The sequence below is a fragment of the Pistacia vera genome, unplaced genomic scaffold (genome assembly GCF_008641045.1).
Source record: "Pistacia vera cultivar Batoury unplaced genomic scaffold, PisVer_v2 Contig213, whole genome shotgun sequence".
NCBI lineage: Eukaryota > Viridiplantae > Streptophyta > Magnoliopsida > Sapindales > Anacardiaceae > Pistacia > Pistacia vera.
Window position 1 is genome coordinate 1,322,160 of NW_022196017.1, and position 68,672 is coordinate 1,390,831.

Sequence of the window (68,672 nt, forward strand, 5' to 3'; positions counted from 1 at the left end):
TTTTTTAAAATTAACCTAATTTAAACAAAGAGAGAGATAATAAAGTACATTAAAGAAAAAGAAAAGAAAGATACCATTATATTCGGGATTCAGCAAAATTGACAAGTTTTAAGAATCTAGAAAGTAGAATGCGGTAATTCTCACCTCAACTCCATAGTAACTATTAATTAGTTGCTGAAGATATTCGATGACCCCCTTCCTTTTTTGCTCAGAAGCTAGAGCAGGTTGGATAATACACAATATCTCTTGGATCCTTTCCTCAGCCATCAGCCAGAGCTCAGTATCAATTGCCAGTGGATGTTGATTAGGCGAAGAGGAGGAAGACGAGCAAGAGATTAAAGAGGACGAAGTTGATGAACTCTCTTGAAGATCTTCCATAACTATGAAAGCTGAAATTTTCAGCATCGGAAAACTCACCAACACAATGCCCTATTCCTGATTTCAACTGATCATGTAGAGACAACAGTAAGAAACCTTTGGAAGTAGGAATTCGAAACAATAAAAGAACATTCAGGAGACAATAGAATCTGTGAGTGAAGGGGACACAACGACACTATAAACAGGTGAAATTTTGAATAAATGAAGGGAAATAAAAAATGTTGATAAAACAGTGGAACTTAATCTAGAATCTGCCAAGTTAGCTCAGAGGTCAGAACCAAACTAGCTCCTACCCCTGGGTAAAGACAAAATTGGTCCAAAACACTTCCCTATCTGTTCCAATCTCTAATGCTGCTTTCAACATAATCCCTTGCACATATAAAAAAAATGTACAAATGTTCTAAAACATAAAAAACGTCCAAAATCAATAATAAAGAAAATGTTAGGACTATTTGGTCAGTCTGGAATATTTCTCTTCCTAGTGCAGGGACAATATAGTGAGGATATATATCAATAAAAGTAGATCCTCAGGGAGAAAATTAGAGGCAAGAAAGAAAAGGAGAATACTTTTCCTTTCTTTCTTTTAACTTTTTGGTGTTTTCCCCTTAAATGGATGCTTTAAAAGGGCATTCGGTAGACAAAAGTGACAGAAGTGAGACGAAGAAAACAAAACAGATAAATAAGAAAAAAAGTGTGTATATTGCTGCAGAACAGATCACTTTTGAACAGAAAGGTCTTTACGCTACACATGAAGTAATGTCTCACTTTTCTCAATTTTGAAGAGCTTCTTTTGAAGAGATGCAATTCTTCTCCATTAATTAGTCATACAGTAAAAGATTGGATGTAATAAGGTCACAGTAGGAAAGTTTTCCACTTCTCCACATGATCATAACTAGCATTAATGACAGTTAAGTGTATTCTTAGCAATTTCTCATTTTTGACTCCCAAATTCTTACCTAATTAATTCAGATTTTTAGAAATCTAAAATTGAATGGTCCTTTTAATTACTAAATCTGAGCCTCTATTCCCTGATAATAATTTTTAATTGCATGGATGTTAAAATGAGTCATATTAACTAAATATTGGCCTGGCATGATTTGGACTTTTCAAGAAAATGACAAATAGAATCTGTCCGTCATTTATGAAACTAACTCTGCAGTTAGGCAAGTCCAAATCATTTCAGGCCAATGCTACTTTCAGCAAACTAAGTAGCTGATAAGCAGTCAAGAGCACTCAGATCATCTATGCCCCTGGTTTTCTAGGGTTCATTTGAGATCTTTGAATAGTCCAGGCAAGTTGAGACAAGATGTGTTAAATTAGAACATATTTGAGATTAATAAACATCTAATTTCCACAGCTTAACAACACAAAATCATCAATCTACTATCCGCAAAAATAAGCATAATTAATACTCATAATTTAGTAGCCTAGGCGCCTTCATTTTGGAAACAGACTACACTTTAAATCTTATGAAGCAACAAATTTTCAATTAAAATATGGCGAACAGAACTCAAGCGAGTATACAAGAATAAACCAGGAAAAAGAACCTGCTAATTGAAAGGTTACACCGATTTTCATTCTCTTCTTTCACTATATTTAGAACTATCTCAAAAGAAGCCAGCTTGTTTCTACATCAAGCATCGTAGGTTCAAAATTGAAAAAGAAAGTTTTCCCATTCAAGCACTGCTTCCCAACCACATGTGGGAGACAAAATTACTTCACAAAATAATAATTCTTTTCATGGGAACCTTAAAAAGCTCTTCTCAGGGCTCAAAATTTGTTTATTATTCTTTATCCAATGGGGAATAGGATTTAGTCTTCACAATCAGCAGGCCTTCTGTTATATGAACTTTTTGGTTTATGGTGCTCCTAGTTTAGCTACTGATGCAGTACAACCATGATTGGTTATATCAGTGTCTGGTAATGATTCCTTTAGTACGGGTTAATTCTTTTGGCGTTTTGAATATAAGGATGCACTGTCATTATCAGTTACAAAGCTATTTATCAATCATTTTCTCCCATCTACATAACATTGTTTATAAGTGAATCTATTACTAAGCACCCGCTTCACATTATATATTCTTGTGTGATGTTATTGCTTATTTTTCTTGCTACATGTTTAAACCCACATTTAACACTTCAGTGTAATGCTTAAAATAGGAAATGTCAGTCAACAGAGTTTCTAACTCTTCTTTTCTACCTCTTGAGATTTTAAATGTCCCAATTTAGCACTCCATCCAATCTAAGTTGGGAAACTAAACAAAGTCTTAAGATTGTCGCCAAATTCTTTACAGAAACTCACACATGCATGTGAACGTTAATAGCAAAATAAACATCTACGAAGTCAAACAAAAAGTAAGAGGCAAAAATACAGATAAATATCGATGACACGTGTGCTCCAACCGACCTTTTTAACATCAGAATCTTATCTTATCTAACAAAAAATGGCACAAAAATAACTTCTCCATGCTCTTATAGGTGTTAAGATGGTGCATACACATCCTCAATCATGTTCAATTATACACTTCCAAAAATCACAATTACAATTTGTTCAACAAAAGACAATGATATTTAGATAACGTGTCTTAATGAAAACTGAAATTGAGAATTGCAGAATATATAAACTTTTATTTCAATTTTCGAATGATCTGATTGATTTTCCAGGTGAATGCATGTACATAAACTGGTTTTATAGAGTTTATTAAGGACTAAATTATCTAGATGGTAAATATCATCTATACTCATAGCAGAAGAAGTGTAATTGTATTAGAATTTCTTGTCATAGGATACAGCAATTAAGCTAAAAAAAAATATTTGTGTGAGCAAAATTACATGCGTGGTATTAGTTAAAGCTTCATAACTAGAGTTGACATACAGGACGCCAGGCTAACATGACATTTTGAAGGTTATGGTAAAACCAGACAGTCCATCACTTAGTTTTACAAGGGGTCAATAAGTTCTAACTTTGACCTAAGTAAAATTTTCTTGCAGTAGCAGGAAATGTGCAACATACTTTTGAGAGTATAATATGCTAAAATAAACAGTATATTCATCTCAATCTACAATGAGTGCAGGACAAGTAGCATAAGTCTCACAGATTCAATGTAAAAATTTTCACGACAATCAAAGGTTTACCTTAATGAATGTCCAGATTGCTGCTTTCTTCTCTTCGGTTTTGCTCTCTTTTCCTTTCGCTTTGCTCAAAGGTCAATGCTTCGGTGGACTCCCTGCCCTCAAACAAGTAAAAGCACAACTTGTAGCAGAACATCTGTCTGGATCAAACTAATAAAAGATGAATGTTACACAATCCAAAAAAATTAAAAATAGAAACCCAAACCCTAATCCCCTCAAAAACGCAAACCCAAGAAATGAAAAGAACCTCTAAAAATGTTGCAACCTAATTAAACATACAGTAGTTTGAAAACTTTTAAGGCTTATCCATTTAGTAGTGCGGTCCCACCATCCGTTATCCAATTACTGAAGTGGCAACTATAGAAAGAAAACAACACCATTAACGGCCCCCGGGAATCACTTAACCACCCAACAATTTTCCCGCCATGTATACACTGGCAGCTAAAACCCTTACCCTTTCCCCTTCTCCATTTCTCTATAAACCATTAACCAAACCCCAAAATCCTAACCATAAACTTCCAAGCTCACATCAAACTCCACACTGTAACCCGCCAATTCTCACAAATGACCACAACCCATTACCCAATTCCCAAAACCCTAATCCTAAACCCTTAAATTCAAACCAAGTTCCAGACTTTAACCCACCAATTATCACAAATGAACTCAAATCCACTTACCAAAGCGAAAGGGGTCTCCAGTTCGAGACCGAAGATACCTTCTTTCGCCATGAGAGCGCCACCGGGCGTGACCTCGGCGTGCTCTCGGCAAAACTTTACAAGCAATCAAAGGGACAATTACGTGTGCTTGACGCGATGTGTGGGTGTGGAGTTCGTTCCCTCCGGTACCTCGCTGAAGCTGAAGCCGACTTTGTGATGGCGAACGATGCAAATGATAACAACAGGAGGGTTATTGTGGGTAATTTGAAAAGTATTGAAAGGGTTTCAGGGGAGGAGAAGAGATGGGTTGTGACACATTCTGATGCAAATAGGATTTTATCTGAGTGTTATCTGAAAAAGGAATTTTTTGATTTGATAGATGTTGACTCTTTTGGCAGTGATTCTAGTTTCTTAAGGAATGTTTTTAACACCATAAAGTTCAATGGATTGCTTTATTTAACGTCCACTGATGGGTACTCTTCCGGCGGCCATCGGCCTGATTGGTAAATGGAATTTCATTGCATTTAAATTTGGTAACTTACAAGATATCATTGGTAAATTTTGTCCGTTAATGTTATTATCTTCCCTCGTTGATTTTATCCGTATTTTTTTCAAAATTGAATTCTTAACGATAAAGCTCCTCTGCCATCCATAGGAGTGGATAGGGTTTTCAAAATTTTGTCCTATTAACAAACTCTTTGTCAGAAGTTCGAGTTCAGATTTTAAAAATACGAACTTTCATCGAAGAAGAGCCATATTATTTCACTTGATTGTATGAATTACAGTTTTGTATTGACCCAGAAAAATTTGATAACTTCATAAATTGGTGATAGTATATATTATGTGCAAATGGTGGTCATATTTGGATGGTATTCTTCTGTTGTATATTGTTATCAAAATGATGTATAAGTTTGTAGTGCTTCTTGGTGCAGTGTCATCTATTGGACAGTGTTCTTCTGTTTTATATTGTTATCAAGATGATGTATGAGTTTGTAGTACTTCTTGGTGCAGTGTCATCTACATGATTGCATATCAAGATATATATCTACTCTTTTGAAGGAAGTCAATGGATTGTTAGTTTAATTGGTGTAAGTTAAACGTAATAACAAACTGAAGCTTGATTCTGTTTTCTTGTCTAAATGGTTATTAAATTACAGATTTTGGTCCTCTTTAGTTGAAGTTAAGTTGCTCAAATTGGAGTTCTGATTTCTTCATTTTCTAGTAATGTTACATGTAACGAAGAACTGAATTTGGTTTTGGTTCTATAATCTGAACTGTATATAATTCTTCTGAAGATTTTGATCGTTATTGGTTGCATGTTTTGCTTGTTTGTTCTTCTTTGGTTATACTTATTGTGCTATGTTTGTTTACTGGTTCTGGCACTGACAGTTAAGTAACTGGCTGTGTTTTACATTTTCTAGTTCATTAGCTGCATATGGAGCATATATTCGCCCTATGCCTTATTCAAACGAGATTGGTTTGCGGATGCTTATAGGTGGGGCGGTAAGAGAAGCGTCTGCTCAAGGTTATTATGTTACTCCTCTTTTCTCATATTATTCATACCATGGACCTGTATTCAGAGTCATGTTCAGAGTGAATCGTGGCTCGTTGCCAGATAGCAGGTAACATTTTACTCCTTAAGTTATTCCATCTTTGTGAATCCTGTTGTTCATGTTAGTCTTTATCAATGACTCACCATTCATGACAACAGACATTATGGTTTCGTCAGCTACTGCACCAAGTGTGGGAATTCTCAAACATATTCCTGGGAAGAACTTGGTCAAATCTGCTGCCCCTGCAGTAATAATATTGTATGCCTTCATTTTAATGCAATATTTCCCCAGTTTTTAGTCGGAGACTTGGAACCTGGAGGGTATTCTAACCTGTCAGTTTCTTCTCCAGGGTTCTAGGTCACTGGTTGTTTCAGGGCCCCTGTGGACAGGCCCTCTTCATAAGGCTTCCTACATTACGGATATGTTAAATTTGGCTGAGCACTGGGGATGGGTGGGCAACGGCACAGGAACTGATCTGGAAAAACTTTTAAGACGGATGATAGATGAAAGTGACCCCAGACTACCAGTTGGATATATCAAATTGGACGAGGTACCAAATACAAATAGAATTTCTTCTTTTCATCATTTTTCATCTTTATAGGATGGGGTTGTTTGATGAATTTTCTGTCTGTCCCAGATGGCAAGCCGAGCAAAGATGAATTCTCCATCTCTAAGTGCCATTATGAGCGCCATGCACAAGGTAATTCTTCGATTATTTGCTTTGTAAAGAAACATTTGCATTAAGATTATCTGGTAGCATTTTAAGTGTACTTGTTACAGACTTTTAACCTTTATTATCTATAATCTCTGGACTGAGTGTCTTGTGTGGGTTGGTGTTGCAGGAAGGATATGCTGCTAGTAGGTCACACATTGCCTCCAATGCAATCAAGACTAATTGTTCCATGACACAATGCATAAGGATTGCCAAGGAACTACAAGGATGCTCAGACAAATAACATTGGGTATTGAAGAGAATGACAGTCACAGGAGAAGCTGCACATCAACATCATTCCAACTTCTTCCCAGGCAAATTTCAGGCAAAATTTTGCAGAGGACTGCTCTTCGGAAATGATTGACTTATTGTTCATCTGTCATCCACTTCATCATTTAGGCAATTGGTTGCACATTGAAAGACTACATTCTTATTTGTTAAATCACCTAATGAAAGAAATAAAAATCAAGATGCAATAACTTACTAATGAATCAGAATCCTTATTTGTAAAATCACTGTAATTGTCTCCTAACTGGTATATGATGTTTGGTGAAAGAACCCACCAATAACTACTAATCAACAAATCAGAAGCTAAAGAACCTCTACTAATACTGGATTTTCATTCACTAATGGAACCAGTAGTAGCAAGCAGTAAGACATCAACCTTAGAATAACTGCAGAAGTATTAGGAACACTATGTTCTTATTTTAACACATTTCAACTGAAACAAATTTTGATTTATGGTGGTAAGCTTGAAACATCTAAAAGAAATCATTATCATAAATGTGAACATAAGAATTGTTAAATCCATCTCCTAGGATAGCGAGGAGATCAGACTTCATCAGCAAAGAGTATATCAATCGCATGTCAATTAACCAAAAACCTTGCTGAGAATATGTATATGAGACATTATTTGCTCAGATCACTGGGCTACGAATTCAAAATGAGTAGCTTCAACTCCATTATTCAAAACTATAGCATTCAATATTAATGTGCCATCAAAAATATAACATCCAGTTCAAGAAAAGAAATGGTGCCAATAAGAAATCCAATTAAAACAAAATATCATTTGTGATAGCCATGAAACTTGCAAAACTCAACAGTAATACTCAAAAAAGTCTTAAATATTAAATATCCCTACACAGTACTCAAGTTCTAGGAAAGCATAATAGAAAATGGAAGAACATGACTTCATGGGCGTAGGGGATTCCCCACTCCAAGTCCAGGAGCTGGACGAGGTGCAGCTCCAGGAGCACCCTGAGCAGGCTTTGGCATATCATCCTGAAGAAATCAAAGAAAGACATGAATAAGATCCCGCAAAAAAATTCAAAATTTCATAGTACAATAGCATTTAGAGATAGCACGCATAAGAATAATATTTTAACAAAATAAAGCAATCCCAAAGTTCACATTTCAATGANCAGTACTCAAGTTCTAGGAAAGCATAATAGAAAATGGAAGAACATGACTTCATGGGCGTAGGGGATTCCCCACTCCAAGTCCAGGAGCTGGACGAGGTGCAGCTCCAGGAGCACCCTGAGCAGGCTTTGGCATATCATCCTGAAGAAATCAAAGAAAGACATGAATAAGATCCCGCAAAAAAATTCAAAATTTCATAGTACAATAGCATTTAGAGATAGCACGCATAAGAATAATATTTTAACAAAATAAAGCAATCCCAAAGTTCACATTTCAATGAATAAAGGTTCTTGAAGTCTAGCATTATTGATTATGAGTGTAAAATCAGGAATCTCTATTAACCAATTTTCGTTATTTTAGACTCTAAACCCTAATAAAATCTAACTCAAAAACACTAATAAAATAGAAGGCCCAATAAAACTAAACCATGAAAGCATAATTAAAAAGAAAAGAAAGTACCCTGCGTCTGATGAAACGCTTTGGTGGCTCCCGGTTCCTGCGGTCAGTGCGAGAGCGAACCCTCACCACACGGGAGTGAATTGCGCACGAAACACAGTACTGCATCTTTGCATACAACTTGGGCAGAACATACCCTTCACGAAAACAAAAACAAAATAAACATTACACAAACAAATCTAACATTATTCAATCACACCAACCAAACCACAACAAAACAAAGACTAAAGATCAGATCAGAAATAAGATTATTTACCATCATAGACACAGGCCTCTTGCACATCTCTAACAGCGGCCTGCTCCACGATGTTTCTCACCAGAAACCTCTTGATAGCCTTATCTTTTGGGCAGCACTTCCCGCAGTTTGAACATCTTACGAAGTTGACGTGTCCACGCCCGTGCTTATTACGCCCACCATTCCTGCGCTTGAAAGTCTGTCAACACACATCACACAAAAACAAATCAGTCGATGAATATCACAAAATCCATAAGAGTAAATGCAAATCAATTGATAAATATTATGAAATCTCTAGTAACTTTAGGCTTTAGGTATGTGAGTGCTTCAGAACACTCACCATTTTGTTCCCTCTGCGGCTGCTGCGGTATGTGAGTGCTCTCAATTTCTGTTGTGGCGCTAGGGTAAATTAAGAGCTAGGTTTAGCCTTATATATAGAGGAGTGACTTACCGTAATTATAGAAGCCCCTATGTATTTCTAATATTTCTAATTTCACCCCATTTTTATAATATATCATGTAGCCCCTTTATGAAAGTGAAAGTTTTCACCCCCACACCCTATAGGTTGGCGTGGTGTGTGTTGTGAGTTATGACATACGGAGTAAACATATACATTTATCTTACCAAATTTTTTTCAAAATAATCAATTTTTATTTTTTTTGACCTTTTTTAAGATTGACCAAGTTTTTCTATACATCTAATAATCAATAATTCATATATTTATATATATATTTTTTTTCAACACAAAAAAAAAAAAAAAAAAAATGTCTCCATTCTAATTTCTAAGACGCTTGATTCCAGAAAAAATGAAAAAGAGATCGTCATCTTAAAGGATATCCGAGTGTAGAAGAAGAATTCAAAACCATGAACATCAATCAACTGTTTCTCATTCTATTATTTAATTGATATCAAAACTGGGGTAAGAAAGTGTTTTGGAGGTATAAGAGAAAAATGAATCTTGAAGATTCAATAATACCAAGAAAGAATTTTCCACCCAGAGTTCATCAATTTAAGGCATTATGCAAGGGCTTCGGGGATAGCCACATGAACCTCATATCATGTTGAAGAATGAATAGCTAGCACGTAGCATTCACCAGAAAGAACACATCCCAAAACAAATTCGAACCATAACCTTGTTAATCAAGATGGGTACAAAATGATCAATGTTGTCATTAACAGGAAGTTACAAAAAGCGCATAGAGTTCAACATTATTCGGTTTTCATACATGGGATACAAAACTTAACACACATTGCAGAAAAGCAAAGGGGGCTCTATATCTGCCACAATATATTATTTATTTCGACTTTGACAGCTCAAACCCAACTCAAACAAAATGTTCCTAGCTCAAGGGCATTCTTTCTGGTACAGTTCGCCGGCATACTTCCAGTTGATGACTTTCCAAATGTTTTTCAAATAATCTGGTCTCACATTCTTGTACTGCAGCATGGACAAAATGTAAATCACATGAGATATGAGAATATAATACAAACAAGTATTCATAACTGGATGAAAGTAATCATTCAAAAGATTTTGAAAAGAAATCGTCTGTTCACACAAAAACTCATATGATGACATTAAACTGATATACACTAACAGCGACTGATAGCTTTTAAACAGATAAGAGGATGATGAATTTCTAGCCAATTTAATGCTATGTTAAACTTGAGCTTAACTGATGCACAGAAAACAATTCTAGTTTTCCTTGTGAGGGCTCCAAAATACATATCTACAGTCTATGTCATCAATGCAAGTGATAATAAGGCAGCCACTTCTTTGTCAAGACTACCCTGAAAAACTAGGGACTATTTTCAAACACAATAAAGCAGCCACAAAGGCACTATTGGTGGTCTAGACAACCAATGATTTGAAATTTACCTGTAAGTAGTATGCATGCTCCCAAACATCTATGCCAAGCAAAGGAACCAAATTTGGACCTTTAGTTACCAGTGGATCCTGCAGAATAATTCAATAACTTATTAGATCTTACAACATAAAGATATATCAATCACACATGTTCCAGACGTTATTCAGTCACTCATGCCACCAGCAAATTTTCTCAATTCCTAAAACTCTTATATGTTGAGAAGTTACAAAATTCTCCATTTACCTGATTTGCAGTTGTTTCAACCACAAGCTTCTTTGACTCCTTGTCCACACCAAGCCACTGCCAAAACAAGACGTGGTAAAAATCAAAAAATATAATAGCATTGCCTGCCACATCAAAGCACATAAATCTGGAAAAGGACTTGTTGGACATTAACCAACTGAAAAACTTACCACCCATCCAGAGCCCTGTAAAGCTGCTCCTTCAGCATTCATCTTTTGTATCAATGCTTCAATAGAACCAAAATTTGTGTCAATAGCCCAACCAAGCGAACCATGTGGTGGCTCACCGCCACCTTCCTGCAATAGCAACATGTTTAAAAACATTAAATAACTCGTTCAAAAAAAGACCTACAAAAGCTTTTAGAAGTATAACTTACACTAACAGGAGTGAGATTCTTCCAGAAAATTGAGTGGTTGATATGACCTGCATGAGATATATCGATTTGTTAAATTGAAGTAAAAAATTAATACAAAACAATAATGGTTATTGTCAAAGAGAACCATTAGAAAATTAATTATAGGATAAATTGTTCTTCACTTTAATAAATTTCAGCTATACTCACGAAATGATTTTCTGAAGCAGAAACAACCAAAAATATCTATCTCATGCTAAACAAAACACAAGAAGAAATAATATACCCTCAAGTCTCTTATTAAGTAAACTTTCTATGAAAATGCCATAAACTTCGATAAGCTTTCTATGAAGATGCCAAAAACTTTGATCCTGAATCATAATATCACAGATGGTATGAAGTCAAAGTTAGTGAATTCTAATATCAATTAAACTTCTCACGCTAACCTCTGAATAATAACTTATCATCCTACCAATTACACAAAGCAATAGTCCTGCAATCAACTCCATTATAAACCGAAAAAACCTCAGACTAGAAAACATCCAATTGCAATTGGAAAAGCTTACTTTCCGCACATATACTAATAAAAACCAATTTTATTCCAATTCTATTATCGTCATCCTTTTTCGCAAAACAAATAATTATCTTCCAACGTAACTAAAAATCAAAATTCATGTAAAAGTATACTCTTTTCAACTCAGCTACATCTTCAACTGAAGAATACGAGTAAAAAAAAGTCAAACCTTCAACTCAATTACTAACAAAGAATTAATCATTTCCGATTCTATTCTCATCATTTATTTCATTTCAAGAAAAGACAGAAATTAAAAAACTTAAATAATGAATTGAAAGGACTTCAATCAGACCTCCGCCGTTGAACTTGATGGCGCTCTGCAACTTGACAACAGCAGAAGCGTCGCCTTTGTTGATGGCTTGGTCGAGCTGCTCAAGCGCCTTGTTGTAATTAGTAATGTAAGTCTGGTGGTGCTTCTGGTGATGCAACTGCATAATCTCGCCGCTAATCGCCGGCTCCAAAGCGCCATAATCGTAGGGAAGATCCGGCAACGTGAAGGTCTGAAGTCCACGGACGTGCGACTTCAATCCTAGGCGTAGGGATTCGGTTAGGGTTTTCCTGGTCACGTAAGAGAGAAGTGCCATCGCGAAGGAGATGAGAGGAAACGGGTTTCTAGTGATTAGTCGGAGAAGAGAGGAGTAGAAATTAAAGTAAGAAGAAGATTTGGGTTAGTTTATAGTGGATGATGTGGCGGAAATCAGGGTGCGACCACTGGACATAACGTGTCGCTGTCACGAATTCTGTGTGTTGGGCTTGGATTGTCATCAAAATGTTGTAATTTTAAACACTTTTATTAGACTTTACTCAAATATAGGCGATAATGATAATATGGTCTCTGGCCAATTGACGCGGATTTCACAATCCACAGCTATGGAGACCCACTTAAAAGTCTGGCCGTCGTCGACGACCAGAGCCACTATAGACCTGGCCATCTACGGTAAGATTGGCATACGATCTGTCAAATCTGACCGTTCATGTGTTGTTCTAATGTTGACGCAGCGGTAATTGTTGGCGATCAACAATGGCTTGGGTGAATGAAGCTGTTTTTATCGATTTATAAACTTTTTATCGTGAAATGGCTTGGGTGAATGAAACTGTTTTTATCGATTTATAAACTTTTTATCGTGAAATGTAATTATTTTTTAATTAAATAGAATTGGAAAAATGTTAGAATAGAATAATAGTAAACAAGTCTCATCCACTTTTCATTTTCAATTGAAAAAATCTTATTTAATTCAGATTGATTTTCAAAATAATGATCTCAATAAGCAAACAAACATATATTTTGTTTTTTAATCAAAATAGGATAACAGAAAAATGATTTGAAAGAGTGAAACAAACAAAGGATGGTGTCCGGCCAATTTACACATATTTCGTAATCCACCACCATGGTGACCCACTTAAACTGACCAATCGCAACCCACCGCCATAGCTCTCACTTAAATCATAGATACTCGGATAAAAAATCAAACCTGATACTGTACGTCTATCTATATTATCTCTAATTTGTCTTAACTATATGTACTACTCACGAATGAGCTTGTTAATTATAATTTGGAGTTAGTGCTTTTAATTTTCAATACTATAGTATAATATTAGATATGAATTCGTTGTTTGATGCTATTAATACATTATAGTTATATGGGAATGTTGTTAATTGTTTTTGGGATATGATAATATATGTTTGATGTTGTCATATCCCGTATAATGTAATTTACATTTCAATTATATCATAATGTTATAAATCATATTATAATATCCTTGATAGCTTAATTGAAGGGTTAAACTTAGTCATGTGATTTTACTTGCACAAAACCGAATAAAAGCTTTAGTTTCAAACTCCACTTCACAAAGCGAGGTCATTAATGGAGTCTAGGATTCCATTGTGCTAACTATTAGCTATCAAAAGTGATGAGTGTCATATATATACACAGTCATCCGACCACAAAGAGAGAGGTTTATAAATGTATACATATTGAAAATACAAACTTATACGAGATCAAGGATTTCGTTGTGATATTTCGTATACAAAGGTCATGTTTCATTGAACAATACATTCTGCTATGTAAAGTGGTGGTAGTCATGTATATGTGTACACACACATAACACACACATATTCATAACATAAATACGAGCTTATACGAGGTCAAAGAATTCATAGAGCAAAACATTCTACTATGTTAACTGGTGGTTCTTATGTATACCTGTACATCCACATATATATTCATTTACATGAGTAGAAACTTATACTTTACATGCACAAATCAAAGATAATCCGTGATTACGTGTGTACAGACATACATATCCGTCTACGCTACCAACTTATACTTCTATACGTCCAAATGTAGATAATTTGATAGCAGAAAAGATAAAAAGATGAAGAGAATAATATAATAACTTAAACTACTTAGTAAAAGTATCCCTTTCATATGCTCCCAAAATGCTTAGATTGAAACACAAGGCCGTCCAAAGCAAATTTGTCTTCTTTTAAGTCTGACCAATTTGTTAAATATGCTATCTTCTGTCTGCTCAATGAAGCTTGCCAGCTTGGTGCTTTATCCTCAACAAAAAACAACGTCCCTGCTTGTCTACTTTTGTTGTTTCTTCAATCCTTTCTGTTCCTACTCACCGATGCAACAGTTCTATCTTTGTCTGCTAACACTCCCATTTGTCCTTAGAAAATTACCCATCAGACTTCACTTGGTGCAGGATCGAAGATGACAAAATGTATATGAAAATATTAAGGTTTCTCCTAAATTAAATCTAAGCCTACCATGCATGTGCTACTATAAATACCATGCCTGCGAACAAGCTGAGATCTCATTGAGTTCATCCTTCTGTTTGCCCATCTATTGTTCTTGTCTTTGCTGCATTGCGAAGTTGTTGGCTTTGCAGCAAGGCACTTGGCAATGTGTTCTTCGAGTGAGTCTCAAGTAATTTCGAATAGTGATATTGGGAACTGCAGGGATAAAAATTACTGTATCGATGGGGAAATTGCAGGAGGAAGAAGTTCCATCGGAGAACTTCTGAAATGGTTGTGGACAATCAAGGTAAAACTTCATTACTTGCTTTCAGTAAGCTGCTTTTTGATAATTTTTTCTGCTTCTGTGTTTTGCTCTGTGTCCCCGCAGAATCTGAATTTTTTGGCTTGAAGCCATACAATGTCCCAGCTTAATTATAAGGGAATCTACACTGAATATATTTAAGGTTCTCTAAAGAAGAAGTCATGGTTGTTATATCAGGCAAAGAGAGGCAGTAAATATAAACAAAATGGGATGATTGCGAAATTTCTATAGGTCAGGAAAGTGAGAAGCAGATCTCATTTTGTGATGACGATAGAAAATACTCTCTTTCATGCGCAGAATGGAACGGCATTCAAACACATTTTTAACATAATTCCAGGTCCAAAACTACCAAACATACGAAACCTAACAACATATTTATCAGAGCAAACCCATTCCAAAACTACCTCCACCTATCAAACGTTTCATCAGCATAGTTATGTAAAATAGTGCTAACCGGAGAATTATTTTGATCAATCTAACAAGCGAACTGCATTCCTAATCATCATTAAAATAAAACTGCCTTCACCTGTTCATAGTCAAACATTTGATAACACGATAACAAATGTCAGTTAAACGCGTCTGTCACTTTTTGTAGTGTCATAGCGAAAAACCTTCAACGTGTCAAGAATAACTCAATGACTTTAAAATCACAGTATTACAAAAGACTCATTAAATTTTTGCATCTTGTAATCAATGGCATGCCACATCATTATATTAAATGATACAGCCCTCTCATGTTCATCTTTTACCATTTCAAAATTTAACAAATCTGTACACCACAACTATTTGTGCAAGACACCACTTAAGTAATCCTACAACATTTTATAAGCCTAGATGAGGAATAATACTACAATCCAATAAATTATTTTGTGTCTTAGGATCCTCCAAGAGTCTGAACATTCATTACTAAAATCAGAGACAAAATTTTGAGTCAATTAATAACGGCATCAGTAAGAAAATGAACTAAAGGAAACTCTATGAATTACTTATTTGTCACCAGGTTGGCAAAATAAAGTTGGGTTGTCTTCTATTTCTTCACATAGTCAAGCTATCTCCATAATCTGCACCATGCATTTATGGAATATATATATTACTTCATCGTTTTCCTTAAAAAAGCCCCTATCCTTGCAAGGAAAGATAGGATTTGACAAGTGAGGTTATTAATTCATTTGTGAAAAGAATCTGTCACCTCAGTCTACTAACTTTTCTAGGTGTCAATAACCAGCACTACGTGGCATATACACCCATCAAGAAAATTTTAGGACTTTTTTGGTATAAATTCACGTCCGACGGCTGGTTTTGATTATCATCTCTGAGTTATATAAGTAACTCTTAACTGTAGTTGGTGATTTATAGTCTCCAAGTCAATTTTAGGGTTGCTAGGGTATGCTCTAGTTTGAAGCCAGAATTTAGAAAATTCCTATCCCTAAAGAAAAGTGTGCTTGTGTCAACTGGAGGCAACTAATACTGTGAATCTAGTTTTGTGGCAGTAGTTTGTTCAACATTATGGTAAACAGAATTCTTAACTATATGCCGAACATGTCATTCTATTTTCCAGATTTATATTTTTCCCCGGATTGCTTAGTATCTCATGTGTGATTTAATGCAGGTCGCAGAGGAGCTGACATCGCTGTGGAAAATTGCATACCCCACAGCAATAACAGGCTTTCTTTTACATTCCAAGTCCATCATTGCTATGCTCTTCTTGGGACGTCTTGGGGACATTCAGTTGGCTGGGGGCTCACTTGCGATTGGGTTTGCAAACATAACAGGTTATTCTGTCATTAAGGGGCTAGCCATGGCAATGGAATCCATATGCTCACAGGCTTATGGAGCCAAAAGGTTTCCAGTCCTCAGCCAAACATTAGTAAAAACTATATTCATCATAGTACTCACCATGATACCAATCTCCCTATGGTGGTCAAACATTGATCCCATCCTTCAATGGTTAGGTCAAGATCAAGACATTTCATCAGTGGCTCGGTCATATATTGCATTCTCTATACCAGAGTTAATAGCCCAGTCTTTCCTCCATCCCTTAAGGGTCTTCTTAAGGGCCCAAAATATAACCAAACCCCTCACTATATCAGCAACTTTTTCAATGATCCTCCACATCCCAATTAACTACATACTTGTAGAATATACAGATTTAGGGGTAAAGGGAGTCGCTCTGGCTTCTGCCTGTAATACAGTAAACTTAATCTTGGGTCTGTTAGTATACCTCTTTCTATCTACAGAAGCAGTAAAACCATGGCATGGGCAATCAGTTAGCACATTCTTCCAAGGCTGGAAGAGGTTGCTGGCATTAATGGTGCCAAGTCTATTCTCTGTGTGTTTGGAGTGGTGGTGGTATGAAATAATGGTATTATTATGTGGACTGCTTATTGATCCACAGGCAAGTGTGTCCGCAATGGGAATTCTTATACAAACAACAGGATTGATATATGTCCTTCCTTCCTCGTTAAACATGGGTTTATCAACACTTGTTGGTCAAGCGTTGGGCGCTGAGCAGCCAGCAGTGGCTCAAAGGACAACCATAATTGGCATCATTGTGGCAACTGCGTGTGGACTACTGGCCCTTACTTCGGCAGTTGCAGTAAGAGATGTGTGGGGGAAGCTGTATACAAGTGAGCCACAGGTTCTCGCCTTGACATCGTCTGTCCTACCTATATTGGGCCTTTGTGAGCTAGGCAACTGTCCCCAAACAGCTGCATGCGGAATTCTGGTGGGCTCTGCCCGGCCTAGGCTTGGTGTTTATATAAATTTTGTTGCTTTCTATCTAATTGGTTTGCCAGTTGCAACTCTCTTGGCTTTCAGACTGAACAAGGGCTTTTTGGGGCTGTGGTATGGGCTAGCTGCAGCACAAGCTTCGTGTGTGTGCATGATGATATGTTCTCTGGTTTGCACCAATTGGAAACACCAGGTTGAGAGGGCAAAGAAACTGACTCAGATCCCACAAAATCAAGTCAGTCTTCTTGCTTAATTCTACTTTTCCAGAATCCATAATAATAAAGCTTTTGTATCGTGACATGAGATAGTATTAACTGAGATAGTAATGGAAGTCCTTCTTGTTATTTCTATTTGACAATGAACATGCTATATTTTGAATACTTCCAACCAGAAAAAATTGATATGCATATCCGATTTCGAAAAGCCCCTAAATCAGAACTTGTAGGTGAACCAAACTATTCAATCTCTTCTTAGATAACAGCACTAACAATATTAAAGAATGTTAATTAAACTAAATCATATTTTTCTCATGCCTAGGAAATGAAATACCAAAATAAATATTTGTCACTAGAGAAAATTTTCAGTATATGCTGAAAGCTAGCATGAATGAGAAAAAAAAAAAAAAAAAGGACCACACCTGTGCTATTTGGAGAGGCAAAACAGGTACAACCTTGAATACCAGCATCTTTGTTGCCTGAACTCTTCTATTTATAAATCTTGGGAATCTGAATTTCATGCATGGTAATCTTTGTTTCTCTTCATAAGAGCCCTCAAGACACATGATGAGAGTCACTATTCCTGACCGAAATTATTTAGAAGAGAAAGCATCTCACAAACTGTTGCAGATGATAACTGATATAAGTAGAATATACACAATATTTTACCATAAGAGATAAACAGCAGTAGCTAGTACTCAGCGTAACCCTGTGAGCAATTCTGTGGCTCTGCATCCATGCTACTATAAGACAACAGAGCCAATGATAAACGTGGCTAGATGTCCCAGAACATCAAAGGTTATACAATTGATACCACAAGGATTGCACTAAAAATGAAAAAGAGACATAATAAATGTAAAAGAATATGAAAACTTCCATTGCTAAATAAGTAAACAATTGAGATGGTGTATGCTAATCAATAACAGGAGAGGCACTCTAGAAGACTATTATAATAACTTCTATGTTTGACAAAATTACTGACCCTATACAGTCTCATCATTTGGTAAAAAATACAATAAACTGAAGTTGAAGCACACCAGAAACACTGAAAACAGACCAATATCTTTAGCAGTAAATAACCAAAAAGTTGAGACAAACCCCAAAATTTAAAAACATCAAAGAACATTCAGCTCAATGATTAATGGTTTGTGTTTGAACAATTCATTTAATGAAATTTCCATCACACTGGAAGGTAGAATATCAATTTCTTCTAAGTTCTAAAACATTGGATAAAATATTGAGTATTCATGGCCCCTATAATGCCATTGCCCCGCTCTCATAGAATGACCCTTCTAACTAGGTGGCTTGGCAGATCCACCACACAGCCAAATAGCACCGCCCTCCCCAGGCGGCTCCAAGCGGTGATAGATTCGCTCGATTTAACACTCCTAATAAGCGATAAATATTACTCACAAACGTAATATAACTCAGAAAAAAAAAAAAAAATGAATTAACTCAATAGCCACAACTGGAAACTGAACGTTATTACATGATAGTGATGTTACTATTCAAGGAAGTTTGAATGAAATGCGTACCTGAGCACCGCAGCAATGTGAAGGAATTAGAAATAGAAATAGAAATTGTGGGCAGAACCTGGCGGGATTTAAGGACATTTTTTTAATGGTAAAAGAAGGCGCTCTTTAGCAGTTCAACAACCTTCACATTCATCCCCATTGTCGTTCTCCCATTTTTTTCACTCAAATTTTTAATGAATAATTCTGAAAATAATATCACAAATTTCTCAATTAAAATGATGAATGGAACCATATTTGATTTAAAGAACACCCGAATAGGAGGTTGAAGGTCAACAAAACTAAGTTAATTTAATCTTAATCAACAACACAAATTAGAAAGTTAAGTACAACTGATCAACCACTGAACCAGAGGATCTTGCGGAATTTATTGGTTTTTTTTTTTTTTTTTGAATAGTGAGAAGGCGCTTTATTTGATGGAGGGAAAAAATCAATTTTCCCCTTCAGGTTTAAAAGATATACTATTTTATCCCGCGTGTCCAAAGATTTTTTCATCCAAAAGTTTTCAGATAGTAACACTTTCACCCAAAAGATTATTTGATGATTTAGGAATCCATGATGTTTGAAAAGTATCATGAACACCCCTTAGAGACCGGTTTAATTAAATATTCAACAGTAGTTGACGACGCCTCCTAATGGGAACTTGCGAGAGCCTCGAAACTTTAACTACAGTAGCTACCGGCAGATCTGGAATATATAAAATTTAGCAGGTGAGGTTGGTTGAAATCGATAAGATTATTTATTGTTTATTATAATTAGCGATGGATAATTCGGAGCGCGATGGAGAGGCTGCAGCTCCAAGTAGTTCATCGGCTTCACCTCCTTCCTCTTTTAAGTTGTTTAACCGAAAAGGTTCTGTTCACCAATTCATGGGAGGCGGCAAAAGTAATTTTCATTTTCATTTTTTCATTTTCTATTTATTATTATTGCTGTTGTTATTATCTTCTAATTTCTCTGGCTATTCTCTCTGGATTGTCTCCGGTGTCCTCCAGAATTAAACGGTGTAGTTTCGGTGATTGCTAATATGGTGCTAGGAACATTTAACGCCAAAATGTTAGTGAAACAGACTGTGAATAACATCAGAATGGAAAATTATGAGTATAATTCTTATTGTTTATGTAGGAAATGCTTTGCTATTGAATTTGAAAATAATTATGGGAGTAATGGAAATTGAAAATGTAAAACAGTTACAATTGTCTGTAATGTTATGAGGTTTGCACTGTTTTTACTTTAAAATTTTTGTTAAGGCAAAGATTATACGAATTTGTCTCCTGACACAAAGGGTCTGCTGAAAGACAATATTTTGCAAACTTATTGTGCGAGGCACTTAAGATTTTTAATTGGAATAAGGGCAATACTAAACTTCGCTTTAGTATAATTTTTTTTTTTTTTTTTTTTTTTTTAAGTGATGATTATTTGATGAAATTTTGGTTATTGTTTTCCTTAGTTGCAGATATACTCTTGTGGAAGCGGCGGCGTGTTTCTTTTGGTGTTATTGTTGTTGCGACTGTTGCGTGGCTGATATTTGAGCGATCTGGATTACCGTCATTGTCTATTTGTTCAGATGTTTTGCTGTTGTTGATTGTAGTGCTGTTTGTTCGTGCCAACTTTGCTGCTTATAGAGATAAGTATGCCTAATTTGGATTACAAGTTTCTGTTCTAGTTTTTCTTTTTCTAATACTTGAACCCTTTCTGATGATGATTATCATCTTTTTTACGCAGACAGCTACAGACATTACCAGAGTTAGTATTGTCAGAGGAAATGGTTAATAATGCTGCAGCATCATTTCGTGTTAAAATAAATAATATGCTCTACCTGGCTCATGATATCACAGTTGGCAAGGATTTTAGACTGTTTTTCCAGGTCCGTGTAGATTTACTTTGTGAGGATAACAAAATTAGGCAGCATGTTGTTAGAGTATTAGAATTCTGGTGAATCAGCATTGTGTGGCACTTGAGATTTATTTTTAAAATTCATTTGTTTACACACTTCGCATTCATAAAAAATTTAGTGGGTAAAGAGAGAGAGAGAGAGAGAGAGAGAAGGATAGAAGATTTCAGTGTGATTGCCTATGAGACAAAATTTGCCCATCCTATTTTGGTTGAGGCTAGTTAAGTTGTGATGAGTTTGAGCTGCCTATGAGGAAAACTGTTCCGCAAGCTAAGGTTTGATTGGGTAGACTTAAATAAGAGAAGGGGAGGGAGGAGTGCCATTCTTTATAAAAGTTAGGGTACATTGTTGAATTTTCTTCCACTATCAGCATCTGATGTAGTGAATTCGCAAAGAAGCATGTGAAATGTTATATTTGGGGTTCCAACTCAGGGCTTTGGATCTCTGCTATTAGAATACAGTACTTGGGATGAGTTCCACTGAAATTACAATTTTCTTTTCACTTAATTGTTCATTATCACTGACTGAATTAAATATTTTATGTCTAACCAATCTATTGTCAACTTGACAGGTGGTGATCTGTCTTTGGCTCCTAAGTGCCATTGGTAGCTACTTCTCTTTCTTCAGTCTAGCCTATATAGGTATGTACATTCATCCACTTCTATTTTTTTCAGTATTTTTTTTATTTGTCATCTTTAATCGTTTAAAAAATGCTTTCTACGTAATTTCAATAGTTTGTTTTGCAAAAGTTCATTGCAATTTTTTTCCTATGATGTAGGGGAGTGATTATTAGCTTTGAACCTTTGTTGCAGTAGGAATAAGTCAGTAAAGTCTCCTAGCCCAAAATTGCAAATATTATTTCTGAAGATTTTATGGCAATAACTACTGGCTTTTTTCAAAAACATGGCATTTTTGCATTCCTACTTTTGTACAATCTTCAAACATTTAATTAATGGAGGTGGTATTGTATCAATTAGTTTCCCTGAATGGCTTATTGAAAGCCAATTGAATATGATATTGTTTACAAATTTGCGTATATTTTGGTTACAGGAACTATCTTATCCATTACTGTTCCAGCAATATACAGCAGATATGAAGAACATGTGGATAGATGCTATGGGTTGATCCATAACAAGTTAAGTCAGCAGTATAAGATAGTGGATGATAATGTTATTAGCAGAATTCCACGGACTTTAGCCAAGGAAAAAGATACATAATGTCTGATATTTTTTATCAAAAGCAAGAATTAAAACTTAGATTGATCAAGAGTGAGTCCATTTTCATAATAGTAGAGCATTAATGGAGTGTCGGGAACTAACATGAAGTTGTTGGAAATGTTTCTTCACCTTTCATTAATGGTAGATTGGTATGAAATTTCAGTGTCTCGTTTAAGTCATTTGTTGTAATGTTTCATCTTCACTGGGCTAGAACTTTGAAATTTTCCTAGTTTCTTTATGGAAACTTGAATGCGTGAATAATGTCCGGGTTTTGGGTACAATTTCAGCGAGGAAGGTGTAATAAAAAAAGTTGCTTTGGCAACTTGATGTTGTGTTGCTGGTAACAGGAATCGTATTTCTTCCTCTACAGAGCAGGGCTGTCGTTTGATGTGATGATATTCAGAAAGATCATGTAGGACGATGTTATCAACTGGGATTTCTACACGTGTCCATCATTAGTATTTTGTAGTCATTACATTTTGGTGGCTAAATGTAGATGGGAAATGGCAAAATTACACTATTTTTCAAAGAAAAATAAATAAACTATGAAATTTGCACATTCATCTCGTTTCTATGAACCAATCAACTTTGGTTTTGTATGTTACAACCAAATAAATAGTTTACGAATTATTCAGTGTGCTACTGCTACCATTCTATTTTTCTTATATGATTACACATAATTCGTAAATTATGTTGAGATATTGGAGAAAACTAATTATAGATATCTGTTCTCGATGCCTTATGCTGCCTGCAGTTTCCATGGCCTAACCCCTGCCGGCAGTTTCTATGGTCTTTGTCTGCACTTTCTATGATCTCTGCCTGCAGTTTTTATGGTCTTACCTGATATGGCCTTATTGTTAGGATAAGACTCGAGATACTCCCAATAGAGCTTCAGTATAATAAGGATGAATATGTATTCTTGTATCTGTATAGTAAGGATGCATATGTATTTGTTAATATGATAATTTTTATCTAGTTTTATTTTTGAAGATAAGGAATTTATATTTTATTTTAGTTGTGAAAATGTTGTTAGTTTTTAATAAATTTTATTCATTTTTCATTGTAATTTTATTATTAACCGCTAAAGTTCTAATGTTTTTATTCTATAATTATCAAAACTCAACCGGAGATCACCATAAAATATTACACAATACTTTTAATAAAGCATAAAGAAAAGTGCAATTGATAGCCTATATTGATATGTACATTCATCCACTTACTCCTATTCTTTTCAGTATTAGTTTGATTATTAGCTTTGAACCTTTGTTGCCATAGGAATTAGTCTCCTAGCCCAAAATTGCAAATATTTTTTTCTGAAGATTTTATGGCAATAACTTCTGGGTTTTTTTCAAAAACATGGTATTTTTGCTTCCTGCTTTTGTACAATCTTCAAACACTTTTTTTAATAAATAGAGGTGGCATTGTATAAATCAATTTTCTTGAATGGCTTATTGAAAGCCAATTGAATATGATATTATTTACAAATTTGCCTATATTTTGGTGACAGGAACTATCTTATCCATTACTGTTCCAGCTTTATACAGCAGATATGGAGAACACGAGGATAGATGCTGTGGGTTGATCTGTAACAAGTTAAGTCAGCAGTATAAGATAGTTGATGATAATGTTATAAGCAGAATTCAACGGACTTTAATTAGCCAAGGAAAAAGATACATAATGCCGATATTTTCTATCAAAAAGCAAGAACTTTGAAATTTTCAATGATCATGAGTGAGTGTGAGCCCATTTTCATAGTAGTAGAGCATTGGAGTGTCGGGAACTAACATGAAGTTGCTGGAAATGTTTTTTCACCTTTCATGAATGGTAGATTGGGTATGAAATTTCAGTGTCTCTTTAAGTCATTTGTTGTAATGTTTCATCTTCACTATCACTTGGGCCAGAACTTTGAAATTTTCCTAGTTTCTGTATGGAAACTTGAATGCGTGATAAATGTCTGGGTTTTGGGTACAATTTCAGCGATAAAGATGACAATGGGCCCAATATTTTTGGGTACCCAGCCCGGCTCATCTCGAAAAGGTCAGGCTTGGGCTTGGGCTTGATTTTGAGGCCCGACCTCGGGTATGAGCTGAGCCTGGGTATGTCTTCAAGCTCAACCCGACAATTTTAGTATTAATTATACTAAATTATCCTTATACTATATATTTAATTACAAGATTATCCTACATATATATACTCATTTTTCACAAACCTTACATGGATGGATTGATGGATTTTGTGAAAAGTTATCTATATATTTGGTAAGTATTCAAAAATAAATTAATATTTAAAAATTGTTTCTAGAATTACAAATATAAAAAAAATTAAAATTTATTAATATTTAAAAATTCACACTATAAAAATGGACGGACTTAGAGGGGGCTTGAGATTAGAAAAAGCTCATCGGGATGGGCTTGAGTTTTACTTGTTATACCCGTGATGGGTTTGGGTCAAATTTAAGCCTTTGTCATGAGATCGGGTTTGAGCTTAGGCTAAGGGGTACCTGATCCGGCCCAGCCCATTGCCATCACTCAGCGAGGACGGTATCATAAAAGAAGTTGCTGGTACCAGAAATTGTATTACTCTTCCTTCGCAGAGCATGGCTGTCGTTTGATGTGATGATATTCAGAAAGATCATGTAGGACGATGTTATCAACTGGGATTTTTACACGTGGCCATCATTAGTATTTTGTAATCATGACATTTTTGTGGATTATGTGGATGAGAAACAGCAAATTTACACTCCTTTTCTTTGAAAAAATAAATAAATAAAGTGTGAAATTTGCACAATCATCTTATTTCTATGAACCAGCCAACTTTGTTTTTGTATGTTACAATTCATAAATTATTTTGAGGTATTGGAGAAAACTAATTTTTTTACCGTTTTTATTTTCATTTAAAAAATGGGAGAAATAAATAATTATAGATATCCAGACTTGATGGACTTATCCTTCGCCAACACTCCCTACGGTGTTAGTAATACTAAAAAACGTCTTAAGAGATCACCATCGATTATTAAAAATGCCTACGGAATGCATTAACTTAAATTTCTGTCTTTAGTGCAATTATCTATTAGTAGAGTTATAGTAAGTATAAATATATACCCACTATTGAAAATTCATTGATATTATATTTAATGTAAATATATACAAATCAATATCTAGCATAACCTTTTTCTTAGTTCTCTTTTCCACAATTAGAACATTCCTTTTTTAACATCATTTTGAATCCTTAATAATCAAATTGCAAATTGAATTGTTGTACTTGTATATATCAAATTCAAATGAATAGCATTGTTATTACTGATTAAGTGATTAGTAAAATTCATTAAAAACGAAAAAACGAGCGAGAAGATTTCGTTTTATGGTAAAAAAAAAAAATTTCATCTCAATTATTTTTCAAAAAAAAAAAAAAATACTAACATTCAATATTAATATGTCATCAAAAATTTAACGTCTCATTCCAGAAATGAAATGGTGCCAATAAGAAATCCAATTTATGTTTTGAAAATGCTTATATTCTTTACTCCTATGTTTATATTGATTATGTTAAATGGCTGATTAAATGACTGTTAATTCCTCTGTATGGAAAGAAATGGCTCTTTAGTTATGTTTCATTGTTTTGCTATTTCTTTCTTCGTATAAATATAATAATGAGGGGGAAATTGTCAAATTTCAAAGATTTGCTTCTTCAAGGACAAGCATGTAAAAACAAAATAGCTAAGATTTAGCAGCAGACAGTTGTTAGGGCTAAAAATCATTTTGGGCTTGACGAAGCCCGATAACAAAATAAACATGTTACGGTCCAAGGCCTCAACCCAATCCCGATTTAGCCTACGCTTAAAATCACCTTGTGAACTACCCACTCTATTAGTTGAGCTATCATATAAGTTAAGTTAAATTGAGTTTCAGCCCATTAGTCTGCAACAGTCCATAAATAAGAAATCAGAATCTCATTCTATTACCTCTTCTACTAAGATTTCAAATCTTTCTCAAACTATTAAACTTAATATGATAAGGTCAAGAACTCATATCTCTTTCATGATAGAGATTATCTCCCAAAATAGGATTTAGTGTCCTACTAAGATTCAAAATCTTACTTAAACTATTAAACTTAATCAAGGCCAAGAAATCATATTTCTTTTTTGATAGGGATTATCTCTCAAAAAAGATGACTTAATGTCCTACTATGATTTCAACCCCATGGGTTCACTATAAAAATAGAGGTTTGCCCTCTCATTAGGCATGCAATCTCCTATAGTCAATCTATACTACTCAAAATCATCTATTTGCTCATAAAGTTCTTGCTCCCGAGAACCCGACGCCTCCACCGTAGTCCTAACTTCCGATAAGACTCTTGATAATTCTTTATCTCCTTAATTCTTATCAAATAATCTCTTTCAGCCTCGCTAACTTGAGCATCGGAGTGCCTACAGCAAACACCACTCCGGTGTTTTCCGGAAGCTTCACGCTTGTCCTTTCATATGTGCAGGTCTAGCGAATTATCAGTGACCTCAACCTCACGGGATCAGACCATATTTTCATAACGGTAGATTTTTTGCATCTACAATAGTTCAATGGACAATATATTAAATGATTGTGTAATCAAGAAGGCCGACCTCGAGATGAATAGCCAACATCAAGGTGATTGGTAAAGAAAGAAAGATCTAAAAAATTTGCCTGGAGGTTGGTTGTGGTGATGGTGATGTCCAATTCAAAATGGGATTATTTGGAGTAAAATTGAAGTTTTCATACCAAACATAATTGAGCTTGAGGTTGGCCAAGGTCTCGTTTTTTTGCTTGCATTGGCAGATATCTCACATTCATATTCAAATAAGAAAGGGTTGTTTCACCTTCCTGCCTTCTTCCCCAAGGCTTTCTAATTCTAGACATGGCTGTTAAAGCTTTAAATTTAAAATTAAAATTGAAAAAAAAAAAAAAAATCATTACTGATTTAGAAGATGGTATTGGACTAAAGCACCCTTTCTAGATTTTACTCAAACTATAACATAAAAATACTTTATTAATTCAATTTAAGAAAATTTATAAAAACACAAAACCCATTTACTATGGAAACTATTGGGTATGTTTAATCTATTATTGTGTTTAAAAATACCTAAATGAAAATGAAACAAACAAATAAATAATTTAGGATTTTTTTCTACTCTAAGGTTTAATCAAACATCAAAATGCTCCCTGAGATTTCGGAAGTAAATAAATCCCCTTATATACAATATTTACCTAATTACCCCTGTTCCATTTATTTTAACATAAAAAACTAAACAATAGAAGTATTTATGTTATTATTATAATCATAAGAGGATTTTTGTTATTTAATTATATTTGAAAGAGATTATTATTATTAACTCAAAAGAGAAAAAGGAATGGTATTTATGTGATACAAAAAATAAGATGGTGCCAATAAGAAATCCAATTTATGTTTTGAAAATGCTTATATTATTTACTCCTATGTTTATATTGATTATGTTCAATGGCTGATTAAATGGCTCTTTAGTTATGTTTCATTGTTTTGCTATTTCTTTCTCCGCAAAATAATGAGGGGGAAATTGTCAAATTTCAAAGATTTGCTTCTTCGAGGACAAGCATGTAAAAACAAAATAGCCAAGATTTAGCAGCAGACAGTTCAATGGACAATACATTAAATCTGACTCGAACACTGAATGTTTTAAGGGAGCAGAGCCTTCTATGTATATCACAGAGCAAATACCAGCATCAATCTATTCTCTCCAACGAAAACCACAACCCATAATATAATATGACACAGCACAAATGCCTCCAAAGATAAAATTTGGATTTTTACATGCTCAAAGATTTGGTTTAATCTAGCTGCTAATACACTCTATGCCTGGAGCAGTTCCTTCGCCTTGTTCAACCAAGCATTGTAGATTTCATCCGAGAACAGAACAAAGTGCACCTGCAAAGAGCAACCATGTTAAATGGCAATAAGTATTTAAACTTAAATGATCTCATTGACAACATTTCCCAGGAATGTGGAAAAGGTATGATATCAGACATCCCACTAGAATTATAAGACTCAGTAAAGTTCCCAGTTTCAAATCCAAACTAAGGAAACTAGGGTCAACGATCATTTGAAATACTTCAGAGGATAATCTTCACTAAAATTCTCATCACAACATAATAAGGCCTTGGTAGCAGACCGATGATATTTAAGCCCAAAGTTATCAGGGTCTTTGCAACCTGAAGCACTTTCTACAGCATATTAAATGAAGAAGCTTTTGACAGAGTTATACTAAAGTGGCAACCGACCATGCAAAGTCTGAAGACATATTACTATAGGAGATTATGACTCTCCTTCAGCGGAACTCAAAATAAATCACATAATGTAAAATTGTTAGAATCAATATAAAAAAGTTTAAGAGTTTAGAGCTGCATCTAATACCTCTTTAAAGTCGTTTGCAAATTCTTTGACTGTAGATATAGCTATTGTGGCGGCTTCCTCGTAAGGATAACTGACAAAAAAATAAAAAATAAAAAATGAAAGGAGAGAATGAATTATTAACTTCTCATAGAAAATACATAGTGAAATTCTAAATCAATAATTCCCATTGAGATACAATGCTTAGAGTACCATCTAATACTTTTTTAAATGAACTTGAGTGCCTATGAAAAGCTAAAAATTAGTATGAGTAAGGCGATATACAAATGCAAAAACCTTAATTCAATAAATTCATTTCATACAAAGTGTAAGTGGCTATAAGGTAGTACATGTCACATAGAGAGTCAAAGTCTTCAATCTTACCCATATACGCCACATGATATAGCAGTAAACGCAATGTATTGAATATTGTTCTCTTTGGCCACACTCAAGCTGTTTCTGTAACAAATTTTGGAAAAAAAGTAGATTGAATTTAGAATGACAAATTTAACTATTACCGGTTTGGTAAAAAAAGACCAAACTTACTTGTATGCATTTTTCAGGGAGGTTTCAGGGTTGCTATCAGAATCATATATGGGACCAACAGTGTGAATCACATGGGATGCAGGCAATTTAAACCCTCTGCGTAGTTTCAGCATGTTAGTATGCTCATTATGCTCAATAATGAACTGATAGTACAGGTATCAAGAACAGGCTAGTTGGTATAACATACGGGGTAATTCTCGCTTCTCCTGTTGGACAGCGTACTCCAGGTCGGATTTCTGGGACCTTATAGCAAGCTTCTACAAGTTCTGGTCCTGCAGCCTTATGTATGGCTGAAAAACATATATAACTAAAGTTACTACAATTTTGTTTAAATAACACTCGTGGCAGAAGATAAAAATAAAAACTCAAAAGGGAGAGTACCTCCATCTGCGCCACCACCTCCAAGCATTCTCTCATTGGCTGGATTAACCTACAGTAGGTAGCCATAAATGCAACACTTATCAGTTCCAACATTGCAATCAAAGGACCACTATATTTAGAGCAGAAGAATTTGATTGTCACTCAAAACTCAATAGCTCCCTTTTGTATTAGATAGGAAAAAGTCTATGTTGGATGAATTTATCATATCGTTCGTACACAAATCCAACAAAATCTCATCACCTAAACCATCACAACGATTGGTAAATTTTGAAGTAAATGAATTGGTGGTGGGATCTTATTGGATGGGCGTATCCATGATTTCACATGCTCAACAAATACTTCGTTCTTAGGAAAAAAAATTTTTACCAGTCCACCAACCCATTAAACAAAGCGAAGACTACCAAAAATCAATTCCCTTAATTCAAATTTTCAACATGGTTGGTAGTGATCCCAACAAAAATCCTTCATAAGAAACACAGTATAGCCATATGAATTCAATAAAATTTTCCCACAGGTACTTACATCAAGAATCACCTTTTATAAATAACATGAAATTAAGCACAGAATCCACAGGAAATCGATAAAAATAAACTAAAGCTTCTCAATCCATAATATCAAACCACACGCACAAACCAGGAAAGAAAAAAAAAACACAAACCCAGTAAAATATACTTACAATGGCATCAGAAGAGCCATCAACAAACCACTTAGTGATATCCCCTTTCTTAATGACGAGAGCGCTGGACTCAGACAACTTGAAATGACCATCCTGACCTCCTTGTCCACTCGAAGACGACATTCTCGCAACTCTAACAGCAAAACCACTTGTTGTTACAGTAGCTGGGGATGATGATGAAACGAGTTCTCGAAAAGGGTTGGTGGTAAATAAATATCTGGGTTTTGTGTACGATTTCAGTGAGGAAGGTGTAACAAAAGAAGTTGTTTTGGTAAGTTGTTGTGGTTGTGTTGCCGGTACCAGGAATCGTATTACTCTTCCCCTACAGAGCATGGCTATCGTTTGATGTGATGATTTTCAGAAAGATCATGTACGACGATGTTATCAACTGGGATTTTTACACGTGTCCATCATTAACATTTTGTAATCATTACATTTTGATGGATAATATAGATCTTTCTATGAACCAGCCAAATTTGTTTTTGTACGTGACAAACAAATATTTATTTTCTATTTTTCTCTGTTGTAAGTATCTATAACTTATAACAAAAATTTCTAGTTGAGATATTAGAGAAAATTTAATTTTCTATAATTACACCACCATGACAACCATCATCTACGTTATCATCGACAGTTACAGATTTACAAGATCCTGCAAGCCACCACCAAGTAATGGTTGCCAAAACTCCTACGGCTAACGTTGAGAGAAGACTGTTGAAACTAGAAGATAATAATATAGTAGTAATTATACTATAATTGACATAGATAATTATATATGTTGTTTCAAATGTCAAACAAATAATAAAATATATCTCTTTAATTAAAATAAAAAGAAGCTAAATTTCCAACTTTAATGATATTCATATTATTTTGTTTTAAGTTAAACAAAAAGGAAACCAATGAAGTATAGCTTTCTGATTGAAATACAAATCAAAGAGGTAACTCTCACAATCTTTTACTATCAATATATATATAGAGAGAGAGAGAGAGGCCTAGCGGGTGCCAATAACCACCTCAGCAAGAGACTCCTACCCTATTCACCCTTCTCCTCTTCTCACAACCAAACAAACAGAAGGTCAAATGAACATATACAAATCAAACCCAACTCCTAATCTAGAACTGAGCACCCTCAAATGTCTGCCCAAATTGCCAGTTACCAGGTGCTACGTTGTTGCTTGTCACAGTCTTCCCGTCACTTGTGGTCACTTGGAATGACAAGCTTTGGCCATTCATGTAGTTGTTGCTCTGCCAGTTTTGGCCCCAATTTCTAGACATTGGTTGCCATCCTGTTTTTGATCCTTTTATTGATACTGCTTTCACATCTCCAGCTCCTCCCACATTTGTTATCAACACCAAGTTGAAGTATGAGTGACCATTTATTGTGAACCTAATTCCTCCTTTCTTCGTACAGGGGACTCTGTCAAACCAAATACAAAATTGTTAGAAAATTGATTAGTTGATTCTGGGTAGTTTTGTGATTAAGTTTTATTACCTTCTGAATGATATGGGGACGATTCCAGCTTTGTATTGAGCAATTTGTAAGAAAGCAGGCTCTGCCATGTCGAAGTGTTGTAGAGGAGGATTGCACCAACCTCCATTGTCATTAGACAAGGCTAAGTTAGGGGGACAAAAGTTAGTTGCAGTAACCATAATCGATCCAGGGAGACACCATTTAGGATCACTGTCACATTTCATTTCATAACATGACCCGCAGCTGAGGCCATTGTTGAACAAAGCAGTGCTAAGTGCTGCAGTGTTAGTCCCATAACCTTGGCTATACAAGTTGCCATAACCACAAGCACCCCCTGAAAAATATCATAAATACTCATTAAATTATGAACTTCAAACATTACTGTTAAAAAACAGAAATTTGCTTTAAATTACTTACCCATTGTGCCAGAAGCATCACCCCCACCATAGAATGTAGCATGACCACTTTCCCAACCTCCATTGTCACCATAAGTGCCTTGGATGCACAAATGGAGCAAAAAGAAGAGAAGGGTCACTGAAGAAATTGCTGAAAGTGCCATTGAACCTGTCAATTTGTGTTGAAAAGAGGATAAAAAGAGAGAAAGAGAGAGAGTTGTGAAGTGATTGGTGCTTGGTGCTTGGTTAAAGAGGAAGAAAGGTGAGTTATATAGAAAATGTGAGATGTGGACCTGTAAATGCAGAGGAGACAAGTTATCAGTGCTCACGTATTGAGAGAGAGAGAGGGTAAACCACAAACATGGAATCTCAATTGCAGGTAGTTTACGTGGATCAAACTGCACATGCGAATGTTGAACTGAGTTAGACTACCAACTTCATAACCAATGGCCCCCACCCTCACATGCTACTGATGTTCTTATTTTCTACTTCTGTCATCTCTTTAAATTCTTTGTTTTCTTGGAAATTTCTTCTGAAACTACCTGAATTACCGCTAGTCAGTGAAACATTTAAGGCTTTGATTGTGGATTATGGTGTCTTCAAGTCCAACTTTGTAGGCTGTGGAAAATAAATTACACTAGAAAGTCATCTGCAGAATTAGTCAACAATCAGTTTTCTAAATCTTATGTTTATATTACTGTGCTGGTTAGGGTGTCCAAATGTATGTTCCATCGTGTTGAAAAACGTTCCATTACATGGTCTTGACACGAATCATTCCGTGATTACTTGATATTCGAGAATTACAACATTTTAACCGTAAATGTGTTACATAGTACGAACACGAATCATTCTAAGATATTGGTATAATACCGTTATCTAAAACGGTTAAAAATCATTGACTTTAAATAAGTAAAAAGTAATTCTCACGATAATTACTCCTTATCTAATACTTTAAACACTTCATTTGTCAACGTGTTATATAATCTTGATCTGAACCATTCTATAACATCGATAGATTACTATATTATCGAAAAACTATATAAAATTCGCATTCGCAACAATTAATGCAATTGGGTATACATAAAATTTTGATCTTTTCATTAATTTTGAAGCATATATAGTAGAGGATTGGTAGGTGCCGACCTTCAAATAAAAAGCATCTAAAATTGAACCTTACTTAATTAATTAAATAATTACCATTAATCAACCCTTTAATTTATATGTTAATCTCAATGTAGCCAATAAAATTCATCTGTCGGTTATTATAATAAAACTTTATATAGTAAGACAATCCACATTTATATTTCATCGGCTACTATATCGGTAACACACGTGGGAATCTGGGATTGGATATCATTTTTATAATATTTTTCATGGAAATAATTAATAATTGTAATTTGATTTTAGAAGAGTTTTAAGAAATGGGGGATTTGTTTAGGGACCTACCATGTTAGAGCACATGGAAGGTCCGAATTTGGCGGTCCATGGATTCATGCATCACTTTCATATGAAAATTAGGGTCTTATTTTATTTCTATTTTTATTGAAATTAAGACAAGTTAACGAATTGGATAAGGAATATTGAAATATGGAAATGAGAAATTGACTTTACAATATATTTATATAATTAAATGTAACCAACAATGAAGATGCTTTTGGGTTTCAATATTCAAACTTTGATTTTATTAATGTATTGGAATTAAAATATTGAGTTACCCTTCTCACCAAATCTTTCAATTTGTCCCCTTCTATTTAGATTCATCTTAAACCCTAATCAACCTTCTATCCCTCTCTTGTTATTATTGATTAATATTAAGATACATTGAAGAAACACTTTATATATCTCACTTAAAAGATCGAAAAGAGTGTCCGTGGCATACCAAGTGAGATGCCCAAGAGAGAAGGAACAAGGGGAAGAGTTGACGAGGAATTTCATGATAACTATAAAAGTATATGAAAGTTAAAAACTTATATGTGAAATTAACACATTAAACTACATATGGGTTTATTTCATTCGTCCCATGAGTAATATTTTAGTCGAAAATGCTCTTTACGATTACCAAATGGGTTTTTAGTAATTTCAGGGAATATTCAATTCAAAATTTTATTGTTAGGAAAGTTCTGTTATTCATAATTCTCAATAGATTTACGCAAAATAGTTCATCCAAATAAATGTTATTTAAATTTTAGAATGGAGCAGCAAAAACAAAAGCCCGTATAGCTCAGTGGTAGAGCGTCAGTCTTGTAAACTGAAGGTCTGTAGTTCGATCCTGCATGGGGGCAATTTATTTTGGCCTTTTGGTTTGGTTTTGAGTTTTACAGTCTTATTATTATTTTCTTTTCTCAGCATAATTTCAAGCAAAATTTGGTTCATATTAAAAGATTTAGGACAGATGTTTCCCTATTCAGAAATCTATAGAAAAGCTTATGGTTTCAGTTTTTTCATATCAATATTTTTTCTCTTCTTATAATTGCATGATGAAAATATGTGAACCTAAAGCTCCAAAATGAAAACATGGGGACAACATAGAGCTAGACCAAACTTGAAAGGAGATCCATAAAGGGCAGGGCAGACGTGAATATTTATTCCAAATGTTGTGTGTTATCAACCCATGAAAGTGGCTTTCACAAGGGACTGTCTGTTATGCTCAAGTTGTAGGGACTAAGGAAAGATCCCCTTAACATGGCATGGACCATTTTGCTGAATAGTCATTTTCAATTGATAGTTAATATTTATGGCACCCACAAACAAACCCATTTGGATTTTGGACTTTCCAACTCTCTGCAATTTCTGATCACTACAAATATGCAAGTATGCAACCCCTACCATGTGCAGTTTAATTGCAGCTTGGTGGTGTAGGCCCTGTAGGCCATACTTGACCCTTTTTAACACTACAAGTCAGTTGTGTTTTCCGGCATGGTTTCTGATTTGTAATCCTCAGGAAAGTGTTGTTGCGTGGGAGAATAATAGCAGCAGCTTTCTTTAGTAATTGATTGATTTCTTTTCTGCATTTATGGCAAAACTAGTATTCTAGTCCTTGTTGAACTGTCATTGATATAAAATTTTGGTTTTGCCTAATGCCCTCTAGTTATTTGGTGAGGACATTAATCTGAAGGCGTTACAAGTAGATATGGGGAATTCCAGAAACGGTAAGTATCTGTGAGCCTCATTATTGCTAGTGTTCTCAGAGTTGAATTGTGGAGACAAGAGTATTCTCACTTCTCAGTTTATTGTGTCTCAAAATCAAATAATCAGTCCTGCATTTCACATCATTTGGCAAATGCACAAAATGGTCCCTTCCTTTTCCAAATTTCATTGATACAAAACTGTCTCTGAACAAGATTGCATTCAATGTAGACACAGAACTTAACCCAGGAAAAACAAATAAGTAAATAACTTGATGGAACTATTTGGGGAACCTGCACGCCCTGATACACAACAAAAGAAAGTTTAAACCACCACATATTGGTGATATTGCCAACTAATGAATATTACCGTGGCCTTACGGGCGGGTTAAAGGCCAGCGCCATTCATAATTCTTGCAATCACATTCGATGTTTGGGGAGTGGGGAAGCTGTAAACCAAACGCATTAGGGAACAGGTAAGATTTAAGAGAGAGGAGGAGAGAGGAAAAGAGATAATATATATAAGAAGTAAGATTAGAAAAAATTTATTCCCCGGTGATCAGAGTTTAAACAGTAACAAACAGACAATACAATTGGGGGCTTCTGGCAAGAAAAGATGCACTCTCTACTCCTTAAAAAGGAAACTTCTATTTCCTGATGAGTGCCCCAAAGAAATGAATTTTGAATTTGGCAGGGAAAGAACTCACGAATATCTTAACAAATGGTGAAGCTATTGAAAAACCTAACTCCCACTCACATAAAAGAATTGAAATCAAATACATAGTACCTTCGGCTGTCAATAAGGTCAGTCTATGAACAATTCAACAAACACGGTGGACAGACGATTGGCAACATTTATCAGAATGTGCTGCTGCTTTCACTAGCAGAAATTGAGGGGCCTTCAGACTTCACTAGATGAGAACCTCTGCTATTGATATCAAGCCCCTGCAGTCTGCCGAGGGGATCCTGCTGCAACATATCTGAGAAGGCATGTGACTGGGATGTGGCTAGCATAGGCTGATGGGGACCTGATGTGTTAGGCTGAAATGGATGCAATTGTGGCATTTGCATGTTCTGGGAATCTCCTGGCCCAGGATGTGGTTGGTGTTGGTAAAATAATTGGCTATATGGAATATGTTGCATGCCTAAGTTGTAGGTATCTGTGGGTGTCATCATTTCTCCAGTTGCAATCTTCAGCCTCTCTACTTCCTTCTTTAGTGCTTCATTCAGAGCTGTGACATAGTCATGAAAAAGTATAACGGTAAGAGATATCAGAAAAAAACAAGAAAAAAGGAAGAAAAATAATATGAGATTATATCTGTTAAGAGATGGACAAAAATGCTGTTACAAACAGGAAATAATGATTATTTTTCAGTTTTTTCAACTTTTATGATGGGGTTATACCATAAAGTTAAGCATAGCATCAATGGTGTGTGAGGTGGGGTCATCGCTTTAATTCTTACCATGAACAAAATAGGGAAAAACAAAAAAGACCATTAGGTAGTAGAATGCCAAGAGAGGACCAATTTGATGCATTGGTAGACCCAAACTATAATTTGAAAATATATCGATCACCTTAAATTAGATGGAGCAGACAGTAGATCATAGAATCTTGCAGTTTATCACATCATTCGTAAAGGTGCATCAAGACAATATCCTGAATTGGGTTAGATAATGTATAGGTTTGCTTATACAGCAAATGAATATTTTCATGCTTTCCTACGAAGCTTGAATGCTACATTTGGCAGTGGTATAGGGTAGGTCTTCAGTGTGGTTCAAGTCTTGCCAAGATGATAAAAAAGGGGAACTTGCCACTTGACAAGTCAACTTAAGCATACAATGTTCAGAAGACAAAAGGGCAGAGATTCTAATGATAATACTAAACTCGGTAAGTGTAAAACATACCATCACGTAACTGAGCCTGTTGTTCCATAGCCTGTAACCGAAGTTTAAGCTCTGTGTTCTCAGTAGACAAATCTGTTGTGTCCCTCTATTGAGAACAAAAGAATAGAACCATAAGTTACTACGTAGATGTGGATAAAAGAATATATGGAAGCAACAATTGATAAAGGAGAGATCAAACAAAACCAAAACTTATGTAACTATTCTTTTTTTAAACTTTTATCTGACCTATCTGGAGTAGAAGCTTCTGAAAGATAGGACGCAATTGTGAACACAAAAAAGAATTGAAGCCAAAGAAAAGAGAAAAAGCAGTCACTAAGTTTTCCTTTACAGGAATCATCAAATATAGTTTTGTTCTTATATTAAGCGAATTGATGTAAATCCACACAATCAGCAAAATACGTACAGTTTTCCTACAAACGGGTTTGACATTATGCAATGGACACCAAGAACATCTCTTAATCCTTTAACTATAATATTTAAAATAGACAAGTGTAAAAAGAAAGACCTGGAATAGTGTGAGTTGTGCAGATAGAGTAGTGGCTTCTGTTTGAAGTGTCTGGACCTTTCTCTCAAGTTCAGATATATAGCGTGCTTTCCTCTCTTTTGAACGAGCGGCAGACTGCCGATTTGCAAGAATCCTGTTTAAAAAATTGATTTGTGAGAGGATAAATAGCACTAAACACAAGGTATGAATTGCACAATCTTGTAAAGTTCCATAAATATGCTAACTCTATCTAATAACCAAAAATATTTTGACTCAAGAAAACAGATTAAAAAACTCTAACTGTATTGTCAATCCTTCATTTCTTTTATTTAAGAAAGAAAAAGAGGATACACTAGATCAGAGGTTAGGAATCTATTTTGTACTATTTTCCAACGCAAAATGCATTGCATTGCCCAAATGTGGAGTAAATGTTTGAAAATGGAGCTAACTATAGTTGAAAGGTAAATTTCAGCAATTTGGCCCAAGTAATAAGAGCATGTCATTCAGTGTAACCACTTAAAAATGTTTTTAGTATTGGGCGGGCAGACTGAAAGGTTCAGTCAAAACCTCATTTTTATGTCCAGAAGTCATATTTTTATATCATCACCAATTGACAGATAACAATTCAAAATACAAGCATTTGTTTCCGGAAGCTGAACCTGCCTAAATTTATTCGGATTTGTCTAATCTAAACATTCAATGACATTGAAAACAAAATTGATATCACTCCTCACGTATATGGGGAATCCAGAGTGATATTTTCAGCCCCAAAAATACATCATCTAAGTAACAAAAGAAAACATAAATCAAATCCAAAAATAAATTACAGCAAAGAAAAGTTGCAAACTTTATTGGCTAACATTACCACATTCAAAAAAAGTTAGTTAACTACGTTCCAATAAAGCTCAAACCATAAATCCCTCCACATAAATCTTCTCTTTTACACACTATAAATGAAAAAAAAAAAATCAACTTTAACCACCATAAAATTCACAAAAAGGGTCTCTAGCTATCCTCCAAAACTTAAATCTTCTCCTCACATTCTTCCTTTGACTAGGGAAATGCTCTGGCATTGCACCTCTAAAAAGTCAATACCACCAAAAAGATAACATTTATCAACGTACGTTACTAAAACTTATACTACATACAATCTACATTTCACTATTACTACAAACATAAATGCACATAATTGAAAACCAAAAAAAAAAAAGACAAATCTTTTCGAAAAAAAACATTAAAAAAAAATCACACCTTTTAGCTCGTTTTGGATCAACGGTCCACAGCTCAGCTAACTTATCAGGATCCATAGCTTTCTTAGCGTCAATAGACTCCATAATTGAGGAAGAAGAAGTGGACCCATCAACTGAATTGCTGTAACGATGGCGTGGCCTGGAAGGGACATTGGCATTGGCGGTATCGGGTTTGGGCAGGTCGTCTTCGGTGGGGGGTTTGGAGCCGAGTTTTTCAATGTCCATGTAACTGCAAAACAAATCGTCCTCGGACCCTCCAAAACCGTCGAACAATGGATCCGATACCAGATCCAGGTCCTCGGGTATCCGGTACTGGACTTCGGATTGTGCTCGGCGGTGGTAGGGCCCACGTGGCGGAGGGTTTGGCGGATCTTGGTTCTCCATATTTTCTGTGAGTTTTCTTGGAGAGAGAGAGAGAGAGAGTGAAGAGTTGTTTTCTGTTCTATGCTCACGCTGTGACAAGCTCTTTTTTTACCTCCTTTTAGTAAAAAAAAAAAAAAAAAAAAAACTCACACTACGATGTCGTTTTAACTCCTCATTCTTTAATTTTCATTTCATCCCTTTTACCTTAAAACCCCAATATATTTATAAATATTTCAAAAAATAAAATAATTCTTCCAATTTTTGTATCGTAACCCACATAATTTAGTAAGTTAATTCACTTTATTAAAGAGATGTTGCGAAATCAATTGCCGTGTAGGTTACAATACAAAGTCGAGAGCTGTCAAATTAGTTGCCACATGGGTGACGACTTATAATCCCCAACTTTATATATATTGATAAACGTTTAAGAATTTGAGTGACATTTTCTATTAGGACAAGTACTCTTTGGTTTGCAAAGAAATGACTAATTAACCACTCTTAGGTGGTCGGGTGAAACGATAAGGACTTTTAAATATATTATTCAATAGGTCTTAAGTTCGATTCCTCTCAGTTGTTAATAGAGGTGGTCACTGGAGGGTTTATCTGATCGTTAACTTTAGGACATTACAGGATTAGTCGAGAAAAAAAAAAAAAAGTAGGATTAATTGTTTTCTTTAATTAGAAATGCTCAATCTGATTACATTTATGATCTTTCATGAATTCAATCTTAAAATGATCACCAAATTATTCCACATTGATGGGTTCTTAGCACCCACTTCACTTAGAGTTAAGGTTCGTTTGGTTCATTATTTTGATACTTTTTAGAATAATATTTTGAAAAAAGTTAAATTTGGTGAGTATTACGATGTAGGATTTGAAAATTAACAAAAATACCTCATATGTTTGTTTATTTACTAAATACCCCTATAATAAAATATTAAAAGTTAACAAAAACACCCTCAACCCACCCATTAAATACCGACAGTCGGCCACCACCGTCGGAGGGTAGCCAGAGTCGCCGTATCGACGCATGACCGACTGGATCTTGCCGGTTTTGCTCCAATATGGCCTTTTTTTCGGCTAGATCCATGGTGGATTTGGTTGGAAAATGACAAATCTACGACTAGATCTGGCCATTGACGGCTAGATCTGACCGCATTTGGTTGTTAAAGACGACCAAAGATACGACCGTCGTTGAAGACCAATGACTGGCTACGGCCAAAGATCTGACCGTCTTTGGCCGTAGATCTGGCATTTTTCGGCCAGATCCATCGTGAATATAGCCGGAAAAAGCTAGATCATCTCATTACCGACCAGATTCAATCAGTAATAAGTCATTATACCAGATTCCAATCAGTTTTCAACAGTGATGACCGAAATTTAGTAAATGTGAGTTGTTGGGGTGTTTTTACAATTTCTACGAAAAATATTTAAGGGTGTTTAATTAAATTAACAAATTTAGGAGGTTTAAAAAAAATTAAATAATATTTTAAAAATTAGTCAATTTTAATATTTAATTTTATTGGGAATACTAAGTATTCCCAAGAGTGTTAAGTAGAATAATTAACGGCTTAGACTGGATCCAACTCATGTTGTGAGATGAAAGAAGGCTAAGCTAAGGCTAAGAACAAAATTCCAATCATAGTATTTCTGTCACTAAAAAGTTGATGTGATGCAGATAGATTGGGAACATTATTGGAGAGATACTAAAAATCATGTTTAATAGCACTAATGCCTTAGTCAGTGGGGTATTGATGCAGGCACATTTTCTTACCACCCTTCAACAACTCCTCCTGTTAATGGTCAACCAATCTAACATTATCTGGTTAAGTCTTGCTTTGTGGGCTCCTCTGATTCTTAACCCTAATTATACGTTGCACAATTTAAACTGGAGGAATAATAGTTTCAGTGTTCTTTAGTTTGCGAACCCTAAACGTTTGCGTGAAGCTTGAAAACAAATTAATTCAGATATGTTAGTGTTGTTCTGAACTTCTTTCAACTGTTTCCTCATCTCTTCCACCCAATAAAGATGATGATTTAATGAGGGGTTAACAGAGTAGGTGAGTGACATGAGATGGTTTGAATGGAAGATGTATGGAAATAGTCAATGGAAGAGAGACAGGTGTTGGATTAAAAAGGGCTATCTGGGGTAGTAAGTTTAACCAGGACTGGACATTTGTGGAGCTATCAGTTGAGTTTAACCAAGACTAGACATTTGTGGGGATGTCAGTCGAGTTTGAGTTGAAGTTCCTTTATGATCATGGAGGATTTGCCTTAACCACATGATCTCCATGTGCCAATCCTTTCTTTCCACGCAATTTAGGCTCTCTTTTATAGATATTAAAGTTTACATTCACACAATTCTCAGGAGGATAAACATGTCCCTATCACATACCAATCACAGAGAAAAAGAAAGAAAACTTTTTCCCATTATTAATCAGAGTTTTCTAATCTAATCATCATACCATTACAGTAATTAAGTTAATGGCTCAAATAAGATAATATTGATGCTGTATTACTTGGTGGATACCATCATTTTTGGCAGCCTGCCTTTAAACTGATAGATTTAGCTTTCACTGTTTCATGTTTATATTAATTGTTAATTATTGTTTCTGCAGTGGTTATGTAGTATCTTATAGTTTGCACTTTGCTGTACAAATAAAAGGGTAGCAACACATTGGCAATATATCAGTACCTGGGATCTGAAGATAGGCATTGGCTGAAATGACAGAACAAAATTACTTCAACTTTTAATTAAAGGAAGATGGGGAGGAGTGGGCGGAGGATTTGGTGCTGAAGAATAAGTATTTTTTAAGCTAATTGAGATTAGGTGGGATCAGGTACCATAATCAATATTCTCTATCACTTGTTCTCTTCAGTTTGATACTAAAGTTTAACCATCTGTATGTCATTTTTTCTCAATTATAGTGTATGTGAAAAGACCCCATATACGTCTCTTGCTCTCATTTGGTATCTAAAACCCTTCTGTACCCCAGTGTCCTTTTGCCATATCCAGACACCCACATGCCCCTTTATTAGACCCTCCATATTCAGCTCAAAACATTAAGAAACTCTCTCTCTCTCTCTCTGTCTCTCTCTCTCTCTTTGCATCTCCAAATTTGGTTTTCTTGTATCTTCTAGTATAGATTTTCAAGCACAAAAATTTCCCAAAACTTCTTTTTTATTTACATGTAATTTTCTTCCATGTTTGGTGTTGGTTTGGGATGATTGAAGATTCATTTATTTGAGCTTGTGAGCAACTTTTTGTAAACATCACGCTTTCAAACTCTGATACTATTAAATCTTTTGCTTTTCTAATCCTAGCCTCCTACCTAGATGATGCCTATTTCTTTTTTTTGTTTGTTTGTTTATTGAGGTTTTTATGTAGGTAAAACCTAACAGAAGTTTTCATAACTTAGAACCACATTTATCTTTCTTTCTCTTTAATTGAGAACAGAACAAGAAGCAGAAGAGAGAAACCAGGTTCAAGCTCAGACTTTTTAGTTTTGTTTGTTCCTTAAGGTTCAAGCAAAAAGTGGCCTCCAAGGTGAAGCAAATAAGTAAAGGCTTTACTCAATACATGAGTGTCATGAATTCTCTTCTTTCAATATCTTTTGTGGTCCGATTCATTGAAGATAACAACTAAACTGATCAAGAAGCAAACTTAGTCAACTGTGATCAAGCAATGGAGAGACTTGATCATCCTCATCGTCTTCATCGTCTACTTCTCGATACACCAAGCACATCAGCAAATAATGGAACTACCAGGACTCGCAATTCTTACACAAATGAAGCCAATTTTGACACCAACATGGTGATCATACTGGCAGCTTTATTATGCGCCTTAATTTGTGCTCTAGGACTGAACTCGATCGTTCGTTGTGCTCTTCGTTGTAGCAGAAGGTTTGCTTTCGAGACCCCGGATGAAACTGCAGCACGTTTAGCAGCCACAGGGCTTAAAAAGAGTGCATTGCGCCAGATTCCAGTTGCAGTTTATGGCACTGCAGGGATAAAGATTAAAGCTACAGATTGTACAATTTGTCTTGGAGACTTCATGGATGGTGAAAAAATCAGAGTCTTGCCAAAATGTAACCATGGTTTCCATGTAATGTGTATTGATACATGGTTGTTGGCTCACTCTTCTTGCCCAACTTGTAGACAGTCATTACTGGAGCAACCAACAACAGCAACAAGTTCTGATGCAGCTGATGTGGATTCTGAAACCAGGCATAATCCTGGAAATGCACCAGGGCTACAAGGTGATGTTTCTATAACTGTTGATGAGGTGGGTTAAGGCTAGATAGTTTGAAAATATTCCTCTAAATGATTGAATAAATAAGAAAAAGAAAAAGGGTTTTTTTGTTTGGGGGGTGTCGATTATTTGCCAAGTTAGGTTGTAACGAAAGGTTCCTGAGGCTCTTCTGTGAATGTATATACAAACTTGGATTTGGTTGGAGATAAATATGGTTCTTAAAGGTTAATTTCTTGTTTGGGCTATTCAATTCATTTAAGATTTTGTCAAGATCTAGAGGATTACTGAATTGAAATAACATTGATTTGTTCAAGTACAAGAATTAGCTTTAAAACTTTTCACTTATTCTTTTTCATAGCCATGTCATTAAGTTTGAAGTAGAGATCTGCCTTCTAAAAGTGAAGAGTGAAAAGGGTTAAAAAAATAGAGAAACAGATTTAACAAAGCAGATAGAATTGCCTTTGCCTCCAGTGTGGGTGATGATTGTTTCTAGAAGCAAGTTAAACTTAAAAAAATTCTCTTTCTTTAAGCTAGAAGTTGTGTTTTTGATACATCTAGTATCTGCTGCCTTCTGGTGTGCACAATGATTTTTCAAGTTTTTTCAGTTTAGTCCCCTAAATTTGGCTCTTAGCTTCACCAATTGTCTGACAACTCACTGGTTCTGATTCCTCTGTTTAAGAGACAGAAAACATGCAAGTAAAGATATCCTGTATTCAGTGCATTTCTTGAAGCATCCATGCAACTTGATGCTATATTATATACCCTTTTGTAAGATGCATCTAGGCCTCATTGCATATCACATACTATGTCTTGTCATGCTGATTCCTCTATGGTTTTGATCCATTTTCATCTCACAATAAGAAAGGATGATATGTATTGGAAAACAAAGTTTATTACTAAGATCTCACGTCTACTAAGTATGAGATTAACGAGTGTTTTATTAACCCTCGAGCATTTTCTCGTTACAATTTGGTTTTAAGGGTGAGTTTAACCTAATGGGTTTATGATAATCGATAGTAAACATCACATAGAGCATACCCTCGTAGTGGATGAGGACCTGGGGAGGGTGTTGCTTTCCACCCTTGTACCAGATTCGTGAAGTTACTGGGAGTCTAAAAGTATTTGCGTCCTTTTATTGGTTTCATTTGAGTATGCAAATTTGGCTACTTATAGCAGTAAAGTGAATAGGGAAAGTATTTTCTGAAAGCAATTCCAAAGGAAGCAACATCTTGTGGTGATAGAATGGTATCTTAAACTCTTTGTAAATAATGCAACTTTAATCTCTTCCTTTCACTTTGTGGGTCTACTCTTGCCCACCCAATTCACAAATTCACTCATTCATTCATGATTACCTCAAGAAAAAATTGTCTAAAGTAATGAAATTCGATGAAGACATCATCTTTAAAAGCATCATTCATCATTGGACCACCCTTTTTCTTGTACCTCTTTGATTGATATCTATCACACTTAGATTTTTTTTTTTTTTTTTTTTTTTCATTCACTTCAAAAGATTGAAGCAAGGAATTTTTTGTGGTGAGGAGGTCAAGTTCACAATATGCCCATTTGCTCCACTAATTTATATGGGTATTTTAGCCACTAAATTTTCATCGTACTGCATGGATGTACCCACCATTTGTACATAGTTTTGTCATGGATTTGTCAAGCTTGTGGTTAGAAAGAAGTTCCTTTATGATCATGGAGGATTTGCCTTAACCACATGATCTCCATGTGCCAATCCTTTCTTTCCACGCAATTCTCTTTTTTATATGTTAAAAGTTTACATTCACACAATTCTCAGGAGGATAAACATGTCCCTATCACATATCAATCACAGAGAAAAAGAAAGAAAACTTTTTCCCATTATTAATCAAAGTTTTCTAATCTAATCATCATACCATTACAGTAATTAAGTTAATGGCTCAAATAAGATAATATTGATGCTGTATTACTTGGTGGATACCATCATTTTTGGCGGCCTGCCTTTAAACTGATGGATTTAACTTTCACTGTTTCATGTTTATATTAATTGTTAATTATTGTTTCTGCAGTGATTATGTAGTATCTTATAGTTTGCACTTTGCTGTACAAATAAAAGGGTAGCAACACATTGGCAATATATCAGTACCTGGGATCTGAAGATATGCATTGGCTGAAATGACAGAACAAAATTACTTCAACTTTTAATTAAAGGAAGATGGGGAGGAGTGGGCGGAGGATTTGGTGCCGAAGAATAAGTATTTTTTAAGCTAATTGAGATTAGGTGGGATCAGGTACCATAATCAATATTCTCTATCACTTGTTCTCTTCAGTTTGATTCTAAAGTTTAACCATCTGTATGTCATTTTTTCTCAATTATAGTGTTTGTGAAAAGACCCCAAATACATCTCTTGCTCTCATTTGGTATCTAAAACCCTTCTGTACCCCAGTGTCCTTTTGTCATATCCAGACACCCACATGCCCCCTTTATTAGACCCTCCATACTCAGCTCAAAACATTAAGAAACTCTCTCTCTCTCTCTCTCTCTCTCTCTCTCTGTCTCTCTCTCTCTCTCTCTCTCTCTCTTTGCATCTCCAAATTTGGTTTTCTTGTATCTTCTAGTATAGATTTGCAAGCACAAAAATTTCCCAAAACTTTTTCTTTATTAACATGTAATTTTCTTCCATGTTTGGTGTTGCTTTGGGATAATTAAAGATTCATTTATTTGAGCTTGTGAGCAACTTTTTGTAAACATCACACTTTCAAACTCTGATACTATTAAATCTTTTGCTTTTCTAATCCTAGCCTCCTACCTAGATGATGCCTATTTCTTTTTTTTGTTTGTTTGTTTATTGAGGTTTTTATGTAGGTAAAACCTAACAGAAGTTTTCATAACTTAGAACCACATTCATCTTTCTTTCTCTTTAATTGAGAACAGAACAAGAAGCAGAAGAGAGAAACCAGGTTCAAGCTCAGACTTTTTAGTTTTGTTTGTTCCTTAAGGTTCAAGCAAAAAGTGGCCTCCAAGGTGAAGCAAATAAGTAAAGGCTTTACTCAATACATGAGTGTCATGAATTCTCTTCTTTCAATATCTTTTGTGGTCCGATTCATTGAAGATAACAACTAAACTGATCAAGAAGCAAACTTAGTCAACTGTGATCAAGCAATGGAGAGACTTGATCATCCTCATCGTCTTCATCGTCTACTTCTCGATACACCAAGCACATCAGCAAATAATGGAACTACCAGGACTCGCAATTCTTACACAAATGAAGCCAATTTTGACACCAACATGGTGATCATACTGGCAGCTTTATTATGCGCCTTAATTTGTGCTCTAGGACTGAACTCGATCGTTCGTTGTGCTCTTCGTTGTAGCAGAAGGTTTGCTTTCGAGACCCCGGATGAAACTGCAGCACGTTTAGCAGCCACAGGGCTTAAAAAGAGTGCATTGCGCCAGATTCCAGTTGCAGTTTATGGCACTGCAGGGATAAAGATTAAAGCTACAGATTGTACAATTTGTCTTGGAGACTTCATGGATGGTGAAAAAATCAGAGTCTTGCCAAAATGTAACCATGGTTTCCATGTAATGTGTATTGATACATGGTTGTTGGCTCACTCTTCTTGCCCAACTTGTAGACAGTCATTACTGGAGCAACCAACAACAGCAACAAGTTCTGATGCAGCTGATGTGGATTCTGAAACCAGGCATAATCCTGGAAATGCACCAGGGCTACAAGGTGATGTTTCTATAACTGTTGATGAGGTGGGTTAAGGCTAGATAGTTTGAAAATATTCCTCTAAATGATTGAATAAATAAGAAAAAGAAAAAGGGTTTTTTTGTTTGGGGGGTGTCGATTATTTGCCAAGTTAGGTTGTAACGAAAGGTTCCTGAGGCTCTTCTGTGAATGTATATACAAACTTGGATTTGGTTGGAGATAAATATGGTTCTTAAAGGTTAATTTCTTGTTTGGGCTATTCAATTCATTTAAGATTTTGTCAAGATCTAGAGGATTACTGAATTGAAATAACATTGATTTGTTCAAGTACAAGAATTAGCTTTAAAACTTTTCACTTATTCTTTTTCATAGCCATGTCATTAAGTTTGAAGTAGAGATCTGCCTTCTAAAAGTGAAGAGTGAAAAGGGTTAAAAAAATAGAGAAACAGATTTAACAAAGCAGATAGAATTGCCTTTGCCTCCAGTGTGGGTGATGATTGTTTCTAGAAGCAAGTTAAACTTAAAAAAATTCTCTTTCTTTAAGCTAGAAGTTGTGTTTTTGATACATCTAGTATCTGCTGCCTTCTGGTGTGCACAATGATTTTTCAAGTTTTTTCAGTTTAGTCCCCTAAATTTGGCTCTTAGCTTCACCAATTGTCTGACAACTCACTGGTTCTGATTCCTCTGTTTAAGAGACAGAAAACATGCAAGTAAAGATATCCTGTATTCAGTGCATTTCTTGAAGCATCCATGCAACTTGATGCTATATTATATACCCTTTTGTAAGATGCATCTAGGCCTCATTGCATATCACATACTATGTCTTGTCATGCTGATTCCTCTATGGTTTTGATCCATTTTCATCTCACAATAAGAAAGGATGATATGTATTGGAAAACAAAGTTTATTACTAAGATCTCACGTCTACTAAGTATGAGATTAACGAGTGTTTTATTAACCCTCGAGCATTTTCTCGTTACAATTTGGTTTTAAGGGTGAGTTTAACCTAATGGGTTTATGATAATCGATAGTAAACATCACATAGAGCATACCCTCGTAGTGGATGAGGACCTGGGGAGGGTGTTGCTTTCCACCCTTGTACCAGATTCGTGAAGTTACTGGGAGTCTAAAAGTATTTGCGTCCTTTTATTGGTTTCATTTGAGTATGCAAATTTGGCTACTTATAGCAGTAAAGTGAATAGGGAAAGTATTTTCTGAAAGCAATTCCAAAGGAAGCAACATCTTGTGGTGATAGAATGGTATCTTAAACTCTTTGTAAATAATGCAACTTTAATCTCTTCCTTTCACTTTGTGGGTCTACTCTTGCCCACCCAATTCACAAATTCACTCATTCATTCATGATTACCTCAAGAAAAAATTGTCTAAAGTAATGAAATTCGATGAAGACATCATCTTTAAAAGCATCATTCATCATTGGACCACCCTTTTTCTTGTACCTCTTTGATTGATATCTATCACACTTAGATTTTTTTTTTTTTTTTTTTTTTTCATTCACTTCAAAAGATTGAAGCAAGGAATTTTTTGTGGTGAGGAGGTCAAGTTCACAATATGCCCATTTGCTCCACTAATTTATATGGGTATTTTAGCCACTAAATTTTCATCGTACTGCATGGATGTACCCACCATTTGTACATAGTTTTGTCATGGATTTATCAAGCTTGTGGTTAGAAATAGAAAAAGAGCATTTGGGATTGGGAGAATTTTTGGTTTTGAGCTTCAGCTAAGGCCAATGGGGAATCTTGTCAGTTGCCTTAATAGGTAGGCACATTTGTGTTGTCACTATTGCTTGTATGGCTTTAAAGTTTAAGCCATATATTAAAGATTTTGAAAATATACTAATATTTTGGCTCTTAACCGGGTGGCTGGTGGTTAGTTAGAACTCTTGGATGTATTATTCAAAAGGTACTGAGTTCGATCCACTTAGGTTACTAATAGGGGTGGCCACTAAGGGGGATTTACTCGGTTGTCAACTTTAGAGTCTCAAAAGATTAGTTGAAATGCATGCAAACTGGTCCAAATAACCCTGATCACCCAAAAAAATAAAAAATAAAAATAAAAATAAAAGATATGGCTCTTACCTCTGTATAGCGCCCACCCATCATGTTGTACTTTGACTTCACAAAACTTAGATTTGAAGGCTCCGTTTGGTTCAAAATTTTGGGTTTTTGGGAAAAATTTTTTGAAAAAAGTTAAAAAAAAGTTGAATTGGGCGGGTATTACGATGTAGGAATTACAAAATAATAAAATACTCTCTATGTTTATTTATTTATAAAAACACCCTTATAATAAAATATTAAAAGTTAACAAAAACACCCCCAACCAACCCTCAAACACGGACAGCCGGCCACCACCACCGGAGGGTGGTCGGAGTCCCCGTATCAGTGCATGACCGGCTAGATCTTGCCGGTCGTGTGCCGATATGGCCTTTTCCGACCATATCCACGGTGGATCTAGCCGGTAAAGGCCAGATCTGGCCGTATTTGTTGTCAACGACGGTCAACAAACGGTCGTCGTTGATGGTCAACGACAACCGTTTGTTGGCCGTCGTTACCGGCTATTACGGCCAAAGATCTGGCCGTTAATGGCCTTAGATCTGACCTTTTCCGGCCAGATCCACTGTGGATCTGGTCGAAAAAGGCTAGATCGGCTCACTACCGGCTAGATTCAGCCGGTAGTGCGCCATCCTAACAGATTCCGACCATTTTCTGGTAGTGGTGGCCGGAATCTGGTAAATGTGGATTACTGGGGTGTTTTTGTAATTTTTAAAAAAATATTTAGGGGTATTTAATTAAATTATCAAATTTAAGGGGTTTAAAAAAGGTTGAATAATATTGGGAGTAGTATTCCCAAAAATCAGAGTTTTTGGGTATTTTACTGTTTAACTTTTTTGGGAATTCTAAAAGTAGTATTCCCAAAACTGAAACAAGGAAGCCAAATTTATTTGTACTGAAACAAGGAAGCCAAATTTATTTGTTTTTAATTATGTCATACTTATGATTTCATTGCATCATCCATTCGCAGTCTTCTTGAAATTTTATAATTAATAAAAAGTAATATCTCAAATTTTTCATCCAGAGTTGGAAGCGATTGTCACATTATAATTGCATGGTTGTTAAATCGTGTATCGTATCATATATCAAAAATCTAATTTTTTGAATTGTATATCACGTATCATATCGTATTATAAGGTACGCTTTTTTCAAAAAAATTAATATAATAAACTTTTTTTCTAAAAATCAATATCATCCCCAAAATTAATTAACGAATTTTGTGATATTATTGACTTTAAATTATAGTATTACATAATTAAAACTAATCACAAAATTAAGAATGTATATCATTTCTAAGATCAATGTCAATACATATATCTCCATTTGTGTTATTATTATTAGCAAAATGGGCAACACATCTTCCTCTTCACTTTCTCCAGGCAAAATGGGTAAATTTGGGTAAGTTTCAGTAAACTGGGGTTGGGTGACTCAGATTCGACCTAAAATTTTTTTTAGGCCTTTGGCCCAAATTAATAAAGTCGTATCGATATTTTTAAGAATACGAACAGATGTGCATCATACTGTAGAATATATATCAACATATCAAAAGATTTAGGATACACTCTCTGATAAGTATCATTAGCGACTCGTATCTAATCGTATTGTAAAAATGTGTCGCATATCGTAGGATACTAATAACCATGTACAATTGTGCAAGACAAAGCATTGGTTGTGGAATGGGCCTCAGCCCATACATAGAGCTTTCTCAAGAGTAAGCCCATTTGAGTTCGATTGGGCTAAGAATTTGTTCTTGTTTTTAGATGGGCTGAATTGGGCTGTTCTAGATAGTAAGTCTACCAGCCTTCTAAATTCATACAAATTCCTTAACCGAAAATATGCAAATAATAAGACTAAATTGAGGAATTGTGAACATTTCAAAACAAGCTCAAGCTGAAACAGTTCTTATTTATAATGAAATTTTACAAAGTAAAAAAGCATAACAATTAACAAGCATACTCATTCAATTATCAATTTCCAATGATCCCACAAAACCAGAAGAGCCAACAGTGAAGAAGAAGCTCTGTTTATTATCAGAAACCATTTAGCTTCTTCATTTTGATAGCTCAGCCGAGAGGTTATTAGCCAGGCAGGATATGGTTGTAGCAGACACTCCCCTTGATCCACCCAAGTACCATTTCTTGATCATCTTAACCACGTTTGCATTCTCCACTGTGATTTTTGACTCTTTGCCTTCACTTTCAAAAGCAATCTGCACCAAAAAAGTTACCAATAAGGGTCAATATATAAACATGGTCGTCGTCATCAAGATATTGGTTCTTGAGATTGATTAATACGTACCTCAGCTGTGGGAGCAGTCGCAGGGAAATGGAATGTGATGACGGTATCTTTCTTGAAATATTTAGATTGGAAGAATTCAACAATTTTCTCCAAGGCTGCTTCTTCCTCATCTTCATATTTGTCATCATCTACCAATCTGTCCCTCACAGCACTCTCCAGTTGCACTCCATATTGTGACCCTTTAATCTCCTTGATCACTACAACTCTCAATAATTTCTCCACAGGAGCTGCAAATATAATTCAAGAAAAGATTTATGATCGATTTGTTATTATGCAAGTCAGAGTCTGCTGATCGCTATTGAAATATAAATTACCAGAAACAAGGGCCTCAAAAAAGTCATCATCTTCAGCTAGAGAACTTCCAGCTTTCCCCTTCCATTGTTGCAAGTGACTCAAAACCTCAGGGTCAAGGTAAACACCGATTGCTGTGAACTTAATTTGCAAAAAGTGTATCTCAATATCTGTGATTCCTGTTGCAGCCCCACAAAGGCAAAAATTGAAATAAGACACTTTCGAATCAAATCAAATATGAATCATCTTAATATAGTTTCCCTCAAGATGACTTACCATGACCAAGAAGATTTAATGGCTTAGCCTTTGTGATCTGAGAAGGAAAAGGGATTTCATCCACCTTTACTACTTCGGTAGTCACTGCATATTTTATTGCACACAATCAGAATTAAGTCATAGAAGCTAGAACAAACAGATTATCATGTTACAACTATAAGATAGAGAAGCACTTACTGATCAATTTTCTGGGGAATTCTTTGTGGAATAGATCTGGGATGATGCAAAAATTTTCGAAGTAAAATTAAAGGTGTAGCTGATATTAAAGCCTTTGTGATGCTATGCCATCTAACAATCTCATCTTTTTATCATTTTTTAAGGTGGTAGTTGGGGATCGTGATGCAGCTGCCTTTTAAGATATTTATTCAACTTTTACCATTAATTGACCAACTAGTCCTTGTCCTTTCCCAATTTCATATTTATAAGCTGTCTGAGAGCCTCCACCTTACCAATTAGTTGCTTATAATATCAGTTGCTTGCTCAGTTTGGTCTCCTTTGTCTGCCAAAGAAGAATAAACGATCTTTTTCCCACCCAAGGTTTGCCTTAATGACACTTTCCCACCTAAGAAGTTTCAAAATACTATTTTTTCACCCAAATTTTATATTCCGTTATTACCCAAAGTCGATTCAGACAACAAAATTTCTCTTCGTAACTACCATTTGAACCTCCAGTCTCCTCTATACAAAATCTCTCTCACTATAGCACCTAATTTCTCACCGATTGCTAGTCACCGCAAAGTTAGAGCTTCCTCTTTTTAGCTGATTTTCGGTTGTGAATATTCAGTCGGTCACCATCATTTGATCCACCAATCTCTACTTTATAAAACCTCATACCCTTGCTCATGGTAACTTGTCAAACGCTGACTGAGAAAGTAAAGTATATTTTACTATTTTAGGTATTAAAGGAATATAAACATTGGGTGGGAAAGTGTCATTAAGGCAAATCTTGGGTGGGAAAATGTTGTTTACTCGCGAAGGAATTGGTCGACTAATATTTTTGATTATTTCAACAACTGGGTTCTGATATATATTATTAAAGAACAAATTAAACAGAAAGATACAATAAAAAAATAAATTAATCAATGTATAAGGGCTATAATTTAGTATATAGTATTGATATGTTAAATGTAACTACACAGAAACATCCATCAATGAAAGGCCATAGATTCCTCAACATTAATGGAGCTGAGAATTTGGTTTGGTGTATGGCTGAAAATTACTGTTTGAAGAGCTTATAGATTCAGCTACTCACGTTCATAGAAGTTAGGTGGTAACTACCACACAACAAACCTACCACATATATTTCTAAATCAAACATTATCTTTTCTCTGGCGTGAAATATTCAACAAACTTGAATAGCAAAGTACAGTAGAAAGCCAGAATTTACATTTGAATTGAATAATGGAACAGTTCACTTACCTACCCTCAAAGAGAAAGTGGATAATATAATTACTCAAACGTTTTTTCTTTTCATTAACCATCGAACACAAGCTTATATAAACTGAAATAAAAATTCCAGATCAGGAGAGAATCTTGAACCATTCGAATTGACATATTGATTGTGTTATTTGTTTTTCTGTAATCCAATGATGTAAACATTTGTTAGTAAACAAGACAAGAAACGTCACCATATATATAGGCATAAACTAAAACAAGGCTGGATTCAGGCTGAAACCTGAGAAATTAAAGGGTTTGTATTCATTGCAAGTTAAAATTGTTTCAAGGACCAGCCCTTCATGGGAACGTTTTATTTGGACAGTGTAGGGATTTTCCATTGGGATTCTTGTTATGTCCAACACAGTTATCATTGAGCCAATCACTTGCAGTCTATTCATCAAAGTAAATGACTTGTGGCACTATTTTCCACCGAAAAAGAAACTTGTCGTTTAAGAATTAAATCCATAAGTGATTTGTCGTTCATCTCCAAACAGCAACCAACTTGTTGGTCCCTCTGAGTTAAAGCTAGAGAATGAAGGAACTATGCATCAAAAGTTATATTTTTCAATCTTTTCCAAATGTTATCAGATGTTTCTTTAAGCTATAAATTTGCTTGATACATAGAATATTATGCAAAGTTCAACCCCCTTTTCATTATTTATTTATGAAGTTTACATTTTCTTTCATTAATGTCAATAAATCATATATGACGAAACATCATAGTCTTGAATTATTTCTGCACCATACCTGCAGAATACATGAACAATCAACTGCCTCAACAGGCCTTTGCTTCCCTTTTGTCCTGTATCCATGGACTAATAAGATTGAAAGAGTTGCTTGTTATCTTTATCTTGTTGCATGCCGAGACAAATGTCAACATCATTACTGTTAAATTTAATCAAATTCTAATTAGATTTATAGAGCCAAACTTTCTGTGCATGTACAAGTACTCACATTTTGGTGTTCCTCAACTTTCTACCTTATGATCCTGAGATGAGATAATTCAAGCTATTTGGTTGCTCTTATCATTCATTTGATTTTACATTCTGATTGTTCTAAGCTTTACAGTCCTTCTACAAACAAGAAACCCTGGAGTTCCTTACTGTTTATGAATCTACATTGCCATTGATAACCATTGCTCTTTTAACACTCGTTGCCATTGTTGCTGGGTACTTGAAACACAAATGCTCATGGTGTCTTGGCAGAAAACTTCCACCAGGGTCGTTAGGATTTCCACTTGTTGGAGAATCCATATGTTTTGTGAGAGCACAGAAGCAAAACAAGACTGATGAATGGATTCAGAGCCGCATCAACAAGTTTGGACCAGTATTCAAAACCTCACTGCTGGGTTAAAAAAACGGTGGTTTTGACAGGCCAAGCTGGCAATCGGTTTGTGTTCAGTGGAGGTGATAATGGTATATCCGACAACCAACCAAGCAGTGCCGTCAAAATATTTGGAAAATACAGCCTCTTTGATATGTCTGGACAGCGGCACAAGCTTATTAGGGGTGCCATTGCAAGCTTTCTAAAACCTGAAAGTATTCAGAGATATTTGCATCTGTTATACCTAAGTAGCAGAACTGATTTATCACACAACAGAATCAAATCAAGAAACACAAGATCACCACAAAAACAAACACACAGAACAAGCCACGATTTACCGTGGTTCACTTATCCTTTTATGGATAAGCTACATCCACGTTGAGCTCAAGAAAGGTATGAGCTCGCTGCACTACGATTACCAGAAGAATAGTCAAGATTACACAGATTCAACACTCACCAGATCTACCCGTTTTACAACAGCACTCAGCCTTACAAGATACCCTATGGATATCCCAAACCCGAGAGAACAACACTCTCACCTGAATGATTAAAGCCCCTAATCACTCGACTGATTACTCTCAATCTGGAATTGAATCTTAACCCTAACACAGAGAAAATAGCCGACTCAAAGAATAACCCTAGTCCCTTTTNTGTAATTCATCAAAATAAAAACTTTACACTAGGTATATAATCCTTGTACCAGGGATTACATACAGCTGCCTGAATCCGTTGAAGTTCTAAATCAAGATGTGGTGTTCGGATTTTGTTTTCATGAGATAACAAAGGAATACAAATTGATTAAGTTTATATATGGTAGGGTTTCACGTAGACCTCTTGGTCCTTTCCGCTATATTGGCAGGATGTTTGCTCCCAAATCAGAAGATCGGATTTTAGGTACTCTAAGCAGTCCTGCCTGGAGAAGTTTGTAGAGATACCATACCGTTTGTGTCAAGATACATCACAAGTCCTAGTAAGTGGAAGACTTCATGGAGCACTTGGCCATAAATATATCGTCCTGGTTCCTCACTCATCACATTTGACTTAGCAGACGAGCAATTCCAAGTTGTCTCAAAACCTAAATGTGGTGAGTTATACACCTACAATTTTGATTTGGTGGCTTTAGGAGGTTTCCTTTCTAAAGTTTTCTATCGCAGTTATGAGAAACTTCAGATTTGGGTAATGAAGGATTATGATTTGAAGGAGTTCATAATTGGAGGTCAAGTGCCAAGAGGAATGGAACAAAATGTGGGTCAATCCTGTAAGGGTTTAGAGTTATATCGTGACAGCTGATTATTACGAGTGTTATGCCTTATGAAAAAAGATGACATCTTATTTGAGTACAAATGCAGAGCTCTGCTTTCTTATAACCCAAAAAAATGGAATGTTTAGGGTCTACTTGGGAGTTTTATGATAGCGGTTATGAGGGTAAACCATCGTAGCGGTTTTGAGGGTAAACCACCGTAACGGTTTTGAGGGGTTTTTAATAGCGGTTTTTAAAACACCCAACCTGTGCTTGGGAGTTTATTTTCTAACAGTTCTTACACTTTTTTTAAATGATAAATTTACGTAAATGCCCATAAAGTTAAAACACTCTCCCTTTTGCTTAATTAACTTTGATAAATATAAATAATGCCTACATTATTTGTTTTTATTTTCTTTCTCTCCAATCAAACAAGAGTCTCTCTCTGACAGTTATGATTGCTTCAACAAATTCCGTTGTTGGAGGTCATTAGTTTCAATTTGCAGTTGTATTTGGTTTGATGGAATATATTTTTGTTTCTTTCTATTAAGATTTGTAATGAAGCTCTTAAGAATAGAAGTTTGCTTTGTTGATTTCATATGAGGGAAAAAAAAATTCATTTTTCCTTCCAAACTTGCAGACTTTGAACCAGAGTTGCTATGCCTTAACTTTCTCATGCACGGACAAGAGACTTTAAGTAATCGGCGATCAAAATCAGATGGTAGCAGCTGTTATCTGGTACGGCAATGACCACCGAATCATCTGTTTTCAGACACTTTTAAATCCCTTTGATTCTCTTACCATTTGCTTTACTTTCCCATCTACTAAATCCCAAAACCAAACAAAACAAAACCCCAATCTCGCTCTATCTGTTATCCTTTTGTTTTTGTTTTCATTTTAATATCTTTTTCCTTTCTTCAGATCTCAAACTGTTAACTTTCTGTCTCCTAACCCAAACGAAACAAACACAGAAATCTTGCCAATCACAAATTAAACGAGTTATGTGCAGTAAAGGGATTTGTGTGCAGCAAATTAAAACCATTCACTCACAAATTAAAACCATTCACTCACTTCGTGTGCAACAGCAAGAGATTTGTGTGCTAGAGAGAAGTCAATAGCAGCGAGAGAGTTGTGTAGAGCAAAGGGAGTGGAAAGGGGGTTTTTTTAAAATTTTTAAACCAACCAAAATACCCCGATTTGGGGTGTTTTATAAACCTCTCAAAAATACACTACAGTAGTTTTGGAGGGTTTTTAAACCAGTCAAAACTGGCCCATTAAAAATCTGGCAAGTGAGGGTTTTTAAACACCTCAAAACCAGTCTAATTAAAAATCCCCCAAAACCAATGAAAAAAAAACTCCTAAGCAGAACCTTAAGGATGTGGTGTTCCACGGAATGCCAATTTGGTGTGAGGCTGTTGTTCATGAGGCTAATCTCACTCTCATCCATACATAGAACCAAAACAAAATTGCAAATGTAACTCTACTCCACTTGTGTTCAAGTTCATGTGTATTTCCTCTTTTACCCGAAAGTGTGTAGCCCTGTTTTGTGTTTACAAAAATATTATGTCGATTATTTGAACCCCTGTTGCATATAATTTAATCTAATTCAGCTCTTTTACAACATAAAGAACAAAAAAGTTCATTCCTTTCAATAAAATTTAAATTCAAGTTCATCTTTTCTATAAACCCATGTCATGTGTGGTCAAATGACCCAATTCCGGATCAAGACCATCTTGCACAAGGCCCGAGTTTGGGTCTTATTATTGGATCCAGATCATATCCGATTCTAGTTAAAAAATATATTTTTATTAATTTATATATGGTCTATGATTTTTACATCTTATAATCTTCAATACTGTTGCATATAAGAATAAATTTATATTGGCTTATAAAATAATTTTAATAATGAGTAATAATAAAGATGAGTAAGAGAAGTAAGTAAGACTAGCATTATTCTTTAATAATAATCTATTAAATCAATTTTCTAAAGGCAATGGGTTTGTACTTGCCGGCAAACTTAATTCTTTTGACTTCTGCATATGAATTCTAAAATGGCTAATCTAACTGAACAAGATTCGTGTGTATCCAGTAAGTTGACTTAGTCAATGTTGAATTGTGAGTCGTGTTTTTATATTAATATATCATTGTCAAAGTTGATCAACTTTAATACTATTTGTTTAATATACCTTCATTTTTTACTGTCTTGTGTTATTACTTACTTGTTACTGTATAATCTCTACTTGACATCATCTTTTGTGAGAAAGAGAGTAGGAGACCGAGGAAGCTCAAAGATCACTATAGGCCAACAAGCACAAATGGAGAATCTTCCGCAAGATATTGTTCTTGAAATATTTTCAAGGCTGCCGGCCGTAACATCACTACTGCAGTTCAAGCTTGTATGTCAAGCATGGCACAACTTAGTGCAAGAACCTCTTCTTGTTACCATGCATTTTTCCCGTAGGGGTGAGAATGTTCCATGTCTCATTGAGAATGATCCATGTCTCATCCTTTACTTTGAATATCCCATCCGTAACCAGCTATATTCTTTAGAGCTCTCATCTCTAAATGAGGACAGTCAAAAGGTGAACATGATCCGTGTGCCTGCCTATTTTGCCTGAGTTTTATGTGGTGACAAAAACTTCACTCCATATATGTAATCCTTTTACTGGGGACTACATAGAGCTGCCCAAATCAAAAGAATCTCTGAATCAGCAAGTGTTGTTCAGGTTTGGTTTCCACAACTACAAAGGAGTATAAAGTAGTTAAGGTTGTCTATGATCTGATTCCAAAGGGATTCGGCCGTTACAATGGTCTTTTCGTTCCCTAGCAATCAGAGGTTCAAGTTCTGACTCTCGGCAGCTCAGCATGGCGAAGTATAGGGAATTTAAATAACACTCTTTCTGAGCAACCGTCACAAACGTTGGTGAATGGAAGACTTCATTGGGCTACTTGCCCAGAGAGGTACCGTCCCCAATCGTTCCCCGTCTCCTTTGATTTAACGGATGAGCAGTTCGGGGTTGTCTCAAAACCTGATTGTGGTGGACTAGATAGTTCTGATATTACTCCTTTGGTTTTCGAAGTTGCTTTTCTGCAACAATCCAGGGCAGTTATGGGCAATTTGAGAAATGGGTTATGAAGGAATATAATGTGAATGAGTCTTGGATCAAGCAATTCAACATTAGAATTCAGGTGCCAAAAGGATTGGAAAAAGATGCGGCTCAAGACTTTAGAAATTGAAAGTTTTATCATCATAGCTCACATGTTCAGGTCTCAACTGAAGAACGCTGACATCTTATTGGAGTATAAATGCAGAGGTATGGCGTCTTATTGTTGTTTCTAATGTCGGAGAATGCTAAGAAAAGAAAGTGAGCAACTGAAAAAAAAAATGGAGAGAAGTTTTTTCTGCATTACCAACTGAGTTTTTACACCATAACTAATAAAGCAAAATATCCACTGTTAACAACCATTTTGCAGGGATATTTTACGCAACATTAATCTAAAGCCATACATTAAGACCAACCTACAACAAACATTATGGACAAATCCCATATAACCTGGCAGTACACACCTAAACCATTACAAAATAAATCAAATAAGGCTGCCTCACAAAATAATCAGACGGCAGAGTGCAACATACACTTTAGCGCCAGAACAGATTCAAAAAGTGCTTAACAAACTACTACATTTCTAGCTAAATATCAAAATTTAACACTCCTCCTTGATAGTTGGCTGGAAACACCAAGTCTGAATCTGAATTCTTCAAACTTGGCTTTGGAAACAACTTAAGTCATAATGTCAACCACTTGTAATTCACCCCTACAGTGCATCAGTTGCACTTCATCATTTTGTTCAGCCTCTCTCACTGCATGAAACTTAATTTTTATGTGTTTTGTACGTCCATGATGCACTGGATTTTTGGCCATTGCTACGGCAGATTGGTTGTCACACATACCTACTTCAACTTCAAATCTTCAAGAATCTTTCTTAGCCAAATGGCTTGATTCACAGTAGCAGCAGCTGAAATATACTCTGCTTTTGCTGTGGATTGAGCCACGGTTTCTTGATTTTTGGAAAGCCAGCAAATTGCACCACAATTAAGGAAAAATGCATACCCTGAAGTGCTCCTCATGTGATCTGTTGAACCAGCCTAATCAATGTCAGAAAAACCAACTAATTTGAAGTCTTCTGATCTCCTGAACCACACCCCAAAGTCAGTGATGCCCTTCACATATCTCAGCACCATTTTTGCAGTCTTGAAATGAGTCTCAGTTTGTTGACTCATAAATCTGGACAGCAAACTTGTGGCATATATTATGCCTGGTCTGGTTGTTGTCAAGTACAGTAGGCAACCAATTAAGCTCCTATACAATCCTTCATCAACCTTCTCAACCTTATTACTCTTTGATAACTTCATATTTGGAACCAATGGCAGGTCCACTAGTTTACAATTCTCCATGCAAAACTTCTTAAGGACTTCACTTGCATACTTCCTTTGATTCACAAAAATACCATCTACATCTTGATCAATCTCCATCCCAAGAAAGTATGACATTTCCCCTAAGTCTGTCATTTCAAACTCACTGTGCATGGATTTTTTGAATTCCTCCACTTGATTATGTTTGCTTCCAATCACTAGAAGATCATCCACATATAGAGAAATGATCATCACATCATCTTCGACTTCTCTAATGTATAGAGTGTGCTCATTAGGACTCCTCACAGTGTCTGAACTAAGCAGGTGGTCATTAATCCTGATATACTAGGCCATTGGTGTCTGTTTTAGGCCATATAAGGCCTTCTTCAGCAGGTAGACTTTTCCCTCTTCTCCTTGAATCTGATACCCTTCTGGTTGTTCAATATAAATCTCCTCATTCAACCAGCCATTCAAGAAAGCAGATTTAACATCCAATTGATGAATTTTCTAGGAAAATTGAGCTGCCACAGTAAGTAACAATCTGATGATATCATGCCGGGCAACTGATGCAAATGTCTCCAAGAAATCTACTCCATATTGTTGAGCAAATCCTTTAACAACTAGTCTGGCCTTATGCTTAAGAACTGAACCATCCGAATTTAGCTTTTTCTTGAAAATCCAGTTGACTTGGATCACTTTCCTATTTTCTAGTCTATCCACAAGCTTCCTGGTCTGATTCTTTTCAATCATGGCAAGCTCCTCCTTCATGGCAACCCTCCAAGCTTCTGACTTTACTGCTTTTGAGTAGCTTGAAGGTTCCATTTGTGCCACATTACATCTGTCATACACATCAGCCAGAGATCTTGTTCCTCTGACAGAAATTTCTTCATCTGATTCATCCCCTGGATCTTCTTTAACCTGATTAGTTGGAGCTTCACTCAATTGGGGTCTTGTTGCTACATCAACCTTACCTTCCTCTCAATTCCAGACTCCACTCTCATCAACTGTAACATCCTTGGAAACAAGGATTTTCTTTGAGTCAGGAATGTATATTCTATAAGCTTTAGATTGGCTGCTATAGCCAATAAAAATTCCTGTCAAAGCTTTATCTTCCAGTTTTGTTCTTTTTGCAGTTGATACTAGAACATAGCATACACTTCCGAAAATTTTCAGATTATCCACTGGTGGCTTGTAACGACTCCATTCTTTTAAAAACATGCATAGTAAAAGTACATGTAAAACTAACATAAAAGTTGGGCCCAGAATTTTCTTTTATTAAACATATGTATTCTTTATACAAATATATACAGGATTTGTAACATATGTGAAAACTATCAAAAAAGGGTGGACAGTATAGCCATTTCTCTTCGTATGTCGATGTCCATCCGACTGTGTCCTCATCTAGAACCTGCAAAACATAGGGAACAACTGGATGAGCACAAAACAATGCTCAGTAAGTAAACCCATCTACTCCATTATCCCCGTAACTCTCCCTCTAATTCTTTCCCTACCATTTATTGACTCTTCTCTTATGCAACTCTCTATTTCCTCTTTCTTATAACTCCTTTATACTAACTCTCTTTCTAGTAAGTCATGGCCCCATCTTACCGGAGGCACGGCTGGGACTCGCTCCCACTCCCTGTGACTTCTACTCATTCTAGCTGATCAGACTTGGTTATGCATGGATTCGGAACCTTTGGCCATGTGAGTGCATAGAATCTCTCGGGTAAACTCGGGTATAGCCCTCATCCGCATGTACTCTACGGGCTACACCACTTCTCTTTCTGATACTCTTGCCGCTCTCTCTATGCGGCGTACATGCGGGAATACTCTACCCGTACTCACAGGTTCCCCATCGCACAACCTACTCTATTCTCTTATTAAGCACTACTCTAGCTTTACTCTATAGTGCTCATTCTCTCTTTCTTTTTACTCTTAGAGTAGTCTAAACTCAAAAGTCTCTACTCTTTCTCTACTCTCTTTTCTAATGCATAAGTAAAGCATAATTAATGCACATCAATGACTCATACTCATTAATGCATTTATGAAAAGTAACTATGACATGTAGCAACAATTAAGGCTTTCTACCCTTACTTATGATTCTCTTGAGCATTTCATCATACAACTCATGTGCATAAACAACTCTACTCTAACTCTAACTTTTCTCTTTTCTTTAATCAACCAAATGGGAGAAAACTCCCTCATAAGCTCTAAATTTCCTGTCAAAAGAAAAACACTTCCATAAGCTTGCTCAAAACTTCCTCCAACTTCAATCAAACTCAACCCAACATCAAGCAAATAAAACACTTCTCATAACTCAATCATAACTACTAATCTCATTCAACAATTTAATGATTACACATATATGTATATAACTCTACTCAAAAGAGTTCTTAAATCTCAACTTAGGTTGAGTTTACTTACCTTATGATAAAATAGCTTCTTTAACACTTCTCTTTTCCTTGGGAGCTTGCCTTTTCTCTACAACTTAACCAACAACCACAACATGAGACTCTAATCAAAACATAATAAAACTCTCATCTAAAGCAAGAATCCTTACCTTAGGATGCTTTAGATTAAAACCCTACTAAAAGTTACTCAAAAAAGCTCTTGGAAATCCTTGGAAGATTGAAGGAATTTGAGAGAGTTTGGAAAATGAAGGAGGCGGTGGAATGGGAAAATGAAGAGTTCTCAAAGACTAAACCCCTTTAAATATCTCTTAAAAACTCATTCTTCCCATTTTGCCCTTGCTCTTTCATGGAAATTCCATCCATATCCTTTGATTCCTTACAAACACACCCCCATACTAACATATTCTCCATGAAATTTCTTTACATTTTACTCCCCACTTTTCCTGCTAATTAGGGGTAGAATGGTCAAATTGCCCTTAGGGAAGAGAATATCTAAAACTTAACAAACATTTTGGTCAGACTATCGCCATGGCGAGGAAGCTTCTGTCGCCGCGGCGAAACTGTCCAGAACGTTTCCCCGTGGATTCAACACCTCTTTGCCGCGGCGAAGATTCTTCTTCGCCCCGACGAAGCTTGGCACACTGAACTTCTTCTATTTTCAATCAATTTCAGGGCAAGTATTCAACACAACACTCAAACAAAGGTCAACCAAACAATATTACCAAGAGACCAACTCAAATAAGAGCAAAAGAAGGAACAATAACTACGTACCTCAAGTGAGGCATTACATGGCTTGACTCCAGTCCAGGCTTCAAATGGTGTTTGACTGATCAAGGCTCTTGTAGGAAGTATGTTGAGCAAGTACACCCCTGTATTGACAGCCTTTGCCCAGAAGAATTTCGAAAGTTTTTTTTCAGCCATCATACATCTTGCCATCTCCATAACAGTCTTGTTTTTCCTCTCACTAACTTCATTCTACTGTGGAGTATAAGGGATGCTAAATTGATGTCTAATTCCAACCTCCTTGTAAATCATTTCAAACTCTTGAGAAGTGTATTCGGCACCATTATCACTTCTCAAGGTTTTGATAGTCTTTCTTGTTTGGTTTTCCACCAGCTGCTTGAATTTCTTGAATACTCCAGCCACTTCACTTTTCTACCTTAGAAAACAAACCCAGCTCATCCGGGACCAATCATCTATGAACAATACAAAATATCTACTTCCACTTAAGGATAAGGTTTGCATAGGGCCACACACATCTGAGTGAATAGGCTAAAGTTTTTCAGAGGCTCTCCAGGCTTGATTCACCGGAAAAGGTTTTCTACTCAACTTGTCTAACTGACATGCTTGGCAAACTCCTTTTGGTTCTTCAACAATGGGCAGATTCTGAACTAAGTTTTTTGACCGAATCTCTCTTAGACTTCTATAATGTACATGGCCTAATCTCTTATGTCATATCTCAGTTTCATCTTCTCTAGCATTACATGCTTTGTGTGGAGTATTCTTCCACATGATTGGAAAGCTCCTTCCTACCATTCCTACTCTCATAATCTCACTTCCTTCACTGTCTAGGATTATGCAAGATTGATTTTGAAAATGCAGTGCATAATTCTTTTCTAGCATCTGTCCCACACTAAGGAGACTCTTATTGATATTAGGTGCATAAAGTGCATTAGAGATTAGCTTCATACCTGTTGGTGTCTGGACAACAACATCTCCTTCCTCCTTTCCCCTTTCCCTTTTGCTTTCACATACTCTCCATTTCCCACTTTGATCCTTAATCGATGTGACTGATCCAGGTTCACAAAACTCTGCAGATCTGGTGTCATGTGATGTGTACATCCACTATCAATCAACCAAGTTTCATCACATGCTTTGATCAAACTGGATGAGGCCACAAATAACTGCTCTGTCTCCTGTCCTGGATGTTGTTCATCAACCATTTGAGCTTGGTTTTGTGACTGCTCTCCCTTGTTTTTACAGACTCTTTCGATGTGGCCAAATTGTTTGTAGGCCCTACACTGTATTCCTAGCCTAAACCAACATCTATCCTCTACATGTCCCTTCTTCTTACAGTGAGAACAAGCTGGAAAATTCTTCATTCCACCAGCCTTGTTCCACTGAGCAATGGACCTTTCTTTTCCCTTCTTATCTCCAGCAAACCTTTTGTTGTTTCCTTGTGCAGACTTGCCCTTGTCAGCTACTAACATTGCTCCCTCACTCGTATCCTCTAGCCTCAGGAGCTTTCTCTGCTCTTGTGCCTGCAGAGCATGGACCAGCTCAGTCAAAGTGATCTGAGTCAGGTCTTTTGAGTCCTCCGAAGAAGAGTTTTTGCTTCAAACCTTTCAGGTAAGCTTACTATCACCTTCTCCACTATTCTTTTATCTGTCATCTCTACTCCAAGCAACCTCATTTTGTTGACTATATTCATCAACCTGTCAACATATTCTTTCACTTTCTCAGCCTCCTGCATTCTCAATGTCTCAAATTCCCTTCTCAAATTCAGCACCTGCATGTTTCTTGTAGTGTCACTCCCCACGAACTCCTCTCTTAACTTGTCCCATGATTACTTTGTTGTTTCGCATGCCATGATCCTTGTAAAAACAAAGTCTATGACAGCTGAATGAATGTGGGACAAGGCTCTTGGAGCCTTTGAAACTTCTTCTTCATGCAGTCGGATTTGGTTGAGTGTGGGATTTGGTCCCAACTGAGGGGGTTGTTTCTCCTCCTCTACATACTGCCAGAGTCCTTGACCCCGCAGATATGCCTTCATTTTGACAGCCCATATATGGTAATGCTCACTATTAAAGACAGGAGGTAAAAGAGAAGCTGTCTGAGTGGCCATTGATTTAAGAAAAAAAAGGTCTAATGCAGGATAGTTTTTCCAGAAAAATAGATAAGTTGATCAAGAGGAAGAAAAGTTTCAGATTTTTCAGCTCAAGTAACCATGCTCTGATACCATTTTGTTGTTTCTAATGCCGGAGAATGCTAAGAAAAGAAAGTGAACAACTGAAAAAAAATGGAGAAAAGTTTTTTTCTGCATTACCAACTGAGTTTTTACACCATAACTAATAAAGCAAAATATCCACTGTTAACAACCACTTTGTAGGGATATTTTATTCAACATTAATCTAAAGCCATACATTAAGACCAACCTACAACAAACAGTATGGACAAATCCCATATTACTTGGCAGTACACACCTAAACCATTACAAAATAAATCAAATAAGGCTGCCTCACAAAACAATCAAACAACAAATTGCAACACACACTTTGGCGCCAGAACAGATTCAAAAAGGGCTTAACAAACTGCTACATTTCCAGCTAAATATCAGAATTTAACACTTATGACCCAAAAATTGGAATATTTAAGGATCTTTTGTTCCATGAAATGCCATATTCATTTGAAGCTATTGTTATTGAGGGTAGCTTCAAATGGATTGACACTCCTATTCATATGTAATATGCAAGTCTTACGTTTATTTTATGAGTTAGTGAAATAAAACGGTGTGGTTCTATGTTCGCTTCTGGTCAATATATGCTAACGTAAGGTTTCAATTGTGTTGGAACCATATACACTATTTAAGATTCCAATCCAATGACTTATTGACCGGTAACATAGTAGATCCTTGTATTTTTGCAATTTTATAATTGCTATTAATGTATATATCCATCTTCTTTTGTTTAAGTAGTGTAACTTCGTAACCACCACTAGGTGGCTTGATAATAAAAAAACAAAAAGAGGTTTCATCATTCCATGAGCTTTTAAGTTCGAACATTAATAGAGGTGATCATTGGGGCTCTTACTCAGCCGACAATTTCAAGGCCTCAGAGGATTAGTTAAGGTGAAAACAAACTGGCTCAGACACCTTCTGTGATATATATTGTAACTTTGTAACAAATATGTATTTTATATTTGAAAAGTTTGTAAGAATTAGAGTTTGCGAAAGAAACTTCAAATTACAAAAGGAGTATAAACCAACACGAGAGATGGTGGGCTCATGAAATTCGGTGAGGAAGTTATAGAATCTTTGTATTATTGTTAGAATTATTTCCACCACTGAGGTTTAATTAACTAACAAAAATCTCTCTAAGGTATTAAAAATTAAAAATTTTCCACTGAGAAAGTTAGAAGAGGAATGGCTATAGATATTCAAAGTTCTATGACTTCTATCATTGTTTCGAGTCTTATGCCTTATGAAAAACGGTGACATGACATCTTGTAAACCAGAATATAGAATATTCAAGGATGTGGCATTCCACCGAATGCCAATTTGGTGTGAGGGTAATATCACTCTCATTTCTACATAGAAATTAGAAGCAAAAGTTTACAAACGTAACGCTACTCCATACCAAAAGTTTGTGTTAAAGTTGATGTGTGTAATTAAGATGCCATGAACTCCTATCCTGTTGCTTACAATCTAAATCTGCTCCTTTATTGGATAAAAAATAATAATCATCATTCCTCACAACTAAAATTTAAATTCATCTTCTCAACAAACCACGTCATATGCCGCAAAAAGACCTGGTTCCGAGTCATATGCCGCAAAAAGACCTGGTTCCGAATCAAGACCATAGCGGAGTGGACTAGGTAACACAAGGCCCGAGTTTGGGCCCATTATAGGCTTCAGATCCAGCACGGGAACTTGGGTTTCTAATTAAATATATATTTTTAGTTAATTTATAAATGGTTTATAATTTTACTTTTTAAAATCATTATATATATGATAACATAACTTTTGAATGAATATTCTAATTTTCAAATAAGCGAGCATTTCTAAGCTAAGAAACTTAGTAAGCGTTTAGTTCAAGGAATGTTGTATTACTGATGATATTATATTAGCGTTTGGTTCAAGGAATGTTTTATTATTAATAATATTATAGTAATATTAATAGGAAGATATATTATTTTGAAAATTATTGGGAATATTATATTAGATATGTTTTGTTAGATTGAAACAAATTAGTGAGTATAAATAATTAATATGTTTGGTTAAGAGAATAAAAGAATTCTATGAAAAAAAACCTTTGACTATATTGCATGGTGTGTTTGTTTCTCTATTTTGAGTAGGATTTTTGAAATCCTACCCAAAATACATATTTGTTTCCCTATTTTGAAAATTCTATTCTATTTAATTCAACTATTGTTAAACCCTCTAGGTTTGTTAATTTAACTAAACATCCCCAACAAAAAAAAAAAAAAGTTTAGAAATTGGTAAAAACACCCCCACCAACCCACATTTGCCAGATTACGACTGCCATAACCGGAAGGTAGTCAGAATATGGCGTAATGGCACACTATCGGTTGGATCTAACTGGTAGTACACTGATCTAGCCTTTTTCGACCAGATCTATCGTAGATCTTGCCAGAAAAAGCCAGATCTATAACCAAATGTCTAGCCATTAACAGCTAGATCTTTGGCCACATCTGGTCGTCAACGATGGCCAAGATAAGGCTGTAGTTGACCGTCAACGACGACCATATCTTTGTCATGGTTGACCATCAACAATGGTCATATCTTTGGCTATCGTTGACAACCAGATCTGACCATAGATTTGGCATTTTCCAGCCATATCCATGGTGGATCTAGCTGAAGAAGGCCATATCGGCGCACGATTGACCAGATTCAGCCAGTCATGCACCATTACACCAGATTCTGGCCACTTTTCGACGATGGTGGCCGGAATCTAGCAAATATGTGTGGGTGGGAGTGTTTTTGTCAATTTCTAAACTTTTTTATTATAGG

The 68,672-nt window shown here is 35.6% G+C and overlaps 12 protein-coding genes, 1 non-coding gene and 1 pseudogene across 18 annotated transcripts in view; 7 read left to right on the forward strand and 7 right to left on the reverse strand.

Moving 5' to 3' along the window:
• The window catches only part of LOC116129750, a 9,775-nt gene extending 5,455 nt beyond the window's left edge, over positions 1–4,320 (reverse strand). Inside the window, exons 1-3 of one of the 2 annotated variants that reach the window (XM_031415469.1) lie at positions 4,188–4,320; positions 3,514–3,605; positions 145–445 (exon numbers count right to left, since the gene is read on the reverse strand). In XM_031415469.1, coding sequence (XP_031271329.1) covers positions 145–405 — 261 coding nt within the window. In that variant the 5' untranslated portion in view covers positions 406–445; positions 3,514–3,605; positions 4,188–4,320. Of the gene's footprint in view, positions 1–144; positions 446–3,513; positions 3,661–4,187 lie in introns of both variants that reach the window. The other variant, XM_031415468.1, reaches the window with a different exon arrangement.
• On the forward strand, positions 3,795–6,922 carry LOC116129751 (tRNA (guanine(26)-N(2))-dimethyltransferase). Its single transcript, XM_031415470.1, has 6 exons — positions 3,795–4,669; positions 5,588–5,788; positions 5,878–5,977; positions 6,069–6,269; positions 6,357–6,419; positions 6,562–6,922. Exons 1-6 carry the CDS (start codon positions 3,936–3,938, stop codon positions 6,673–6,675), a joined length of 1,413 nt encoding a protein of 470 aa, XP_031271330.1. The 5' UTR covers positions 3,795–3,935; the 3' UTR covers positions 6,676–6,922.
• A 930-nt stretch (positions 6,923–7,852) lies between these two features.
• On the reverse strand, positions 7,853–9,012 carry LOC116129739 (40S ribosomal protein S26-3). Its single transcript, XM_031415455.1, has 4 exons — positions 8,882–9,012; positions 8,563–8,740; positions 8,310–8,443; positions 7,853–7,991 (listed from the first exon to the last, which is right to left on the reverse strand). Exons 1-4 carry the CDS (start codon positions 8,882–8,884, stop codon positions 7,902–7,904), a joined length of 405 nt encoding a protein of 134 aa, XP_031271315.1. The 5' UTR covers positions 8,885–9,012; the 3' UTR covers positions 7,853–7,901.
• Positions 9,013–9,654: 642 nt separating this feature from the next.
• Positions 9,655–12,333, reverse strand: LOC116129687 (superoxide dismutase [Mn], mitochondrial-like). The gene is made up of 6 exons (XM_031415414.1): positions 11,868–12,333; positions 11,026–11,072; positions 10,820–10,945; positions 10,650–10,706; positions 10,418–10,495; positions 9,655–9,979 (listed from the first exon to the last, which is right to left on the reverse strand). The coding sequence occupies exons 1-6, from the start codon at positions 12,157–12,159 to the stop codon at positions 9,887–9,889; spliced, it is 693 nt and encodes a 230-aa protein (XP_031271274.1). The 5' UTR covers positions 12,160–12,333; the 3' UTR covers positions 9,655–9,886.
• A 3,910-nt stretch (positions 12,334–16,243) lies between these two features.
• On the forward strand, positions 16,244–17,623 carry LOC116129720 (protein DETOXIFICATION 53-like). Its single transcript, XM_031415434.1, has one exon. The coding sequence runs from the start codon at positions 16,244–16,246 to the stop codon at positions 17,621–17,623; it is 1,380 nt and encodes a 459-aa protein (XP_031271294.1).
• Positions 17,624–19,701: 2,078 nt separating this feature from the next.
• LOC116129734 (reticulon-like protein B16) lies at positions 19,702–22,708 on the forward strand. 4 transcript variants are annotated; one of them, XM_031415449.1, is made up of 5 exons: positions 19,702–20,002; positions 20,571–20,745; positions 20,840–20,981; positions 21,580–21,649; positions 22,059–22,708. In XM_031415449.1, the coding sequence occupies exons 1-5, from the start codon at positions 19,879–19,881 to the stop codon at positions 22,223–22,225; spliced, it is 678 nt and encodes a 225-aa protein (XP_031271309.1). In that variant the 5' UTR covers positions 19,702–19,878; the 3' UTR covers positions 22,226–22,708. The 4 variants fall into 4 exon arrangements, with proteins under 4 accessions (XP_031271309.1, XP_031271310.1, XP_031271308.1 ...); XM_031415450.1 differs by lacking the exon at positions 22,059–22,708 and adding an exon at positions 21,787–21,975 and having other exon boundaries at positions 20,565–20,745; XM_031415448.1 differs by having other exon boundaries at positions 19,705–20,002; positions 20,565–20,741; positions 20,836–20,981.
• A 5,152-nt stretch (positions 22,709–27,860) lies between these two features.
• Positions 27,861–30,603, reverse strand: LOC116129741 (macro domain-containing protein VPA0103). Its single transcript, XM_031415458.1, has 7 exons — positions 30,222–30,603; positions 29,546–29,594; positions 29,352–29,454; positions 29,165–29,260; positions 29,003–29,077; positions 28,643–28,712; positions 27,861–28,156 (listed from the first exon to the last, which is right to left on the reverse strand). The coding sequence occupies exons 1-7, from the start codon at positions 30,552–30,554 to the stop codon at positions 28,082–28,084; spliced, it is 801 nt and encodes a 266-aa protein (XP_031271318.1). The 5' UTR covers positions 30,555–30,603; the 3' UTR covers positions 27,861–28,081.
• Positions 30,604–31,115: 512 nt separating this feature from the next.
• LOC116129678 (expansin-A8) lies at positions 31,116–32,344 on the reverse strand. The gene is made up of 3 exons (XM_031415401.1): positions 32,110–32,344; positions 31,714–32,026; positions 31,116–31,638 (listed from the first exon to the last, which is right to left on the reverse strand). The coding sequence occupies exons 1-3, from the start codon at positions 32,249–32,251 to the stop codon at positions 31,335–31,337; spliced, it is 759 nt and encodes a 252-aa protein (XP_031271261.1). The 5' UTR covers positions 32,252–32,344; the 3' UTR covers positions 31,116–31,334.
• A 1,953-nt stretch (positions 32,345–34,297) lies between these two features.
• TRNAT-UGU lies at positions 34,298–34,369 on the forward strand. Its single transcript has one exon. It is a non-coding gene; the product is annotated as a tRNA-Thr (tRNA).
• A 961-nt stretch (positions 34,370–35,330) lies between these two features.
• On the reverse strand, positions 35,331–39,315 carry LOC116129677 (bZIP transcription factor 18). Of its 2 annotated transcripts, XR_004127946.1 has the most exons (5): positions 38,853–39,315; positions 37,623–37,755; positions 37,118–37,202; positions 36,000–36,444; positions 35,331–35,661 (listed from the first exon to the last, which is right to left on the reverse strand). XR_004127946.1 is itself a non-coding variant. In XM_031415400.1 (4 exons), the coding sequence occupies exons 1-4, from the start codon at positions 39,233–39,235 to the stop codon at positions 36,071–36,073; spliced, it is 975 nt and encodes a 324-aa protein (XP_031271260.1). In that variant the 5' UTR covers positions 39,236–39,315; the 3' UTR covers positions 35,671–36,070. The 2 variants fall into 2 exon arrangements, 1 of the variants encoding a protein (XP_031271260.1); XM_031415400.1 differs by lacking the exon at positions 35,331–35,661 and having other exon boundaries at positions 35,671–36,444.
• A 3,191-nt stretch (positions 39,316–42,506) lies between these two features.
• On the forward strand, positions 42,507–43,953 carry LOC116129746 (RING-H2 finger protein ATL74-like). The gene has a single exon (XM_031415464.1). It carries the CDS (start codon positions 42,900–42,902, stop codon positions 43,506–43,508), a length of 609 nt encoding a protein of 202 aa, XP_031271324.1. The 5' UTR covers positions 42,507–42,899; the 3' UTR covers positions 43,509–43,953.
• Positions 43,954–45,789: 1,836 nt separating this feature from the next.
• LOC116129736 (RING-H2 finger protein ATL74-like) lies at positions 45,790–47,662 on the forward strand. Its single transcript, XM_031415451.1, has one exon. It carries the CDS (start codon positions 46,609–46,611, stop codon positions 47,215–47,217), a length of 609 nt encoding a protein of 202 aa, XP_031271311.1. The 5' UTR covers positions 45,790–46,608; the 3' UTR covers positions 47,218–47,662.
• A 3,586-nt stretch (positions 47,663–51,248) lies between these two features.
• Positions 51,249–52,436, reverse strand: LOC116129742 (probable chalcone--flavonone isomerase 3). The gene is made up of 5 exons (XM_031415459.1): positions 52,276–52,436; positions 52,099–52,182; positions 51,846–52,001; positions 51,532–51,758; positions 51,249–51,442 (listed from the first exon to the last, which is right to left on the reverse strand). Coding segments are annotated over exons 1-5 (627 nt in total). The 5' UTR covers positions 52,277–52,436; the 3' UTR covers positions 51,249–51,283.
• Positions 52,437–55,547: 3,111 nt separating this feature from the next.
• LOC116129721 lies at positions 55,548–56,247 on the forward strand (annotated as a pseudogene).
• Positions 56,248–68,672: the final 12,425 nt, after the last annotated feature.

Bases quoted from the DNA above. Each gene is read 5' to 3' on its own strand.
- LOC116129720 (XM_031415434.1), top strand. From the start codon at position 16,244: ATGCAGGTCGCAGAGGAGCTGACATCGCTGTGGAAAATTGCATACCCC.
- LOC116129678 (XM_031415401.1), bottom strand. From the start codon at position 32,251: ATGGCACTTTCAGCAATTTCTTCAGTGACCCTTCTCTTCTTTTTGCTC. The intron at 32,027-32,109 runs GTAAGTAATTTA...GATATTTTTCAG, and splicing joins TGATGCTTCTGGCACAATGG to GGGGTGCTTGTGGTTATGGC. The intron at 31,639-31,713 runs GTAATAAAACTT...TTGGTTTGACAG, and splicing joins GTCCCCATATCATTCAGAAG to AGTCCCCTGTACGAAGAAAG.
- LOC116129741 (XM_031415458.1), bottom strand. From the start codon at position 30,554: ATGCTCTGTAGGGGAAGAGTAATACGATTCCTGGTACCGGCAACACAA. The intron at 28,713-29,002 runs GTAAGATTGAAG...TTTTTTTGTCAG, and splicing joins ATATCATGTGGCGTATATGG to TTATCCTTACGAGGAAGCCG. The intron at 28,157-28,642 runs GTATTAGATGCA...TGCTCTTTGCAG, and splicing joins TTGCAAACGACTTTAAAGAG to GTGCACTTTGTTCTGTTCTC.
- LOC116129734 (XM_031415448.1), top strand. From the start codon at position 19,879: ATGGATAATTCGGAGCGCGATGGAGAGGCTGCAGCTCCAAGTAGTTCA. The intron at 20,742-20,835 runs ATAAGTATGCCT...CATCTTTTTTAC, and splicing joins CAACTTTGCTGCTTATAGAG to GCAGACAGCTACAGACATTA. The intron at 21,650-22,058 runs GTATGTACATTC...TTTTGGTTACAG, and splicing joins CTTCAGTCTAGCCTATATAG to GAACTATCTTATCCATTACT.
- LOC116129736 (XM_031415451.1), top strand. From the start codon at position 46,609: ATGGAGAGACTTGATCATCCTCATCGTCTTCATCGTCTACTTCTCGAT.
- LOC116129677 (XM_031415400.1), bottom strand. From the start codon at position 39,235: ATGGAGAACCAAGATCCGCCAAACCCTCCGCCACGTGGGCCCTACCAC. The intron at 37,756-38,852 runs GTGTGATTTTTT...TTTTTTAAACAG, and splicing joins GATCCAAAACGAGCTAAAAG to GATTCTTGCAAATCGGCAGT. The intron at 36,445-37,117 runs GTATGTTTTACA...ACTATGTCACAG, and splicing joins ACAGGCTCAGTTACGTGATG to CTCTGAATGAAGCACTAAAG.
- LOC116129746 (XM_031415464.1), top strand. From the start codon at position 42,900: ATGGAGAGACTTGATCATCCTCATCGTCTTCATCGTCTACTTCTCGAT.
- LOC116129742 (XM_031415459.1), bottom strand. The intron at 51,759-51,845 runs GTAATTTATATT...TTATATTTGCAG, and splicing joins TTTTGAGGCCCTTGTTTCTG to CTCCTGTGGAGAAATTATTG. The intron at 51,443-51,531 runs GTACGTATTAAT...TTTTTGGTGCAG, and splicing joins CGACTGCTCCCACAGCTGAG to ATTGCTTTTGAAAGTGAAGG.
- LOC116129739 (XM_031415455.1), bottom strand. The intron at 8,444-8,562 runs GTAAATAATCTT...GTTTTCGTGAAG, and splicing joins AGAGGCCTGTGTCTATGATG to GGTATGTTCTGCCCAAGTTG. The intron at 7,992-8,309 runs GTACTTTCTTTT...TGATTTCTTCAG, and splicing joins AGCGTTTCATCAGACGCAGG to GATGATATGCCAAAGCCTGC.
- LOC116129687 (XM_031415414.1), bottom strand. From the start codon at position 12,159: ATGGCACTTCTCTCTTACGTGACCAGGAAAACCCTAACCGAATCCCTA. The intron at 11,073-11,867 runs GTCTGATTGAAG...TATCTCATGCAG, and splicing joins CATCAAGTTCAACGGCGGAG to GTCATATCAACCACTCAATT. The intron at 10,946-11,025 runs GTAAGTTATACT...TTGCTATTGCAG, and splicing joins AGAATCTCACTCCTGTTAGT to GAAGGTGGCGGTGAGCCACC.
- LOC116129751 (XM_031415470.1), top strand. From the start codon at position 3,936: ATGTATACACTGGCAGCTAAAACCCTTACCCTTTCCCCTTCTCCATTT. The intron at 5,789-5,877 runs GTAACATTTTAC...TCATGACAACAG, and splicing joins GGCTCGTTGCCAGATAGCAG to ACATTATGGTTTCGTCAGCT. The intron at 5,978-6,068 runs GTATGCCTTCAT...TTTCTTCTCCAG, and splicing joins GCCCCTGCAGTAATAATATT to GGTTCTAGGTCACTGGTTGT.